Here is a 72,089-nt window from a genome sequence, read left to right as displayed (position 1 = left end):
GGTTTCTTTTTCAAAGGGTTATGAGGAGAGTTACCTGAAAGTGTGCCAGATGTCCTCTGGTGCTGCCAGAGGAAGGCTGGCCTGTGTGTGGAGGTAAGTATAATTTTTAAAAAAATCTAGAATTTTAGAAAATCTGGCGCACCTCAGGTCTAGAGGTTGCTGGATTTTTGATTTCCAACCTGTAATAGTTTAAGAATCTCTCTAAAAAACTGGGTATTTGTGTGCATAAAAAGTGTGATAATATGGGGTAATGTACACTCCTAAATATTTAACGGAATCATCCAGCCACCTATCAGAGAGATGTATTCACTTAGTACCATAGGTAAAGAGGGCAAGGGAAAAAGTGGATTGGAGAGGGAGAGGAGAATATCTTCAGCATAGAGTGCAATTGTAAATGGTGTAGATCAAATACAGATTCTGGAAATATTCGGTTGATTCTTAATAGTTAGTGCTAATGGCTCTATGCCTAAAGCAATAAGTAGAGGGAAGAGTATGCAAACCATGTTGTGCTCCTTTTCAATTCCAAGGATGTAATATCAAGACATCATAAAAATCATCTGGTCTTTAGCTGGTTCTAATATTATGTAAATTCAACATCAGGTATAAAACACACCCAAGTTATTTATTTAACAACATCCCATGTTTCAATAGCTTGTAGAATCATTAGCAACAATAACTTTTTCAATATGACTTTATCAGCCTTTCATTATGATTATGGAGGAATATTGGCCCACTCTACTTTATGTAATTTCTTCAGCTGAGGTTTGTGAACATTAGTTTATTAGGCGCTCTCTTAAGGTCCCGCCAAAACAAGTTGAGACCCCGACTTTTACTGAGTCATAGCAACCTTGACAGCCATTCTATTATAGATTTGCTGGTGTGTTTGGGATCCTGTTGCATGACAAAATTTCAGCCAAGCTATATCTGTTGCACATATGGCTTCACATATGACCCTGAAATACTTTGGTATATAAAGAAGTTCATGGTCAACCTAATAATGACAGCAAGGTGCCCAGGTTCTATGTCTGCAAAACAATCCCAAATCATCATAGAGATAAAAGGCTTTCCTTTGAAAGCCTTTTAAACAAGCTATACTTGTTCGGTCTTTTTGTAATGGTACTATCATAAACTTTAACCTACTAACTGTGACCACTAGAGTCTGAGATGTCTGACCTTGAGGTAAATTTGCTGGGATGTCTACTCCTGGGAATGGTAGGTGAAAGAAAGATGGACTTCAGTGTGTGTGTGTACTTACATTTTTACACACAGCTCCTGCATTTTGACTTTTATTTCTAAAATCCAGATAATTTTTATTATATATTGAAGCAAATGGGGTACACTTTTTTTTCTTGAGTGGACATTTGCGGCTAATTAGTCTCCATAAATGAGGATGACAATGCAAATTAGGGGGACAACAGGCTCCCCGGTTGGGGTGAAAACACAGATTAGGGTGAAACCAGGCTCCTCAGATGAGGGTGGCTGCAAGGATTAGGGTGATAACAGGCTCCACATATAAGGGTGACAACACAGTGTAGGATAACAACGGGCTCCTTGTATGGGGCTGACAACAAGGATTAGAGTGACAACAGGCTCCATAAATGGGGGAGACATCACTTTTTTTTGTTGTGCCTACTCCGGTATTCTAGCATATATCTAATTCTTGAAGAAGATAATTGTACGGTTCCTATATAGATTCTCCATATAGTTCCTATAAAAATATGGTTCTTTCTACAGATGTCGCCATGTGGTTATCATATGTCTTAGTCTGACAGTATTTGTGGATACTATACAAATATATATATATAATCATATATATATACACATATATACACATATATATTTACATACGTCTTGACATCAGCTTCCTTTTATCTGCTGCACAGTAGATGTAGAAGGGTGGGAGAACTAGATGAAATAGACTTGGTTGCATAAACTTGCACTTACAGGGAGCAGAATGAACAGAGTTGGATTTATTGGTGTATTTCAGATTTTTGTATTGTCCAGGAGTGGTGTCACTCCTCTGGGGTGGTGTACAAATCATACAAGTGACTGCACAAATCCTTTCTGTTATACCAGTTCAAATATGATGTTTTAGCTTTGTATTTTGCAAGTTGTGTAAAGTTTAGCTACTAGTGCATGACATAGCATGGTCAGAATCCATATTTTATTATTATTATTATTTTATATATTCGAATAGCATACAAAAGCCCTGGTTGAACCTTTTACATTTTAAATATTTTGAATTCTGGTATCAACAAGCCATTTAAATCATACTTATGCAGGAATAGCTGAGAAAACTCCACTATGGAAATAAGTGTTTATAGGAAATAATTTATTCCTGGAAATGCTTATCAACTGGTTCACGTGAATCCCACCAAAAAGGAATCATTTTGATTGGCTACTAGATCTGTTTCCATGAGAATGTAACTTGCATGGGTTTGAGCTTTTATTGTGTAAACATACATTTTATAAAATTATATCTAGTTTACCATCTGTTCAGGAAAATGTTCATTTTTTCCAATGTCTGCCTTTTCTTGTATTCTTAGTATTATTTATTGTCATTTTAGTGTAGTATGGTTACAAACTATTGAACATGTTACAAAAACATGTATAAATCCATTTAAAATTCCATTTAGTATGATGCTCGTAAATAATCAATATAGTTAATATACTTTTCCCTTCTTGTATGCCATCGTATTTATCTATTTTATTTGTCATTCTGGTTAGTTCATAAATAAGTCTCCCCCCCCCAACACACACACACACACACACACACAAGACAGCATCTGTTCTTGGCAAATAATTGTTTAGACACCCAGTAATGTATATTGAGGAAAAAAGGGAACAATCCATATGATTATATATATTGTAAGTATTATTTCTTTTAGCTAATTGCAGCTAACCAGAGCAATAGGGGAGCAATGGGTAGATATGTAACAGGCAGTATATTGGGTGCTGAAGTTTTATTTACAATGTACCAGCTGCATAATGTGCAAATAAAGGTATGGTATATAAAACTTTTACTACATTTTTTTAAATAATACGTGACCAACCTATTACATACAACTGTTTTTGTGTAGTCTATACAGCTTGCTTTTTAAGAAGAAGGGTCACCAGGGTATGGACATTCAAATTTTTGCATTTTACACACATATATAAAGGTTTAGGAGATTCCATAATTATAGTTTTTTGTTTTTTTTTTGTTTTGTTTTTCTATTTTTTGCTGTTGAAGAGATTTATCCTGGAGATCACTTTTTCCTGAAATGATCTATCAAACTTAGGTTTTACTGTAGTAATTTGCTGACTGGGGAAACAAGTGTATCTACTACAGAATGCAGTAGGTAAACTTAAAAAATTCCAGGTCTCTGTAGTTGCTGTGAAGCATCCTTGAATTTCACAGTCTGAACAATTCAGTTGTGTAAATCGGCACTTTTCTCCATTCCCACTTTCATTACACCTGCTCTACATTGGATATTAGAAGAGTAACAGGCTGCCAACTCAACAAGAAGCTGCAAAAAGAATGTGTCAATAGTACCTGGAGCAACAAAGGTCAGTAGGGGCTTAAAATAAAATATTGTCTGTTAAAGCAAAAGTTCACCCAAAAATAAAAAGATAAACAGATTAAAAAAAAGATTAAAAAATAACCAGTTTTGCTGCAATATTTACCTTCCAACCAGAATGGTTCCCTTTAATACTTTTTTGCAGCTAGATGTCCCCTATCTGATGTCCAGCATCATTCAACCAGCTCCCTCTTAGCCCTCTTAGCCAGTGACTGATCAGTGATAGAAGAGCAATAGGAACGTGATAAGCTCACCTCTCTGTCTCTTATACTCATGCTTCTTGTTGGCACATGAACTGATTGGCCCCTTGTTCTGCCCCTTCCTTACACTTCAGCCTTCTATTTAATCATGCAGGAGGCTAATTCCTGGTCAACATTGGTATTTACACTTAATCAATTTAAAAAGCATAGAATGTTTTAAACAGCTGCCTTGATTTGAGTGTTTTATTTATGCATAGAGTTAAGCTTTAAAATATGTAAACATTTGAATATCCATAGTCTGAATATAATTCTACTTTAACAGAATCACTGGCACTTACTGGAGATCACCATGGCAACAAAATAATTGATCATATAGTGCTGCACACTGTGGAAGTGAACTTAAAATACTAAAATAGGAATATTTAGTAAACATTTCAAAAGGGCAAAAGAGGTGTGCTGTAAGATATACTAACTAGTCCATCATTCCCAAAAATCTGCGCTGGCTACATGCACAGCTTGTGACATTGTTGGTTGCTTAGCAACTGGAAAGGCAGCGACTTGATTACAGAGTGTTGCAAGTTCTGTTATTCATCTTAAAGCAGTTATAAAGGGCCTTTTTCACAATAGTGCAATGCTAATGACATTCCTTTCTGTTGTATTACATCTTACATTTCAGTACCATGGACAGCTTACTAGCTCTATCTCACACTGACATAGGTACTGCTGTGCAGAGTGCCTGCTGGGCAGTCAGATAGCATTCCAACCTTACAGACAAAAGCCTAGAGATTTTACATTTTACATTGAGGATTTAGCTTTCAATCAAATTTCATTGAAAAGAAACAAATTTATCAGCATTTTTTAGGTATTGGCCTAAACGAGCACCTCTGCTTTGCATAAGTTGGACACAAACTATTAGTTTTGGTAAGGGAGGCATCTTTTCATTTTTCCAGTATGCTAAAAATGATATTGAAGGCTATAATTTGTGAGGAGGAATTAGGGTATATTCGCTTCTAATCAGGAATACCTAATAATAGACCATCTGTATTAAGGTGGGAAACAATAGAGAATTTGTATTTCTGGAACGATGTGAAACGATGAAATCATCAGCAGCAGAAGCTGAAGTAAGCACACTGGTGTCAACTGGGAATTATAATACATCTACAGTAAGACATGAACATAAATATATGCAATATATATCCTGTAGTCCAAGATAAAAACATACACTTTGCTCACTATCATAATCATGGAACTTGCTTTTCTTCATTTTTAAATAATCCTCTTTACCCCTGTGGTGCATATTGCGGTATCTTTTATTCCTTGTCTACACAAACCTTGTTGAGTAGTAAAACAGCATCAGTTCTACTTTCAGACTGGGATCAGACTGACCTATTGGACACATGCAAAGTTTCAGGTTACTATTTTTATTACTATTTATATTACTAGTTTTTCTCAACATTTCCTAGGAATGTAAGAAGCTATGAAGCACCCCTACAACTGTCACCAAAATGCCAGCGCCTTTTTTAAAGAGCAATATCAAAAGTTAGTGTACCTTTCCTGGACTAAGAATAAGCAGAATCACAAATGCTTGTAAAATGCGGACCCTGGAGACTAATCTTTGCCTGTCAATCTACACATATTGTTTTGTCTAATACAGCTGCCCTGCTCCCTCTCTTTCTGTGAGCTGCCAGAAAGGGAAACATGTTAGTCCCAATGGGTGATCACTGGGGGAGATAAAAGCAGAAACATTTTGATTTTACTTGTGTAGTTATTTATAGATGCCCTTGTGGTTTTTGCCCATTTATTATCATACCAGAATAAAACACACATGCACACATACCATTTATAGCAGATCTGTATTCATTTTAAAATAATAAAAATATTTTAACATGCGGCATTTGTATTTACATACGTCTTGACATCAGCTTCCTTTTATCTGCTGCACAGTAGATGTAGAAGGGTGGGAGAACTAGATGAAATAGACTTGGTTGCATAAACTTGCACTTACAGGGAGCAGAATGAACAGAGTTGGATTTATTGGTGTATTTCAGATTTTTGTATTGTCCAGGAGTGGTGTCACTCCTCTGGGGTGGTGTACAAATCATACAAGTGACTGCACAAATCCTTTCTGTTATACCAGTTCAAATATGATGTTTTAGCTTTGTATTTTGCAAGTTGTGTAAAGTTTAGCTACTAGTGCATGACATAGCATGGTCAGAATCCATATTTTATTATGTGTTCAGGAAGATGAATTCTGAGATTACTATGGGTCATGAGAAAAGACCATTGTTGGTTTCCTGGCATATATAGTTCAAAATGTTTGGGTTTTAGACAGAGAAGAAGCATTATATGAATCTGTGTCGGAAAAGCAACAGCCTTTCGTATCTGTGCACATGTTAAAGGCCAGAGAAAGTATTGAAGTCAAAGCATCAGCCTGACTGCCAGGCAAATACAATTTGTAACAGAAGAGGTCAGCAAATACTGATTTGTAATGGTCCATACACCATTGTCACTTCCTGCATACAAGTTATTACCAATAACAGACCGTTTCTTTAAAAACATTTGTCTGTTATGTTTATTATAGTGTATACCATTCTAGTAAGTCTCAGACAATCGTGTTTCAATGCTGTTTATATACTGGTATAATATTACATATGCTGGCTTACTAAACTTATTTAAAAATAAAAGAAGATTAAAAAAACACAATTTAGCATGTAACATAGTGCTAGTATATAAACAGAAATCTTGATCTTTAAGTATAAAAATAAGATGACATGCAATGATAATTAAAACAAGACATTTTCATTATAGTTTTAAGGTAATCTGTAAAGTAAAGCTGAATAAGAAAAAATTACTTAAGGCTGTGTTTTGCCGTTTCAGCCCAGAGTCATGGCATTCTAGCTCTTTATAAAGAAACAGTATAGTCTTACTGTATGGTTTGTTTCCTAGGTTACAAAGATGGAGAGACTGTTGCTAGGTTACCCCCTCCCACATTCCATTGCTGGAAGGATTGAATCTGGAAAGCACCTCCTTTCCATGTTTAACTCATTTCAAACCATCGAAACACAACACCTATCTCCAAGTGGTCATAGTCTGCTTCTAGTGGTATGAGAAAGAACTTCAGCTAATGAAGGATGTTACTTCTTCTTGAATTAATCAATGAGATTTTTAAAGCTCTGCTCTGTTGCATGATGGCATATTCATTAAACAGTTTTCTTTTTTCCTAAAGACTCCCAAGTTCAGGTAGAAGTCAGTGTATTATACAGCACAAATATCTTTCACTTTCATGTCACCTAAGAAAACAATATAATATATCTTGTTAATGTAAAAAAGACGTAACTGCAAAGAAACAAATGCAAAATTCATGTTTACAGCATAAAATCAGATTTTCTATTTTTTTTGGCAGGATAAGATTTTTTCAATCACTAAACTTTATTTTACAAATGATCTTTGTGTTTGTTTAATTTCTTTCCTACATTAGAATAAATATGTAGATACAGAATGACAATATATTAATAATTGTAATCTATCTACAGTCATGAGAAATTTCTGAGGCTTTGTGTATCAGGTCATAATAAAAATATTTTGGTCATGATCAAGTACTAAAATTACATAAATACAAAAGTGTCCCGGATAATGGCTTCTGTGTAGAGCTCCGTTCCAGCATCTCTTGAGGAGTGGGATAACACGAATCAGAAGCTGCAAATCTCATGCCACTAGTTTGCCCAGACCTCAGAGAGAGACCTGGAATCATAGGGAAGAATAAAGACTCCCAGCATCTGTGCTGCCTCACGGATTACTTTCCACCTTCCCCCAGACATGGATCCAAGATGGCACCCATGGCCCTCCTGGGCATAGGGATATCATAGCACCGGATAATATGCAACCAACAGTCCTGCTGACACAAACAATGCCACATGGACCCTACAGGTGAGAGGTCATACTGATATCCTAGAGGCAGAGGCAGAAATACGGGATGATATTGACAGCTTTCCTACCCTTGACTAACCAGTGTCGGACACCACATTAAAGAGCGTGTCTCTCCACAGAAATACCATCAAATTTAGAGGGATTGATGAAAAAGTTTCTCAAACTGAGTTGATACTGTAGGAGCCTGGTCCAGCACCACTACTCACCAGACACCAGTCCCCCAATCTAATACCGCACTCTTTACCTATAGCAAGCCCCTGCTCAGCCTTGGGAGTCCACAGATAACGCAGTACCAAGATTTCAGCAGAGACTAGTCCAGACTACAGAGCTAGTTCATTCACAAGTAATCAGTCCTCCAGACAAGGTATTCATGGGCAAGACACAAGCAGAGTCGGGGGTCATGGGCAAAAGGTCAGTCTAGGCAACATACACTCACAGGCAATGTCAGCAGCAGTAAATCTTACAAAATCACACACACAAGCAGCAGGTCAGCCTAGTATATTGGTACAACAGGCACTGGGGACTGAAAGCCAAAAGCTATAAAGCTTTATTAGGAACTAATTTGCCCTTAAAATCCCCTTCAGTGGTGCACAGCCTCAAAGTTTGCACAGGGGAGTCCCATATAGTACATCTCATTCTGCACGACTAAATGGAACCCGGGCTGCTACTATTTCTTTGTTCTCCTTGCTGCTACAAGTGACACCACTGGACAGAATAAACAGTGTTTGATGCTAGGATGGGACACAGCATAGGATCATCAGCAGATAAGCATCTCCTAACAGATACCTTACCTGTAGCAGCTCTTTATATCGCTTTTACCTAGCACACCTAAGAGGGAACTGATTATTGATAAAGCTCACAGGCTACCCAAACCTTTTCACTTTTCTAAGAAAGTACCCAGAGATGTCATTTCCAGGGTACACTTTTTCTATGTTAAAGACTCCCTCATGTCTTTTACCAAACAACAGAATCCTCTACCTGATCCTTACTCTGCTATCACTCTGTTTGCAGACCTTTGGGCTACTACAGTCACAGAAAGGTACAAGTTTATGCCACTCACAATTTGCATACAAATGAGGCTTCCCTGTAAAGCCGATCATAATCAAAGAAGGCAAATCACACACAGTTCTGTCTCCGGAACTTGGACTATTTCTTTATGATAAGTGGGACATAAAGGCCAAATACCTCCAACTCCCCAACTGTACACATATAAAGCAGACTCACTCCATATTGGCAGGAGCAGTCCCATTAACTACATTCTCTCCAACTTACTGGTTCTCTTTATTACACAGTTTAGATATCTTGCAGCCCCCATGATATATCAGTTATTCTTTATTAACTGAGATATCATAGACAGTCCTCACTGGCTTTATGTACCAGGTTTGTTTACCCAGGCCTCTCAAGTGTTTCTTCATGATTTTACATTGTGTTCTAATCTGTACTGCTTTTACCTTGATAAGGATTATGTCTTTCTGGTTATATGTTTACTGTTCACAAGGTTTTATGACTCAATTGCCACATCCTTTTTCGATGGTTCTTCTGCAAATATTCAGTAGGCTCTGTCATGGCCACATGATTTCTACTGGGTGTTATTTTCTTCATATCAAAAGTGATCTCATCAGTTTCACCGGAAATTAATGGTTAAATTTCTATTTATAAATGCTAAAGAGCTGAATAGCCCCTTCAAATGATCTGCAGCCTGGAAAGAAGCTTTAGACCTCCACAGTGACATTGTATGTATTCAGGAGACTCGTTTTCACATCGATAAATCTATGCTTTTAGCCATCCTATATTTCCTCATATGTTCCATGCCCAGTGTAACGCAAAAAAAAAAGTGTGACAACTGAGACCAGCAATAATGTCTCCTTCAAGCTACAACAGCAAATTATACGTCAGAATGGTTGCTACCTAGTTTTGATAGCAGATGTAAACAACCGCACGTATGTTATATGTTTACTCTCCCAATACTAGGCAAATATCCTTTCTCAGATCAGTGTCAACTGTGTTCCCAAAGCTAATATAGATGTTTCCTCCAGTCAGCAAAATCCAGATTCACTCTAAATTCCTTAATATGTAAAGCTAATCTACATGATGCTTGACGAAGCCTATATGCCACAGAAAAGGACTTCTCATACTATTCATCAGCGCAAGGCTCATATTTACAGATTGACCTCCTTATAGTAGATAAGTTCCTACTTCAATTAGTGAGTGAATGCTCTATACACTCAATAACCATTCACCTATCTCTATTACTTTAAGGGATGACTATGGCCCTAAAAGAACCTTTCTTTGGAGGAAGACACACTTCTGTGGTCAATACCAGCCTTGGAGAATTCTTTGGTCATAATTTGGTCCCTTCAACCCATATTCCTACATTATGGTGTGCTCATAAAGCACATATGCAAGGTACATTACATTGATTAAGTTAAATGCAAAGAGAGGGAGAAAACTAAAGCTGCAGCAAATAGATGAGTTGACAATATAATATCAGTATAAAGCACTAATAAAAATGACCATACTCCTACCATTGCTTGTGAACTTTAACAATACAGGTGTGAACTCTGCAGTCTCTTGATACAGAATCAAGGAAATAGAGTTAGTAAACTTGTAGCCAACCAAATTAAGCAAAAACAGACCCAGAGTCATACAGAAAATTATTACTTCAAGCTATTACTGCTAAAGGTGGTTCTACAACCTAATGAGTTATGGGGTGTACTTAGTTTTTCACATACAGTGTCATTTTTGTTAAATAAATAGTGACTCTGCAAAATCTGTGTGTTTTAGATTAAAGTATATTAAGAACCTGCAAGGGACCAGACTATTTGTCTTATGTCCTGATATGTAAAGCCTTAGAATTGAAAGAGGGTTTGTTTGTGTAAACTGCATTACCTATAACAAGTTTTTGACTTTTCAAACACTGTTAAAATTATTTGTGGTAACCAGAATAAAGTTATTTTAATAATATGAATTAGCAGATTTAATCACTTAATACAATTAATCAATAAACCTAGTTAATTAGTAATAAACTGATAATTTCTGATGGTTGTGTAAGGAATTTTAATCTAAACCTATATTGACAGTTGGTTTCAGAAAAGAAGCAGCAAATCAGATGCATCTGTGTTTGACTAGGAACAAACCAAGTGGCTAACCATTGCCTCAGATGAGTTCAGTACGTTTGTATTGATTTCCAGTAACAGTGAAGACTTGGTTTAACAGGAAGTATTAACCTAGTGAAAAAAGGGACACAATGAGAAAATCTGGATGTCACACTGTCCTTGGCTACCACCATTCAGGCTGTTTACCAAGTTAGACTCAAAGGTCTTTCAAAATGATTATGACTCTGGAAGATGCAGGTTACCTTACAGTACACTATTTTGAAATCACCAACTCTGTTTCATCGGCTGTTCTCTAGACAAATTGGGCCTGATTTATTAAGGTTATCCCAGAGTGGAGAAGATAGACTATCATGGGAAAACCTGGGAGATACAGCAACCTAGAATGGATGTCCTAAAAATGTTTTGCCGTTAGTTGGCACATATTTTCAATCCTGCACTAGATCCATTCTATGTTTGCTGGATCACCTAGATTCCCTCATATTAAATCCATCTTAAATCAAATTCTGGCCCATTGTGTTAGGCCAGATTTACCAAACAGAACCAGAACTGATCATCAAAAACATCTGTCACTCAGTTAAGCAGTCCTCCTTTGATGTATATCATATTTATCATGTAGCGGTTTTGCGTCAGATGAACACATTACATTGTAAAATAAGAATAACAATCTAATTCGAACACATTTATTAATATACCTGCCCATCAGTTTGGACACTTTTTTCATTTAGGATGTGTTTGAATCCCCATGCAGAGCTCTTATTTAATATATGTTTAAAATATGGCTCATTCTGCCACCTAGTGGCCACAAATCACAAAGTACATTTGCCTGTAGTAAAAGCTATACCTTCCCTATCCCCATCCCTATTCCCATCCAAATGAAAAAATTGTCTGAATCCCAGAGCGAATATTTTATAATTACACCCCACATTGTGACTGTAAATCAAACATGGCTAAGGTTATCCATCACAGAATCATGATGCTTTTACTTTTTACATTCATGTTCTTTTGTAAAAAGGAAATTATGTGTAAAGTTAGACCAGAAAAAATAGAGTTTTGGGGCTTAAAGCGCAACTAAACCAGTGATTTCTCACCTATCCCCATTTTATCGAAGGAGCCACCATCTTCTAAAGATAATCTTCGTCCAAGGAAAGCATGGATTGCCAGGTTTCCATGGCAACCAATGTTGTCCATGTTAAAAGCTGGACACCCACAGGTGTCAAACATTTGGCACATATATCAGAATGATAAAAAATAATCGGGTGTTGTTAAGAAAAATGTAGCACCTGAGTTCACAGTGTATTCCAGTATTTTCTGAGTAACAACCCTGAGGAACCTGCATCAAGAATAGCACCTATTTAATTTGAAATTTTACAGTGTAATAGATAGGCAGTCTCTGAAATATATGTCAAGGGTGTTAAGGAAAAATTTAGAAAGATTCGTAATAATGGGTACCACACATCAGTCCATTTATTTTTAGCTCTTTAGTTGTACAGAAACCAATCTTTTACTGTAAGGCATAGACTGGGGGAAAGGTGCAGAACTGTATATTTTAGAAATAAAAATCTTGGAAAGGATTGTGTAGGCAAATGTTTTTATATAGGCTCTGGACTGAAGGACAGTGTGTGTGGGGGTATTAAAAGACTTAGGGTCTCAGAATGTTAATCTAACGCTAGCATGAAGACAGTCACCTAGAGAGGTAGCCTGTTGATGGGGCTTGCATATAGTAGGGAGCAGGGTCTAAGCACTAATCAGGTCTTTACCAGAGCCTTGATGCTGCTAACAGGTTGCAGTCCCCATTATATGCCCACTGGTCATAAAAAATAAATATTTAAGGGACTTTGAAGGCAGAATTTCAACCTCAAAAATGTAATCCAAACCTATATAAAACAATATATTTTACTCTAATACAAAGACATACTTATCAATATTAAAAAAAAAGATAGTGAACCAATCTCAATATAATTCTCAACGCATTTCGTAGACAATATCCACTTCATCAGGAGTAAATTGAGATCTATGAACATGTATAAAAATTACAATTTCCACTTTAAAAGAAAATATATCTGATTTTACATAATCATTATTTAATATGAAATAGCACTGTATATTTACATAGAACAATTCTCGGCAGGTTTCCTGAGATAGCCTGAAAATTCAGTACAATATAAACTATATCACTATATTCTTCCAAAAATCAAAAATAATTATTAAATATCATCATAAAAACTATACACCACTTTAAAACACCAGTCATCATATATAATAATATTGCTAACAATATGTTTATCAATATGCAATCAAACATTTTGAATTCAAATATTAAAAACTTCAAAACAACCAAAAAAAGCACATCACCATTTTTTATTTATTTGCTGCTCCATGTGTGTAAACCTACCAGTAACCAATAATTTAGCTAACCACCACATGATCCTTTTGGGTCAGGTTGGATGATACTGTGGGGAATAAAAATCTAGCTGGCGTGTGGGGACAGTTACTAGTTGATCTAGTCTGATGAATGGTGCAGCATATTTTAGGGTGCAAGGTTGAGTAATCTTCTTAATAATCTCTTTACACCAGGGCAAATCTCAGATCTTTACTGGAGCCTCTTAAAATGAAAATGTTAGTCTATATCCAGGTGTAGGGTTGCAGCCCCCAATATATATTCTACAGGGCTAGTAGAAGGCTAGAAGGCACAGGCGATGAGGTAAGGGGTACCTATGACCAAAAGTGAGGAACAAAGGACAAGTGGAATCAGCAGCAAGAGATCCATCAAATCAGGCAGGATACCAGGTGGCAGGTAGTGGTGTAAAAAAGATGATCAAAGTTCAGCAGCAAAGATTCGTCAAACAGAGTGAGATATCAGGGAGCAGGTGAAAGCATAGTTATTGTGAGCAGGGTTCAGCACAAATGTACGAAAAGCAGGGTCAAAAAGCTCAGATTGTGGGAACTGGCAGGCAGGGAGCTACAATTCATCAGGAAGAGGCAAAGGCTGGATGATTGTTTAAATAGGATACAGCAAACTGTATGTGCTTGTAATCTGCTTTAGTGGATCTCTCTGCGGCGCAAAGATATGTCAGGTAAAATTAGCAATTTTCTCATATTTAAACAGCATTTGGTCTCCTCTGCACTAATCAGGGAATACATGTTTTATGGATTTAACATTTGGCTTTATGCTAGGCTCACAAGAACAAGAATGAGTGTCCTTATGCTAATCATTTGAGTTCGAAAGGTGAGCCATGCTTAGTGTTTATAATCCACAAGATTACCTGTTGTCAAAAAAGGACCACATTTTAACCTATTGATTGTCTTTTGTTTGCTGGATGGAAAAATGCAGTAGGAACATCAGCAATATTTATGCATAAAGTAATTTTCTAACTGATGAACCTTTTAAAATGTGTAGCTCTAAAAATAGCTTTTATCCAGCATAATGCGAGGTTTGCATCTCTGTGCCACCTGGATACCGACAGCAGTGCAGTCTTGAGAGGTCCTTAACCCCTTTACCTGCAAACATAGTTAGGTAGATTGTATTAACCCCATTATAAATCTCCCTAGCACTCGACATAGTACAGATTTTATTTTTTTTAAATATCTTTATCAACCTGTTCATTCATAAGTTCACTTCTGTAAGAAAAAATCTAAAGCCATAAAACACCATAAAATTGATAAATTATTATTATTAGACCCACATGATATATGGTCTAGTTCTGATTTATTAAAACGTCTGATGCTGGTATTTACTAAAGAAAGGTGATTCATGTTTTCTCCATATTGGCATTCACTTATCTCATTTAAGTTTGACCTAATTTAATTGGTACGGAAATGTTCAGCCCCTCTACTCTGGAGATTAAGAAAAAATTGGACCCAGTCCTTAGAAGCCCACTTTATAGGCAGGGCAACCTTCTTGGCAACACATAGTCTGGTGTGGCTGAGAGTAACATACATTAATACATTTTACAAAAGTATCCTAATGGGCCTATATAGAGATCAGAGGTGCAGGTAGGACCCTGCAGATTAACCTGTCACAGGCCACCTGTAGAAAAGGGGAGAAGAACATAGATTTATCAACATGTTTTATCAAAGTTTGTCAAGCATTGATTCACACCACTTCCAGAAGGATCAGATACAAAAAATCCTGCTCATTGCTTTAGTTTAGCCACAGTCTTCATTGTGGTTTGCCATTCCACTCTTTGTTACAAATGGTCTAAATACTTATGTAAATGTGATATTTTAGTTTACCATGTGGTTCCTCTGTCAACTTGTATTTACTGCAAAATACTTTCTGAAGCCACTGTATATCTTTTTTTACAGGCTGACTAAAGTTCCACTTTAAGTATACTTACGGTATCTTTAGGCCCTCTAGTCTTTGTCTGTTTAGCAATGTCAGGGCTGTTAGTGTAGAAATTTATGCAAGTCTAGTGTAGGCTGGAGTGTCATAGTTGCTCACTAGAAAAACATATTCAGGCTTTACTGCATGAACAGAATGATAATATTGACCTTGTGTGCTGACTGCTTTAAAAAGAATATAATTAGAACTGAACTGATACAGTTGAAAGCACATTTCACATGCAAATATTAAAAATGCATGGGGCTTTTTAGTGTGTTATGTAGAAAAGAAAAAAAAATGTTTGTTTGCATTTTAATTTGACATTTTACATGAGCCTCTATAAATGGTCACATATTTTTTTATGAATATATATATATATATATATATATATATATATAAAAACACAGAAAGGTCAACTGTGTTGTGAAGTAGAGTGCTGGATGGATGCTATGTGGGACCTATGTAGATAATATAAGTCAGTGTTGCTGCAAAGAGAAAATCTGTTTAAGCTAGCCAGGAGGTTGAACATTTTGTTTATGGACCTTTGTTATTGCTGAAACCAACTACTGCAAAGGAAGACCATTTTCTTTTAAATGTTTTTTGCTTAATAAATATGGGCAAGAGCCCTAAAGAGAAGTTGATGTGTGGAGTTGCAGTCCTACCTATTGACTCTGATCCCTCACAATTTGTATCAGTTAGCTCCAAAAGCAGAGAGGTATTTGGGACAACAGTTTTTATTTCACGGTGCTCTGTCCACTTTTATTTTCTTCAAACACCAACAATAGAAAAAGCAAAAGAAAATAGCAAATAAACATTTTTTTAAAATCCCCAGTTTACTTACACAGGGGAACAGTGTCTGCGCTGTTCAGCAAAGCAACAGAAAGTTCAGCCTCATAACTGGGTTTAAAACGCTTTTAAAGTTGTTCTTTTTCTTGTCAGCTTGTTATCTCACAAGACTGTAAGTAGTCTCCCAGCATACACTCGGCTACTAACTTCCCCTAAGCTAAATGTTCAGCTGCCTTAAATCACCAGCTCTGTTTGGTCCTTGAATTTGAGAATCCACCCCACCCTGCTCTTGTGGATTCCCAGAGAAACCAGTCCCAGAGTATGTTGTTAAAAAGCCCTGGCCAAATATTAGGAGACAATCATCTGCCCGGTGATCCCGTGCAGTAAGCCAGCACAGTTCAGCGCACCCTGTTTATTCCCTCTGATAGTGTCACTTACAGCAGCAAGAGAGCAAATAGCTGTCAATCCTCTGTTCCGCAGTCCACAACATCCCCAATTTCCCTTTAGCTGGGATCGGTCTCCCAGCATCCCCTGCTCTGAGAATGTATTCAGCTGAACAGGATTTTTAGAGTATGTGTTGCAGACAGTAAGTTAATTAGCTCCTGGCTTGATCTTGCTCCCCCAAACAATATACAGACAAAACAGGATTTTTAAGGTACAAAGTATGAAATATAGAGCTAATAGTCATAAATTATACATTAGGCATTATAGTATAGTTAGTCTAATCTGCTGGTGGTTTGATTTCCTGTTTGAATACCTGTTGCCGACCTGTTGCCTGTTTTCTGTGCCTGAGTTTGTTGCTGCCTGGATGGGTCTTTGCTCGTGACCCGGACTCTGCTTATCTTAACCCCTGGAATCCTTGCTTGCTGAACTAACAACTGTGGTTGACCCTTGGTTCTTTTTCTGGACTTGCCATTGCTGGATCCTCCTTTACTGGTTGTCTGGGGAACACCTTGCAAATGACCTTGAATGTGCAATCTAAATTGGAATTCAGATTTGAAAAAAAAATGTAAAGTGCCTATTTTTGGTGAAAATTTACAAAGAAATGTTTCTTTGGAAACCGTGGACACCATGGGGGCAGTCAGAATCAATTTTTCTGATGTATTAATATCTAAAATGTGTGGTTTTGGTGGTAGCAGCGCAGTCACTCCTTGGCATCAGGAACAGATGGCCAAAACAGGTAACCAATCCAGGATTGATAAGTTTTAATGGATATCAGTGCACACTGGTGGCAACGTAGTCCAATTTACAGCAACAATGCCACCCACCAAACTAAAAGTTCTGTACAACATGACACACTTTTTACAACATGACACGTCCGATTTCATGTCCCAGTAATGTATCAGGTCAATAGTTAAAAAATATGGCATGAAAAATTGGAAGTGATAAACAAAACACAATAGCTGCAAATTTAGGATACAGTAAGATAAAATCTGACAAAGACTTTATTTTATAATAATAATAATAATAGATATAACAGGTATTATAGCTAGGAAAGAACCCTATTGTCTACACAAAAGCATTCTAAATAAGTTTAAAAATAGACTACTCAATATAGACTTTACATGCATAATATGGCATGCCAGATACGATCATAGTATTTTCCTTTTCTAATGAGGAATGGAGAGATGCCTGCTGACAAGATGAGGCACTGACATACACCTTGCAGGAAAAGGCTGTCCTGGTGTGGATGCACAAAGTTTGTCCATAATAGTTCTACCTCCTTTTCTGAAGGCTTGACAAATTTTTTAACATATTTTTTCAACAACAAGGGTCTAAAAGTCTGGCCTAAAAGTGTGGCCAGTAGAAATCTATTTGAAATCAACAATATACTTTTCATGGCATTACAAATTGCAGTGTTTCCCAATGTCGATGTTAAATCTAGTCTGCTCCCCCACTGTGGCCCTTCATCATCCTGCTCATCTTCAGTGTGACCCATTGATGTCCACTAGACATGACTTCTGCTACTTGCTAGTGTGAAACTTCTGCTCTTTTCCCACCTCCTTTTTAGTTAGCCCATCTTCTTTTACACCTTCTCCTCTTTGACACTCCCCATTAAAGGCACACTTCCCACTAATACCTCTATGATTGCAATTCAAAGAATGAGAGTCTTATATGTGTTCACAGAATACAGGGATGGCTATTTTTCAAAAACAGTGGCAGCTTGACTTGGGATATTTCAATGGCATAGCACACTCCATAAGTTATTTGAAGGTGCTGGCTTCCACCAACTTGAAGATAGTGACTGTACCAATAGTTTGGTCAGCAGAGCATTCAGTTGGCATGAATTCTGTTTCCTGGCCAAGCATTCTCCAATGAAGAGTACATGTGTGTGTGGGGGATCATTCAATACCAACAACCCATGGGAAGCTGGGATGTTTCTTTTGATTGACAGCTGAAGTGAATGAACGGGCAGGTAAAGATGCTTTTTGCAGAAGGGACGTCGTCTGTCCTTTTCTTTAATATAGCCCAGCCTGATGACCATGTTTTGAAGTGGAACTTTAGATCTGCTTTAATGCTAAATTAATACTTCTATTTTGAGTTTTCTAAAACGTGGTAAGGATTGGAAAAGTTTTTTAGTACAAATAAGGTGGATCACCTCAAAATGCAGTAAACAGCTGGTGATTTAAACCCTTGCTCACTCTGACCACAAAAAAAAAAAACATCTTTAAATAGACTCTATAATGTTTTGACTTTGGATATTCTTATATGTGGACTTTTACTGAACCATACTTTTGTAGGTATACTTTAAATATGTTTTTATTTGCTTAACTATGATTTTTTTGTATCTATACATACATGCCTATTATGCTTGTGTGAAGAGACATTATAAAACTCATGTTTGGAGCAACTGAATGAATTTGCTTTCCCATAGTATCACTTCCTAAGTCTTTTCTGTACGTGCAAATATAAAACTTGTGAAAATTTTAGGAACAACATTACAGACTAGGCTTTGAGAGTGCATATTTTTCATTTAGTAGTGAATTTGCAAAACAATACTCAAGCTGTTAACTTTGGTTGTAGTTATAAAACAAGAAGGTATTACAACCGAAAGTTGATCTTTTTTTCTACAACATTTTAATGTATTTGTATGTGTACAAATACATGCGTATAGCACATTTTTGGATTTTTTTTCTTTGTAAAATGTGATCTGCAAAGTGACCTGTACAAATTTCACCTGAAATCCCCGCCATAGACTTCCTCCCTGTAACACATTTTACTTTTAAATGGGCTTAGTTGTGGAGGGAACAGGAAAAGAGAAAAACAATCAGTCTAGAAATGGGTCAACATATAAGGGGTTCCTAAGTCTGCTGTCCAAAGCATAAAAAACATATAATGTATCTTTCTAACAAAATTTTAAAAATATTAGGATTAAGTGTATTTATAAACAATGTGCATAGGCAATTTGTTCAGCAGAAGTTCCTGTATATCTGTTCTGTTCAGTACACAATGGGCAGCCTCTGTTGGCTGGTGATGTAACAAAAGTAAATTTTTCCATTTATACTTAAAGACCTAAACTACAATGCCAAGGGCTCATTGGCTAGCACTTTTTCCAGCCCAAGGTCACAAAGTAAAATCTCGGCCAGGCCACTATTTGCAAGGAGTTTTTATGTTCTCATTATGTTTGTGTGGGTTTCCGTGGGGCATTCCAATTTCCTCCCACATCCCAAAAACAAACAATTATGGTAATTTGCTTCCCCCTAAAAATTGACCTTAGACTGTATTATTGACATATGACTATGGTAGACAGTTAGTGATATGACAATAGACTTTACAAATGGATGGGTAAGATGTAGGCACTATATAAATATAAGTTAATAATAATAATACCAGACTTAATATTAGATACCTATTCTCACTTATTGCACTGGATAGTCAATCCCCCCTACAGTCCTCCATCACATGACAGTTTTTACTTTTGTTTACATCTCAAAACTATCACATGATTGTTTGAGGTGTAAACAAAAGTAAAACCCAGAAAGATCAGTATAACTTGGGCTTATATCATCCATAAGCCCAAATTAAAAATGTAAATTTGTGTCCTCTTTAATAATTTTCAAGCTCATTAAAATATATTTGCCCATTTCCAGTTACTGTTCAATAATTTGTTCATCTCCATTTGAAATATTACGCTAGGACCTTTTGTTGAAGAAATCACTATGAAATTGATTATAAAACCACTAAATATAGTATGAAAAATAAAAAGAGGGGGTGGACATTACTTACATAAAATAGAAAGGTATCCAAAATAAGGCTGAAAAACAAGATGGCATAAACAAGTGAGACCTGTGTATGCTTTGTCAATTTCACACTAAAAAAGAAAATAAATACTATGATCATTAGGGGGTGGCTTATTCTTTTATCATTGTGTACTTTAGGGAAAATGGACATGCACCTGTTTTCAGTCAGGCACTAGCTCAGACGCACTGGAGCTGTGACATTTTCTGCAAATTACACATGGGGTACAGTGGTATTACAAAGGGATGGGCACAATTATCAATAATACTAAGGTTGTAGCATGGAATCAATGCTCATTTGGTACTAATGGACTCAAAGCATATGAAGAAAATATCACCCACACCATAACTCGACTGCTACCAGTCTGAACAATTGGCACCAAGTAGGACAGATCCAGGTTTATATATTGTTGACACCAAATTTTGACCATGCTGTCTGAATATTGCAGCAGAAATCTAGATCCATCAGACCAGGCAACATGTTTCCAATCTCACCTTGTCTAATTTTGGTGAGCACCTGTGAATAAAAGCCTCAGCTATATTCTTAGCTGATAGATGTGGCAGACGGTGTGGTCTCCTTCTCCTGTAACCCATCTGCTTTGTGTTCAGAGATGCTCTTCTTCATACCTATGTTGTATTAAATGGCTATTTGAGTAACTGTCTATCAGTTTAAATCTGGCCATTTTCATCTGACTGTTGGCATCAACAAGTTATACCCTCCCTCCAAGAAATATGACTCACTAAATATTTCCTCTATTTTGCACAATTATCCTTAAATCATAAAGATGGCTGTGCTTGAAAATTGCAGTAGATCAGCAATTTCTAAAATACTCATATTTCATGTCAATAGCTCCATTAGACATATATTTACTGAGAAAATGTTTCCTTTAAACTTATTCCCCCTACCCGCAGTGTATATTTTTGTAAACACAATGGGGATACAAAGATAACACTGTCAAAGAAGAAGTAAGCTCTCTATCTTTTGGAGCCAATAAAGCTGATTTCTTAGTTTCTATTCTATTCTAGATCTGCAGTTGCCATGTTGCACACGTGATCAGCTATGGCACCAGCAACTGTGACAGTTATCACCAAAAACATCATGTAAAGTGAAAGTGAAGTCACAGTCCTCACACTAATAAACAGCAAGCACACAATCATTCACACATAATAGATGTGGGGAATAATGGAGAATAAAATAGGATAACTGGCGTAGAAGAGCAAAAAAATACCACTGCCTAATGCAAAAATGTGTAGGTAACAATAAATGTGAACTGGGATATAAACAATGTGGAAGATATTTAGAAGTCCATATATGTATGTCTATGTGTTTATACATATACATACCACAATCTAACTTGCCATTCTCCTGACATTAGGACACAGTGTCATGTGGAGGTCAGCAAGTGAAACCACTGAATGCTACAGGGGACAAAGAGATTGACACCCCCAGAGGTGTCAATTTCTGAAAAAGATTTTGGACTGCATTTCCTTTGGAACCAAATGACCTTTAACAATGTGGGCTAAAGGAAAGGTAAGTATTTATTTACTTATTTTACAGGTAGTATCCTTCATGTGATTTATTTTTCACTAAAGGGTCACTTTAATATAGATGATGAAGGAGGCAATTAAAAAGATCCAAGGTCAGTTTTTTTCTTTCCTGTAGTGTTTTTCTCTAGTTTTACAGAGTATTTTAAGGTAATGCATATTTTAGGCCACACCTATGACAAGCCATCATAGCTTTTTTTTTTCTTTGGAATATCATTATTATAGTCATATCACTATCTGTCCCAAAAGGGGCTCACAGAATGGCTGGAGAAAACCACACAAACAGAGGAAGAACATACACACTTCTTTTAGATAGTGTCCTAGCTGAGATTTGAACTTGGGACCTAGTGCTGCAAAGGCAAAAGTGCTTTCTACTCATCCAACCGTGCTGCCAACCAATTATGATTTTTCAGGAAGTTACGGAACATCTTGCTTTTATTTTATGTTGCAGCTTTAAGGACTATGTGTAAAGTAAAATATAGTTGCATCATTAGGTACAGTTAATTTTAAGTGTTAGGTTGCTCAGAAGCCACAAAAAGTATTTAGAAGTAGGTAAAACACCCTTGTCAGCAAGTTGTGACTACAGGATATATAGCATTTGATGACATCTGTCAGATTACAAAACATCTCTTTTTAGACTTAGATCATGAAGGTAACATACTAAAATATGTGTCTTTATTTGTAAATAAAGTGATCATTATTTTCAGTTCACATTAAATTTGAAAATAACATGGCTGAAAATAGTTTGCCTTATGGCCCTGTGTTTCAGCGTTCTAAACTAAGGCTTATGCCTTGTATTAGTACAATCATTACTCTGCATTAAGGTAAAATGTTTTAGGGCGCTAAATATCGAACATGCACCTTAATTAAAGCAGCATGTCCACTATGCTGTGCTGCAATGCAGGTACATTTACACTACTGTTAGAAAGCATTGGGAGATAATATAATGCTAGTGGTACACATAAAAGTACAGCCCATGCCAGTGTAAAGGCAGGCAGGCTTTTAGTTGGATTGAGATAAGTGATTTATGATTCTGAAAGTTAACCATTCAACCTCACATAAATCAGGGCTGGGATGTATTGTGTGACATGTAAATGCCCAGCATATACTGACAATAATAGTAATATTAAACCAAAGATTACAGCAGTCTTTGCTAGTGGATTGCATTAAAGAAAGAGTAGCGATGTTTCTTTTTTAAAATCTATTTGCAATTCAAAAGCATACACTACATTACAATATAATAATTTAGATATAAAAATGAAAGAAAAAATAGCATATAAAAATATAAAGTAATGTAAAATAACACAATCTTTGGTATTCGAGAAAAATGTAGCATATGTTATAAATAAGTAATTAAAGGACTACAACAGTATTGGAATAGTCACAATGAGGTGTACAAAGGAAAAATAAATATTGTGAATGGAATAATAATGCATAGGTATTATTCAACAAAGGATTAAGGAATATTAATGTAATTTACCAATGACCTACAAATTTAAAAACTGAAAATATTACAGTTTCATTCTTTAATCCATAACCATGTAATTAAAACAATCTAAATATGCCAATGCCTAGGGTTGCTTTGTGGATGTTCTAGCCATTTATTCTTGTGGATAGAAGGAAGACCTATTGTGTTACTGGACGGGGGTGATGATGCTGGACTTAAGTACCAGTTCTGATAGGCTAGATCATGATAACCTGAAAATGATTCCAACTTCGGTTAGCAAGTAGCATGTTGTGTGCCTCTAACATAAAAAATATATAAGCAAATATTATTACTGTCTGGCAAACTACAAACAAACTGACAAATATATATTCACAACAATGTCTGGAATCTGTTCACTTATTTAAAACCGCTACATTCAGAAGCGTGTTTTGTGATAGAGGAAATCTTTGTCAGCCTTTGGCCAAACATTGATAATGCATTCACATGTTTGGGGGTGACCTAATAAAAGTTTGCCAGATCAATCAACTTCTGTTTGATACAAACATCCATTTAGGTTCTTGGATAAAAAAACACATTTATAGACTTACTGTTAAAAGGGAACAGAAATTTGCTGATCTGTATTACTTTTATTAAATCATTAATTAATAACATCCTAAAGGAAATGGGCTTATGTATAAAAAGTGAGCTTTCTTGTCGCCTATGAGTGGGAAAAGAGACAAGTGTTCTAATTTGTTGGACAGGGAAATTTTTTTTCATACATTTGCCTTAGTGTTGCTAAACTTATTGATTCAAATTGTAACTTGTGTCATTGTTTTTATTTTTTATGTTTTGGATAGAATGGGGAAAGGTTAGAACTTTTTTTCAGGATTTTAATGCTATATTCAGTGGGAAAATGTTCCCTCATTTAATTTTGCAGTGACCACTGTTGTGGGGATAGAACGTGTGCATATTCTCTCCAGTTGAGATACAAAAAAAGGTTCCCTTATCTAGGGTAATGGGTAATTCTCCCCAGTGAGGACACAAACAGTAGTAACTATGTTTCTTAGTAGACTGGAGAAAGGTTAAAACCTCTCAGGCTATTTATTTTTACTGCCTATCTCTGTTGGGGGTATTTCCTTCACTTGTTGGATGGGGGCCACACTGGATTGACAGTGGGAGGTGAAAAAAGGGCCTGGGCCTACTCATGGTATACAACACACACGTTGCAGTCCTTGTACCTAGAAAATATGCTCTAAATGCTTGCATACAAGCAAGAGCAAGGCACATAAAAAACCTGCATACATAAACCACTGCACAGTCATTTTCAAAAACCAAATTGTTTCTTTTACATCCAAAAACAACGCCTATGGATATTCGAGCAGTTTAGGGGAGAACAAATTCATACATTACAACCAAAACACTAAATTGTATACAATATATGCAATATAAAACCACAGTCTCAAAATTCTTTTTTTGCTTTAAAAAGTTTAACCCAATATTGGGTGTTTCATGTGTTTTACATACAAAGTAAATCCACAAAATATATCACTCATCCCTGCACACAGCTTTGCACCATTAATTTCTGCACTCCTCTTGAAAAGATCTTTCCTCACAAGTCTCCTTCCACATTTGGATTTCTGTGTTCTGTCTATGTCACTAAGACAATCTAAATGTGTGATAGCAATCAGCCTATTGGTTTAAAGCAAAATCCCCACCTCTTCCATTCCCTGCCTCCCACAGTCTCTATTGCATGAGTGATAGGTACCCCCATGCTCACCTTTTTAAAACCAATTTCATGCACTTTGCTACCTATGTTTGGAAAATGGTTTGTTTAACCTCCTGGGCGAATCATTTCTGTCTGGATTTCTATGTCTAAAAGTAGTACATTGTCTTTCTTGAAAATTTATTTTTACAGTATATTTTAATAGTATGAGTAATGACACTGTATATGTAATAGTATATGAAATGGCACTGAAAAAAATGCAAAAATGAATCAAAGTTAAAATAAAGTCAAAAAGACACATTTTTAGAGAAAAATTGCATGCTTTGAAAACATTTTTCCTACAGGTCATCTTGCGCCCTTCCCAGTAAATGTCAAGAGCCTTTGAAGAAGATAACTTCACAAAATCACCAGCCTATTCCCAGTAAATAGGATTAAGAAACTTTCCCCTGCACTGTTCCAAAATGCTGTTCTTTATGTGATTTCCTTCTGCAAAGAGAAAGGATGAGGGAGGACAGACAAAATCTGTTGAGCTGTGCTTCACTAAGCGTAAACAACCTTCAGACTTAGGGCTCATTAATTAATGTTTGTAGGGAAGATATCACTGGATATTCCTAAATTTAACACTGTTAAGCAAGGACACTCCACTCAGTAAGCAGTGGGTATGGGTGCTGCAGTGAGGAATGCCAGTGGAGGAATGTGGACACTTGAGAGTGAACAAACTGTGTCCTGGGGTGTGCAGTTAAATTCTTTACTGGAAGCAGACTTCTCTGATACCAAAAAAAAATATGAATATTACAATCTGCCTACTTTATATTAGATTTGAACAAATATTTTTTTGTGAATTTTGTGAATGATATTGGTATTCCATACCAACTAGTCTTGTAAATAGTTACTGTATTATATTCACACTTTTTATTTATTTTCATTCTGTACATCTTTTACTCCACAAGTGATACTAGTATCAGCAAGACATACTTTGAGTATAGGCTTCCCTACTGTGTCTTCATGTAGAATTTCCCTTAGTGTTTAAATTATGTTTATTTATATAATTAGGCACACTGAAGATCTTTTGTGTCTGGCTTGTACAGATGGTCTCCAGAGGCTATTGTCTTTGAGCTGATATATTTGTCTACAGCTGCTGAACAGAAATGCTCCTGCAATACCTTCAGTTCTCCCTTTAGCAATGTCAAGAGGTCTGTTAATGTACATCTGTAATCTGCAGCTTGGGGCTTGGAGAATTGGCAGTGCCAATGCAAGCACTAGAAAGAGTAAAAGAGAAGGGTCATGCATTAAAAGGACAGAACCCAAAAAGGACTTTTCTATACACACGTTTGTAAATCATTCATTTAGTTTCATTTAATTTTTCTTTCTATCTTTATTTGTCACTTAATTGTGTTATATACCTTTACACCTTTTCTCAATAAAAAACAAGAGGCCTAATGTTAGGACTTCTTTTAAATTAAATTCTAATTGAAGTAAATAAAGGTTGGATCCTCTGTTAAGTTGTCAAGTTTCTATCACTTTCTTTGTAACCATCTACTCAACAGGGCACATACTGCAAAGAATAAAAACCTTTTAATGCAGGGAGACAAGTAAGGCCAGGTTTGAATGGTATCTGGCAGTGTTCCGCTCCATTTCACCTGGGGAAGTGGTTGAAGGGTCTGGGTAAGGCTGAAACTAAAATGTGCACTACTGATTTGCAGAACTTTATTTGGGATCCAGAGCTGGAGTTTCTTGGAAGGAATTGGCAGGCCAAACGCTCTCTACCTCCTAGATCAGGTGGCTCAGACAGAAAGGCTGTTTGATGCCTGTAAGAGAAAAAACTGTAAGAAGCCTGTGTGAAACACATGGACCTGAAATATTCTCCACCAGGGAATGTTTGAGGGAATGCCTGATTCTCTTCTCTGCTTTTTAAATAAAGCTCATGGAGTCAGATAGCATATTTTGACAAAGATTCAACTTATTTCATTATTAGAAAACAAACAGAGCCAATATATTTGGGGATTGGGGACAATATAGTTTTTCAGAGGTTTGCAAACATTTTTAAGCAATTTAAGTTAATATTTAATTTTCTTATATCTTGCCTCTGTATATAAAAAGTATAGTATTACCCCCTGTTTCATGCTTGCTTAAGGTCACATCCATCCCTCCAAAGCCTCTACTGGATCTATCTTGTCTTGCCAAAGTTGTCCCTTTTTCCCTAAAATGTCAGCCCTTTAACACATGTATAGTCTGTAATATTTCCTGCAATTCTTTAGCATAGTCCCAGATATAGGACCTATATTAAAGCTAAACCATGTTAGTGTACTTCAGTTGATAGTTATTTTGGACAAGCAATTGTTTGCTGAAAACAGATGTTGCCAGGACATTTCTTATGAAAAACTTAAAAATTAAAAGTAGAACTAAACCCTGTTTATACTCACCTAACCATGGTCCATCAAGGGCACTGCCATCTTTTTCCTTTTTCTCTTCCTTGTTTTGATCTTCAGTTATTTTGATTGGCTAGGCTGGGCCTAACTCATTTGTCAGGAGCGCAGTTCATTCATTTCCAGCAACCACAGGGGAAGTATGGATGTGCCAGGTATCTCAGCAACCAACGCTGATCTTGACAGATGAAGAGAGCAATCAGGCATGAATCCTTCCAAAATTTTCAATAAAGAAGACCCAGGCCCCCACCTAGGCTACTGAAAATAAACAGGTGTTTTGAGTTGGTGTGTCCAGCAAGTTTGTAAATTCCAATACACTTGCATACTCAATGCTAATGTGAATCTTTTAGATTCATTGTTAGGGTTTACATTCTTTTTAAATTAAACTTTTAGTATGTACCAATGGAGCACATTATAAATCAATTAATATATGCAAAATATAAATTGACATGCACATACATTTTAATAATATTTTGTCTCCAACCAAAAATCTTTCAAGGGGACTTCCAATTGCCCTCAACTGCTTATTTTATTTTGTCATATGAAAAATAGTGCAGAAGATTTTTAACACAGAAAAGAGATTTCCCAAAGAAAATATCACATGCAACAGTCCACAAATCCTCTGAAATCCAATCCATAAAAGTTTGTTGGCAGTATAGAAGCAAAATAGAATATGTATTGCCCATACTTTCAAAAACACAAAGAAATCCTTTGAACATATTTTGCTGATTGTGGGAAAATGTATACAGTGAAATTGTAAGGAAATAGTTTAATCTCAATTACTTCTTGTGGCTGCAAATGATTTTTCTGGTGCATTGTGTTGAAGAGTAGAATTCAATGGAATTTTGTCATTTGTTTTGTTGGTAAGTAAAGATGTGGAAAGCACAAAATGCAGCATACTGGAAAAGAAAAAAAAGAAAAAGATACAGCTTTTAGATCCAAACATCAGGGGATGAGCAATTTTCTTTTTGGGAGTAAAATTCAATGATTTTTTTTAGTATTCTATTTGTAAAGTCAATTATTTTAAATGAACATTTAATATGCCTATCGTGTATTGAAATACTTTATTGAACGTCTAGTCAGTACTTTTCTGTTCTGACTAACCTTTGCAAAAGAAATGGTTGTTGTCAGCAGACATTGCTAAATAATTGTAGACACCTTAAAAAGAATGCATAATAGTTTTGTACATATTTTTTCCTATACCGAATACACCGCTGCCAGGGGTGTAAGTATTCTATTACCTCCTGCACAGCAGTAAGACAAGTGTGTTAGGATGAAGGCAGAAGAAGGATTCTTATTTTTAATGTTCTCCTGGATGACAATCTTACTTAACTAGCCTCAATATACGTGCCAATTAGGATTCAGGCCCCATTTTTGAAAGTAGAGTTGACCTAATTAGTTGAGTTTCAGGAGGGTACACTTATATTGGTAGTTAGACATGTTCTGCTTCTGTCTTTTTAGTCATCAGTTGCTAGATGGTTTAATGACTCCCACATTTTCTTTACTTTCTTTTCTCCATCTTATCAAACTTATCAGAAAAGTTCATTTTGGATCGCATCATTCTGTGGGTCACAGTATATTCAGGTCACAGGATATTTGGTTGGTAATGTTTTCTGTTTGTGCCATTACCTTGGACCACACACCTAGAAACTGGCAATAAAGCCCTAACAAGATATTCATGCAGAATGTTTCTATAGCCACCAACCTATCCACTGACTTATTTCACTTTTTGTACTCTAATTCAACTTCAATTTTACTGTTCTTATTATTATAAATTATTATTATAACTTATAAGTTATTATTATAATTTATAAAAAGACATACCAGCCTCTGTTGTCAATTAGAGCATGTCCTTTTGGATTCACTGGAGTATAGACATCATGGTACCCTGTTTTAAAGATTTCATAGTCAATTATTCTAAAGATACAGTGTCCTATTATGTACAAGATATCTGCATTTACCTGATGGGTCTGAGTGGATATTGGGGGTATTACACAAAATTTTTCTCCCCTGTAGTATTTATCCATTGGAAATATGTCTCACAATTTGTTGTCAATTATATTTTCCTTTCTTTTCTCTTTAAAGAAAAAGAAGTAGAAAAAAGGTTTTGTATTTTCTAACCAATAGGTGAAATTGCTGCTTGCTGCTATTTTTTCATAGCTGTAGTTCAATCTCTTTACATCCTTTTTTGAAAGAAAGGCTGTTTATTGGCTCTATTGATGCTGTAACTTGTCATAGTGACTTATTTCATCTGAGGGCTAAATGAAAACTTTCCATCAATCAAAGGAAGCTAAAAATTAAGCAACATTTGCTGAGGCTTTAGCTAATCTATAATGCTCTACACTAGAGTACAACTTTGTTTTTTAATTTGCAAACCCCATCACTGTATTACTGTCTTTTCAAGTTTTCCATTTACTTTTGAGGTTTCATTTTACCAAGTGATGTTTAAATGTTTCATGAACAGGTCAAAGACCTTTGCATGTATAAACCACACCAGCATTATTTCAACTTTTATTTCCTATATTTCTTACTGAATTGTTAACAACCCTCTCCTAACTATTTAGACCAGATTTGTGTAAACAGAAATAAAACAAAGCTTAGGCGCTCCCCACAGCAATTATATTCCATTTTTTCTTTCTTTCAATTCAGACTGAAAAATGATAATAGCTTCTAACTGAAGGACTGAAAACTTCCATTGTTTCTCTAATTTTCTTAAATGAACCTTGTTGTTCTCAGTTAACCCTATCAAATGCTTTATTTTGTTCACCACTAAGCCACACCATTATGCAATGGAGTTTAAAAAAAAGTTCAATTAAATATAACTTTTTTTTTTTCTTTTAACACAATAAATCCAGCTTTGGCAGCGTGTAAAATTCCCCCTCTCATCTGCACATTCTGTATCTGGAAACAAGTTCAAAGTCAGAGACAGGGGCTTGAATAAGGCTCGTGTTTTATGTGGCATTTTAAAGTAGTCTTTGAAATTCCAACAGACTGGTTTCATTAAATGCATTCTCATTATATCTATTCCCCTCATGCAGAGTTCCTCAGGGGGAATGGGAACACGAGCTATTTTATAACTAACAAGCAACAAGCCTAATCTATTTGTCTGAGAAAGGAAGTTTTGGTTTATATATTCTTTTTGCTTTGGGTTAAGAGTTACTTTGAATCAAAATTATTCTGCAGTTTTCAGCCTCTTTTAATACTTTGGTGAACAGTATTCATAGTAAAAGCTTACTTAATAAGAAGTTGATTTTACTGAAATAATGAAACTGTCGTCATATAGACCAAGTGTTTTCAAAAGGGTGGGGCTGGTACCACTGGTGGTTTACTTTGAGTGGGATGGTTTAATACTGAACTTTGAAAGAGAATGGTTAAGTAAGGTACATAGGTTTGTATGTAATAAATACATTTAGATTAACCTCAGAGAATTTCAGAATAAAGTGTTATTATCGGATAAGGTGTAGTGAGGAGCACCTCATCTATCCCCTCCCATGGGCCTAAACAGGAACATCAATCCTATATGATTGTTAGTCTAGGGAAGCTCTGCCAGGGAAAATGACTAAGCGCATCAAAAATGAAAAACAAACCAAAATTTACAAAACATACAAAACATTTTTTAGCAATTTGGGGTAGACTAAGACATTTTGTATACCCCAATCATATGTGTAATAATATTGTACTTGAGGTCCCTCTTCCACAAACAGAACTTTTGGCTCATATTAAGACTGTGACCCTAATAGTAAAACTAGGAATGGGTCCACTACATTGGCACAGTAACAAAGATCTTTAAGAGGATTGCATGTTTATATCAATTCTCCCCCCTTTTACATTCATGTTTAACAACCCCCTCATTATATCTATTTTACATGTTTTGCACATAACCTAGGAAAACAAAAATGTGTTATTTTCTGATATGTTGTTAAAGATGTAGACTCTAGGACTCTCTTCCTAGGATTTTCTTCCTGGCTTCACTATGCAGTAAATTACTGAACAAGCATGCAGCTAGGTAAGTCAGAACTTCTGTCCTGCATGTTAATTCCAGGACTCTTAAGAGAGAGGTCATCACACAATCAATCAATATACATTCATACAATCTCATACAATCTAACGTTGCAATATCTACTAACAATAATGTAGTGTAAGAGCCTTACTGTATAGATATAATAGATATTGCCCTCCTACATGGATATACATTGATTTGATAGATTATATAGGTCCTCATTAGTAGTGATTGCAAAGTTTTAAACTTTTGTTCAAATTCCAACATTTCTCTATCTGTCATTGAGAGGAATACCGTCAGACAATGACAGTTGTCAGCTAGTCATCAGCTGACATTATGCAGCAGCTGGACTGGCTAAGCCCTACTATACTTGTCATTGACAAGTATATTATGTCCTTTTTAAAAAATACCAATGCTGACTCACAATTCCCATATTTCTCAGTAAATATGACGGAATTTGATCTGAGTTGGAATTTTATTCTCCCAGTTAAGTTATCTAAATATATCCCTGGTATATCAAACAAAAAGGTGTAAAGTCTCACAGCTCATTTTGTTTCTAAAGTAACCTTAAATGGAAAAGTATTTCCCCTGCCAACAGTGGAACCCTTGCTGCTTTTGTGAAATCAGTGGTCTTTCTGCAAAGGATCAACACTCTACAAAGTTAGACCTACTCATAATCAGGCCTATATTAATGTGCTCTTAATAAAGATTTTTTGGGTTATATGGGTAGGTGCTCTTCTAGAATGTCTAAACGTAATCATGTGCCCTTTTCTCAGTAGATTTCATGGTACAGTCAGAGGGGGAGGGACATGAAGCACACAACGCTGGAATACACGTCGAAGGACACTGTACATATCGCTGGATCCTGTAAAGGTAACTATTTGTAAAAGGGTATTGTAAAACAACGAAGGTTGTTTTTTTTTTCAAAATCTGTGGGGCGTAGTTATTTCTTGTGATTTTGCTTTAACCATTTCTACTCATTCCCTATGGTAAAGGGAGCTTCCAGATTCCAAATAAGCACATAGACACGGGGGTCAGGTTGTGGGGAAAAGCCCCTGTTCCTTAACATTGGCCACTTGCCACCATTGTTTGCAGGTGGAAGTCTGTTTTTTGTTAAAAGGAAAGAGAGTGTATACATGTATGTATATAATCTACATATCCCATGCCTAATTAATGGGAATGACCACATATCACCATTGTTGTTATATAGATTTTATTCGTGTGAAATACACAATACAAATTTGAGGTTTAAGGCTCAAATGTGAAGTTGGAAGACTGATTACACTGATTAGCTGTAGCACGCTTCTTAAGCTACGTACACACGTCAGATTTTTATCGCCCGATAATCGGCATCGGCCAATTATCGGGCGAAAATCTGCCGCGTGTACAGAAAATCTGCCGAAAATCTGCTCGTGAAAGATCCTTTCCAACGACAAAAATTGGCAGTGTGTACGCAGCTTAAGTCTTTGTCTGACACAGCATATGCCATATGTTTGCCAAATTAGGAGCATGGGCTCTGGACTCTACCTGGTGGTGCTGCTGCTGATTCTGCTGTCTTCACTGCTGCCTTTGTACTTCTTTTACTACAATATATTTGCATTCTAAAATCAATATGGTTACTAAATTGCTAGTGCTAGACTGCTCAGCAATCCAAGTGTTGTTGGCATAGCCACTGTTAAATCCACCACCCTATGCTTCCCCTCAACTTTTCCTTACACAAAAAAAGTAACAGTTGAAGATTTTTAGGAAACCTTGTCAAACTCTTCTGCATCAGTTATGAGACCTAAGTAACTTTTATAGTAAAACTCCTTTATGCTTCTAGTCTGATATCCTTCTTACAACTACTTTACACCAGAGGGCAGTACATTTAATGATTTGCATCTTTCTCATGTTGCACTTTATCCAGCTAAAATGGCTGCTCCCCACTGTTGTAAACATATCCCTATTTTATGAATCGAACACAATGTTTCCAAGACATTTTGTGGTCTTTTAATGCCTTAATGGTGTGTCCAGCTGTTATAGTGTAATGGTGGAAGAAATGCTAATTTACGTAATGCCTGGTCCTATACGAGCCTATGGTTTGGTTTTCTTTTGTTTTCTGGAAATTGTTTGGTTTTAAATAACCCTTGTAGAGCTGGATATTTTTTTTTTTTTGCTGATATACTTGATATTTATTTTCATAAATTTGAAACTTTTCTAAGAAAAAATGAGTTAGTGTTTGTGCGAATAATTTCTTAAAATAAAAAAAATCCAGCTGCTGTAATGACTTTCCTCAGACTGAAACTGGCAGAATGTATTCTCCATTGACTCATTGATGTTTATTTGTCTGGTTGGGTCCATAAATCTAGATGGTTGAAAAGCTCTAGAACCAAAATGAGTAAATATATAAAGAAATTTTACATTCTAAGTACTTTTTTTGCAACTTTAGTTCTGCTTTATGAAAAGCATAATAATAATAGTGTTATTTTTAGATATACGTAGATTGACATAGATTGTCAGGAGTGTACATTTGCCTTCTGAAAGACTATGCCAGCTACAGATAATAATTTCTTGTGTTTTATAGCATAATTCCATTCCCACACAGTTACTGATTTGGGTATCTGTTCTGCTAATTGTACTACACTTGACATCTTCCAAATGCCTTGAGGTATCTTGGTAATCTGTATCTAATTGCCTTTATCCTAGCATTTAACAATGATTGTGAAGCTAGTAAACTATGTCATGTAACTATGTACACATTGTTCAAGGCTTCCTGAAATTGTTCATCTTAGTATAATAAATGTAAAAAAATATTACACAATGTATTCCTTTTTATGGATTAATTGTGTTAAAATGTAGACATATAGAAGAGGAGGTAAAGTAAAAGTATAGAAGTGATAATATAGACCTATGTTTCTTAACAGTGAAACCTAAAATATTCTGCAAAGATGTCTATTCTGGGCATGTGATCTTCAGCTTATATCTCCGTATTCACCCAACTAATGTAAATAATTTTGGCCCTGAGGGCAATAACTGACACTACATACAGGCAGCTCTCACTGCTTGTATTAACAATCATTTGCCTGTCTGTCTATCTAAAAAGTAATTAGAGGTACACACAAGATTTGGCCATTGCTTCCTATGAATAATTAATCTAATTATTCAGGGAAATATGCCAGAATCCAATTCTAGTATGTTGTAATATGATATTCACTCATTACCCTATGGGAGCCCAAGTACTAGGAAATAACCTAGTGGCTAGTGGTATGTAATGAAGGGCATGCTGAGTTGTTTTGGGTCTCTTGAAACACTAACCTGATGATAATGCTTATGAACTTGTGTCAGTATAGCGGTTGTCTGCAATCCTGCCTGCACTCTTGCTATATAAGATTACCAATTCATATATGCATTGTACTTAGATTTTAGTACTTGGGAGAAAAGGAGGTCACATTGTTGAGTTTTTGTAATCATTTGGTATAAAAAAAACAAAGCTGTACTACTTCCGGCGCCTTATGGAACAGTAACGGTATTCGCAGGCTCCCGCTCACCTGGAGGGAAACCTCGGCTTTGCTCCCGCTTATCGCACGGCCAGCTTGCCACAAAAGCATCTTGACACATTGCATCTTCTTGATGGATAAATTCTTGGATCTAGCCACAGGAAACGGCTCCTTGTCACCTAGGCAACAACAGTATGAAGCCTGCGCACAAAAAACAAGATGGACAACCAGTCTTCTCTGCCACAGCTGGAGACATCTTCCTCTTCCCCCAGGTGAGTAACTGACATCCCCAGACCTACCTCTTGCCATGCTCCAATAGCAAATGCAGTAGCGATCCTTCTGAAAACCCAAACTACAAGATGGCATTCGCCATAGGGAAAGGCATTGTATCCCTTCTGCATGAACTGCATGACCACACCCACAGACTGGATGCTGCAGAAGACAGGATCACCTCTGTAGAAGACTACATGATCTAGGCCAAAACACACATTGCATCCCCAGAAAAGCAGGTTGGCACGCTAACTGACAAACTGATGGATCCAGCCGCAAAAACCTGTGGATTATAGGTCTGCCAAAATCATTTAAACCAGGATAACTCTCTGACATATGCTCCGTTACACTCCCAGAGGTACTGGGCATCAACAATACCTGCCGAATCCAGAGAAAATTTTGGAGATAGGAAAGTCACATTACAGACCTGCCTAGTGGGACCATAGTCAGTTGATGAGAGCACAAAGAAGGTAATTTCACCAGAATCCATGGCAGGGCATCTAATGGAATCCACTCTAATCCACTCTCCTCCAACCACTTTGGAGATTTAGGGTATGTTAATATCACAGTCTTGCTTATGGGACCAAACCAAATAAAGAAATACTGAACTTAGACTGAGGAGCAAAAAACTGGGTCTAACTACGTATATGGGAAGAGTCTATAACAAGTAAAGTAGTTTGGTGAGATATTCATTTTGATCCACAACTGTAATTGTTCCCATCTGGTGTAAAATACAACAATGCCACATCCCTATATACAGACTAAGAAACCACATAATGGTAATTTTCTGGCATAATAGAAAACAATCAAATCAACATGTATTATAGAACAATAATTGTTAAAAGCAATGTACTGTTTACAAATAAAATCACTAAAACATCTTATAATTATGTGTACATATCAAATTCTGTAATCTCTTGCCATATTGTTCTACGTGTTAGTCACACGCATTCTACACAGTGGCGAGGGAGACAAAAACTAGGCAACAGCAGGAACAGCAGTCACATCCCAAAAAGTCAATCCTTAATAAGATATAAATAAGTATACTTTGGATATACATATTACAAATGATCTTTACATTCAACTAAACCATAATTAGTTTTTCTTTCTAGCCTAATGCCCAAATCAACAAAATCACAACTATACCTTACCAAATGAATGTGACATAAAATTACCTACCACCACCAAAACAAATAATTGTGCCTCAAGTTTAAAATTTAAAAACACCAAAGTAACAGTTTGAGATATTCACTTTGATATTATGGTCAACCAATTTGGGGTTTATGTAGGAGAGGTGGGTAATTTAGAGTATAACTAGGAAATGTCTTTAAAGATAATCGTTCCAAAATTTTAATGCAGTGTTTATGCTATTTTAAAAAGAAGGAAGCCATGGGATCTCATTGCCCTTCTTCACTGTCCATTTTGAGGCTTACCTCTATCTCGCAAACATAACATCCTCATTAAGAATACGAGTTAATAAAGCTCTCCAAAACTGGAGGGGATACACTCTCATCAGTAAAGCTGGGTGATCCAGAAATGGATCTGGTTGATGGTCCTAGACATTTGCTAGCAAACTATTTGTGGTTTGCTGGATCACAGCTTCACTGATAAGTGTATCCTCTACAGCCTTGGAGAACTTTAAAAAAAAGAGATCAGGCACAAGTTGTTATTACCTACTACGATTTCTAGATATTTGCCCCTTTGTGGCAACCCAATATCTTCACCTGTTACTGATTACACAGCTTTCAAGTGTGGTGTAAGAGAGGTTTGTGATGTATTTGTGAACTGTACCAGCTTCCCTCCTAAAACCTCCTTTTTACTGACTAGAATACGCACTGAATTTGTGCTGCCACCACAAGCATCTCAACACTGTCAGGCCACCACATGGCATGATGAATAAATTATGAAGAGAAACGCTTTGTACATGCTCTTATCATCTCCCGTCTGGACTACTGTAACATCCTTCTCTCTGGTATTCCACTAACCCGACTCTCTCCCCTACAATCTATCATGAATGCTGCAACCAGACTCATCCATCCTTCCCACCCCCCCTCTTCCGCTGCATCTCTTTGTAGTTCTCCCCATTGGCTTCCATTTCACCTTAGAATCAAATTTAAGCTCCTGTGCTTTGCCTTCATATCCCTACACAGTTATTGTCCCACTTACATCTCTGACATGGTTAAAAAATACTCCCCCTGCCGCTCTCTCCGCTCCTCCAATGACCTACTAATGACTTCCTCACTCATAACCTCATCACACGCACGGATACAAGACTTCTCTAGAGCTGCTCCAACTCTCTGGAATGGTCTTCCTCATCCTATCCGGCTTGCTCCTACTTTCTGCTCATTCAAAAGAGCGCTCAAAACCCATTTTTTCAAACTTGCCTACCCGTCTTCTTCTGTCAATTGAAACCACCACTACTTCCCACCACTACATATCTCCCATCCTATTGTGTGTGAAATTCCCCCACCTACTAGATTGTAAGCTCTTCGGGGCAGGGTCCTCGCCTCCTGTATCACTGTCTGTATTAGTCTGTCATTTGCAATCCCTATTTAATGTACAGCGCTGCGTAATATGTTGGCGCTATATAAATCCTGTTTATTAATAATAATAATAATAATAAACACAGTTTAATATTATGCAAAGGGCATATAAAAATCTTTAGACCACAAGCAGTCATGGTACAAAACAGCCGAGCCTACTGTCCGAAATGTGGAGATAGACCTTGTTCTTTAGTTGATTGTTTATGGTCCTGCCAATACATTGAGGCAGCTTTTGCTTTTATTTGCTGACATTGTGGTATTCGTGATACCTGCAGACCCCCTTTTATGCCCATTTGGATATTAGGGGGAAGTACATTCTAAACTGGGTACAGCAAGTCAGAAAACCTGGATAAGCATTTGTCTCCTAGCTGCCAGAAGGGCTATTATGCATGACTGGCTTCACATTCAGCCACCCACCCTACACATGATTATAGCCTCCATGAGGACTGTTTTCTATAGAGAGATGCTTGAAGCAGACCATTCTGATGATAGGCATGTAAAACATGTTTTTGATAGGTGGTATGGTATCTCATAACACTGCAAATATGTCTTTTCGCTCTGACTGCCACAGGGATTAAAATGTGGGAATGAATCCATGAGAGCTTATTATCCCCCAGTTCAATGTGGCAGAGGGTGGCACAGCATTACAGAATACAGGAAACTACTTCCAGTCCCATGGGCAAGGCTTATAAAGGATGTTGTCTCAAGCTTCTCTAGGGGGCATGAAACCCTTTCAAAGATAAAACCTACCCTCAAAATGAATAAGCTTCTGCAATTGAGGGAATAGACTGTTTTCACACAGCAGGTTCCTTTCTCTCCCTCAGAAAGACATATATGATATGTGCCTGAAAATAATGATTGTAAAATTTGAATAGGAGCACAAAAAATTTGAAGACAAATACAAATCGTGGTGCCAAATGTGAAAGAATTTGGTATTACTTGTGAGATTGCCTGTAGCAACGCAGTGTCAGTATAGTCCAAACACAAGGCAGCAGACTTAGTTAAAAATGAATGCAGTCTCCGGCTCATATTTTTATTGCAGTCAGCAAGCAACAAAACAGTGGCTTAGTTGAGCGTCTAACTGGCTCACTCAAGTCCCTGAGTACAGCAAGACTTATATATAGTCATTTCCATACAAAACAACAAACTCACATTTAGTGCAGGGTTTGTTATTTGGAGCTCTGTTCCCTCACAATTCTGGGATCACACTGAACTGACAGCATAATTTTTTTCTGAACAGGTCTCAGAACCCTAGCAATCTAGCTTTTCATAAACCAAACTAAAAAGTCAGACAATACACACATTTACAATACACCCCATAGAGCACTTTCCCCACAAGGTTTTGGGACACACTGTCACATATTTTAAAGTAAAACCATGAGCACCTGGGTATTTACCTGATTTCTCTAATGGCTTTGGAAGGCTCCTGCACCATAATCAGGGAATCTATGGGGTATTTCCCCAAGGTATCAAGTTAAAAAATTTTGGAAGTTGAGGTATTCTCAACCTCTGAGGAGTTTTGATGGAGTTTGAGGTTATTTAACAGATTACATAAAGGATCTCTAACTATGCTATCCATGTTTTCTTGATGTAGGCTTCCTATTTATTAAGAAGCCCTCTAATATTTGTCTTATGGGGCTGCCAAACTTAAAACTGGTCACAACCTGCAATCACATTAGGGAAAAAAAAGATGACTAATTAAAAAACAAGTGAACAGTTTAAATTTAGGTTGCCATTGTCAAGAGTGAGTTGTAGGAAGAAAAGATATAAACAGTAGAAGTAATGTTTCTTTTATCTACATCTGGAGAAGTTTTTTTTTTTTTTTTTAGTAACGTGTAGAATCAGTTGCATTCTGTCAAAATCTATTCCTTTTTCAAATGCATAATAGTCTCTTTAAGTGTGCTCTGCATATAATGTTGTTGGGTCTAGCAGGTCATAAGACTAAGGGCCAAGTGCATACTCCTGCCAATCTCTGCAGATGAATATAAAAAACTCCCTAAAAGTTGGTTGAATATAGCTGTCAGAGTCAGAACTCAAGATCTTAGGAGTGCATATAGTAGAGAATGTTGATCCCAAATTGTCAAAACTGCAAAATGTAGGCTTATGTATGCCCAACTGTTTTTTTGTGGAATCTAAAATGTATATAAATGAAACTAAGACTAAATTGTTTTATACAAAATAATGCAATTAAAGAAAACTTTCCTTGCAGTATACTGTCTCCCTCAAGCCATGGTTATAACACCTGGCAAGTTGTATGAAGTCTGGCAAGTGAACATAAGAAATAATGTTTCCTACATCGATGGAGGAGATCAAAGAGATCACCACAGCATCTGGAGAGTTTTTATTTTTTTATTTTAAAGATGTCTTTTAATGCTTACATTTCAGTTTCTACTGCAACAATCCTAGAGGGTATGTGGGAGACACCCTGTTCTTCAGTGTATTTTTATTGTTTCCCTAAACATGATTTCCCTATAGGGTTTATTGTTTGTGCTTTTTAGTGGGTAAAGGCTGTATAACTCCTTTCAGATTAGCATTAAAGTGGGGACTAGAGTATAACCCTAATAGGATTATTGGGCTAGTTTAGCTTTTATGTCAGAGGGGTGGATCTTTAACTAGAAGGAGATTCTGATCAGGTCTGGAAAATAGGCTTGCTTAACCTTAAACCAAACATTTTGGAAGCCATGGTTTATTTTAGCCCCATGATTGTCTCCTATCCTACAATTTATCCTACTTCCAGATCAAGTGGCTTTATTTCACATCATGTGCATGGTAACACTACTCACACACTTAATATAATCAATCATGCATGGTCCACCAATAGTACATTAATGCTATTTTCTTTGGATGCAAAGAAAGTCTTTGATCAGGCAAATTGGGATTTTCTCCATGTTTATGATACTCCACGGTTGCTTTTTGGATACAATCACTCTACCCACACCCCACTTCACAACAAGGCTGTTTGTTGTTCTATCATTTTACTTTTGAAACCCTTTTGTCAAGCTCCATAAATTGGATGTTCCTTGCAACGCTCTCTAACCCCACACTTCCCATTTTAATGGGTTGGTCAGGCAATCCAGTACCTAGGCAATTGCATATCAGCTAACCTTTTGGTCACACTGAACCATGTTCCCCTCTTCAACCAGATACATAAGGACTACTAGAAGCAGTAGTCTTTTACCTAGTTTGGCAGGTGTAACATCCTAAAATGAACATTATGCCTAGACTACTGTTTCTTCAAACTCTGCCGATCCACCTCCCATCCCAACTATTGCATAATTTCAGCTCTGAATTACTAAAATTAATTTGGCCTTTCACTCCTAAAAGCATAAAAATTAGATCATTTGCCTTCCTAAGTCACAAGCTGACCTAGCCTATTCTGACCCCAATCTTTACTATGAAGCAAACTATGAATGTAAAGTTAGTTAACAGGTTTAGGCACAAATAAATGGGTTGCCCGGGGGGTTGCCCTGTCTCTCAACCTTTTAGTGGGCTCCAGAATCTGCAACCTCCCCTCTTTGTAATTGTCCTCTCATGACTTTGACCAATGCTTGTTCATTATTTACCCATCTTCTATGTTGCCCATCCTGGGTCACTCCTCCATTGCACCAGACACTCTTCCATGCGCAGACCACTCTGACCTCTTGTTTCACACATAGTTCAGGCTTGGTATCTTCAGATCTGTTCGGCATAAAGCCTCCATAAATATGTTTTTTTGGATGTGATAGAACAGTAATATGTAAACACAAATCCATTGCAGTCTAGGGAGTAAATTATAAACTGGAAAAGTAGTCAGATTGCATACAATTAATTTACCCCAACATTCCATAATTCAGAAGGCAAACATGTTTTCATTTACTTGTGCAAAGTGCAGGGACTATGTGCAAATTCCCCATGGCTACTGGTCCAAGTTATATATTTGTTTTATTGGCCTGCAATAGACCGACATTAGTCTGGTTAAGGGATACTGTAATGTGCATATTGTCATAGCATACTGCACTTCTTTTTGAATTACTGTAGTGTATTTATATATTTTAATACAAAAAAATCAAATTGTGCTGAATATATATGTTATATAGCATACAATTATTATATTGGCTAGTCTCTAAGTTTGCATGGCAGTAGGGGATTTTTGTACAAACAATACAGTAAATATGTATGACACAAGATTATAAGAATTTGGTCCATGCAGGAGAGTTTTATCAGACATTGCCAAATTTGCAGGTATATATTCAGCGCTTTGTATCATTTTGTACCTTAGAAATCTTGGTTTGATCACTGGACTGTGACATCTGTGGGTAACATTCCAGCACCTTGTTCACTTTTCTCTTTTTCCGACATTCTGCTCTCACTCTCTGTGGGTAGGTGTTTCCATGGCAACATCATTCTCTATGCTTTTGAAATAACTTCTAAATTGTTAACTACGTAATGTATGAGCACGGCTCAGTTTTTTTTTAGTAACACTAGAGTTATAATATACAAACACTTGTATATACACCTACTATATAATTTGTGCATGACTCCTAAGTTACTTAACATATTTAAATGATTTAGGATATTAAATTTGCCATATCAAAAATTATAATACTTCAACATATTTCAAAAGCCCTATTTTTTATTTTTTTGTTTATAACTTTAGTTTTTTTTTTTACATAAATTTCTATTTATGTACGTATAAATATTGTCCTGTGAATATATTTTTACATTTTCAAAATATAAAAGAAGAATGATATGGATTAAATTAGGCATTTCCTATGAACTTTTAGCAAAAACTATGACAATCCTTATGCCTTGCTTGGTATTATCAATTGTGTGTTTTTTGATTGGCTGGTTGGGTCACAGGAGCCACCAGTGAAATGTTGTGTTTAGCTGCATCCAAGGCTAGTCCCTCCCAGTGGTGAGGGGAGGTTAATGCATCACCTGGGTGTGTGTGAGCACAGAATTGATCTACTTGCTGCCTCCACAAATCTTTTGTGGACATTCTGTTTGGTGTGGCTGCTGCTTTAAAACTTGAATCACTACAAAGTGACCACAGCGATAGAGGGAGAGACATTTTTCAAAGAGTAGGAGAATGAATAACTTGCCTACAGTGAGACTGTAAAAAGCGATATGTGTGCCTTTTTCAGTTATGCATATACATACATACATGCACACTCATACTACGGAGCAATGCAACTTTATTAACATAGTAATTTAGTTTTGTATGGTGTCATAATATGATTTGTTCTGCTCTTACCTGTGAGAGGAAGGAAAACATGGGTCAAAAGCTACTTCTAAGGCTTTTGGATTGCAGGGTAATTCTAATAACATGCCTAACACACCCTTTTAAAAACAAGTTTTTTAAAAATCATAAGGGTTAAAAAGGTTTGTATTATTCTATTATATTACTATGAACAATGCTTAGCTGTTGTATATAATACCACATATACACAGTGGCTTCAGAAAGTATTCAGACCTTCTTCAATCTATAATTTTGTTGCCTGCTGTTACAATTGTTTAAATTCTTTTTTCTATTTCCTATTATCTACACTCTGCACCTCCATAATGACAAAAGTGAGAACAGAAGACAACGGGATTGTTGCAAAGAACCAATCTAAGACAGGCTACAAAACAAAAATTCTGTTGCACTAAGTGCTTATAGGAGCACAGTGGGCTCCATAATTCTGAAATGGAACACATTTGGCAAAACCAGGATTCTTTCAAAAGCTAGTCGCCTGGCCAAACTGAGCAATCAGAGGAGATGGGCCTTAGTGAGAGAGGTTACCAAGAACTCAATATTCATTCTGACTGAGCTCCAGAAATCCTGTGTGGAGACGGTGCTAAGTTCCAGAAGGACAACCATAACTGCAGCCCTCCACTGATCTGCACCCTAAGGTGGAGTGGCTAGACTTAAATGGGCAAAACACAAAAAAGCCTGCTTAGAGTTTGCAAGAAAGGACTCTCAGACTATGAGGAACAATATTCTCTGGTCATATGAAATAAAGGTTGAACTGTTTGGCCTCAATTGTAAACATTTTGTCTAGAGTAAACTAGGTACTGATCATTACCCAACAGTGGAGCATAGTGGTGCCACCATCATGCTGTGGGTGTTTCTCAGTAGCAGTAGATTGGTCACAGTTGGGGAAAGCAGAGTGGACCAAAAAACATATAGAGTAGATTGACTCAAAAAAATCATGTTCCCCAGTGTTCAGGATCTCAGACTGGGCTGAAGGTTTAGCTTCCAACAAAACAATAACCCAAAGCACACAGCGAAGACAACACAGGACTGGCTTAGTGACAATGATTGTCCTGGAGTAGCCCAGCCAGAGTCCTGACTTGAACTGTATTGAACATCTCTGGAAAGACCTGAAAATGGCTGTCCACCGATGGTCCCCATTCAACTTGACTGAGCTTGCGAGGATTTGCAAAAAAGAATGTCAGAAACTGTCTAGGGGGAATACATTTGCGGGAGTCAAAATTGAAAAGGATTTGAGGGTTCTGGTAGTTCATAGACTTAATAACAGCAAGCAATGCCAAGCTGCAATATCTAAAGCTATCAAGGTACTTTGCTGTATTAAAAGAGGAATAAACTACAGAGATCAGGACATAATCCTGCTCCTGTACAAAGCATTGGTCAGACCTCATCTGGAATTTGCAATCCAGTTTTGGGCAGTACATCAAAAAAGAATATTGTGGAATTGGGAAAGTAAACTAATAAAAGGAATGGAGGCGCTCAGCTATGAGGAGAGATTAGCTGAACTGAATCTATTCTCCCTTGAGAAGAGAGGTTTAAGGGGGGGATATGATCACCCTGTAAAAATATATAAATGGTCCATATAGAGAACTCTCTTCTTAATTATTCAATTTACGATCATTACAAAGGACAAGGAGTCACTCTTTGCATCTGGAGGATAAGAAATGTAATCTTTGGATAAGGACAACAGTGAGCAGGTCCTCCATGTTTATTGTGATGTAATTACGTCAGAAAATCTGATGCGAACAGCGAATGCAAAAGCAATAAGATGGATATAGTGTCCCCACCTATTATCAGGTGAGCGATAACTAACAAGTAATCTCCCTGCCACTTAGTTAATAGTGGTGAGCTAAGTAAAGAAAGAAGAATTAAAGGGGCATGGTGACTTCCAATACGATCAATGCCTAGCACAATCTATGAGCAGACAGAAACTGTGGCAGCATTTTATACTAGAAATTATTTGCATCCTAGTGTCAGCCATTTAAAGTAGACATATCATGACATTTTACACCACCCTTTTATATCATGAAAATATTTATATTTTATTTTAATTTTTTTTGAGGTTTTAGATTCAGTTTAGCTAGCTAAATCATAGCCAGGATCCTTCATGCTTCTTATCAGTTTAGTTGCCCTTCTTTGCATTCTCTCCAGTTCCTTGCCATCCTTTTTTTTAAACTGTTGCCCAAAACTGGACTTCATATTCCAGATGAGGCCAGACCAATGCTTTTACAGGGGCAGTATTATGTTTCAATCTCTGCAGTCTCTTTTAGTACAAGAAAATATCTTGTTTACTTTATAAACTGTGGCTTGGCATTGCATGCTAATATTAAGTCACACACTATCTACTCCATTGTCTACAGTGTGTTCTAGGAACCCAAATCCTTCCCTTACAGCAGGTGTTAATATCAAGCTGCTTTTCATCTGTTACCCATGGCACAACTAATATTCTTGAGAATTTAGCCTTAGAGATCATTCCCTTAAACTAGGAGCCTAGTTCTCCATATTTATTCTTAAGATCTTCTATCTTCCATGTATCCGTGCTTGGTTCCAACATGGATCAAGTAAATTGTCTACTCTGTCCATTACATGACGATCCCTGGAACCAGGGATATTGCAAACCATTAGGTTGACCAAATCCGAGGTACAAATTATAATCACTCCTCTTTTTAATAGAATCCCCTATTTCTACCAATTGTCTAGGCCTTTCTGCATTACCATCTCCATCCCTACTAGATAGGCTTCTCTCTCACCTGCTAGGGGGACAGAGACATCTAGGGCTGCCACCTCTGGGTTTGCCACACACATCTTCACGCAACTTAGGAAAATTGGTTTGGGTGCTCAAACACCGAACTGGCCTACCTTTTCTATGAGCCACTGTCACTCCCTCTAATTACAGTAACCATGCTCCCTGCTTGATCATCCAAATTTACTCCTACATCTATTTTATGCTCTTGTGTTTTCAGCATTTGAATGCACTTCTCCAGATCCCTAATGTGAGTTTCCAGAAAGGCAACTTGGTCGCATCTGTTCATCACAGAGCTGTTGCTGCATTTGTGCATGTGAGAAAAACCTTCAACCTTGATAGCACTCATTATCCCAGTTATACTATGTATAGTCCTTGCAGAGAGTTTAAAAAGCTACCTTCAACTCAAGAGTCCTTCCTTCAACTCAAGTTTTAAACTCATGTTTTATAATCTTTCACTTAGCTTTAGGTCAATTTGATCACAATGCAAATAGGAGAAAGCTCAAATGTGAGTTTGCCCAGAACATAAATCACACCTATGAACAGGTAACCACTCCTTTTAATTAGCATACTGAAAAAATAAAAAAAAAACAGTACTATTTATAAAGCGTTCAAAAGCTGATATACTCTAAACATCAAAAACAATTGCAGACAACAACAGAAGAGCCCCATGTAACAGACCAGTATATGTGATGTAGCTGAAAAATTTCTTTATTTTTGGCAGCATCGCTTGGATACGGATAAGAATAACAGCTTATCATTTTTATGTTCCATGCTACCATGCTTCCACATAGAGTATTTATAGAACACTTTTAGAGTATGGTTTGCTGAGCCAAATAAAAGGTTTTCTAAAAATTTGAGACACATTAAAAAAAAATTATAGTAATAAGCCATGCTGTAAAATAAAAACACATACGGTACATACTTAATAAATATGTGTTTAATTAAAAAAATCATGTCCTTTAAATAAAACATTTATTTTTTACAATACATTTATTACGACTCCACCTAAATTTTTGTATTGTGTTTTGCTAGAAGCACTCCCTCTACTAGCTGTGATGGGTACATTCTTGTAGTCATCTTCCGCCTAGTCACCTAGTAGGGATTTACCCTATATAAGGAAGTAACAGACAATGGACTTGTGACCTACGGTTACCCAAGCTAAAGTGTATTGTGCCAGGTCCTGATCTCATCTTTATCCTGCTCATCCTTGATTTTTGCCTGCCTTTACCTTTGCCTAGTCTGTCAAAGTTCTACTCTATAATCATATCTTGCTTCACTGGTTTCTTATACCAACATCATCTTCCCAACCCTAATTGTTACCTTTCCTTTTCCCACTACATTTGTTCACCTTCATTTTTTGCCATATTTCACTCCTGCTACTGTCAGTGTTAGTCCCAGCATGACCACAATTAGGGCATTGCTTTCCAAAGATCACCATCCTCTGCAGAATTAGCTAGTGTAGCAAGAGGCTGGCACTAAAACGTTATACCTGGTTCATGCTCCAGCCAAATGGTACTACAGAGGACCCACCATTCTGCATGTGAATTAGAATAACCCTATGTCCACATCAAATGTCCCCACTCCTCTACGATTAACCTACAGCTTTTTCTCCATTTTTTATTGGATCTCGCTTGCAGCTTTCTTCTATTACGCTTTCCTAGTTTGCGTGCATAGACATTTCTATTCTGTCCCTACAATTTCCCATAAATTACACCACAGTGTTGGTTGAACTGATGAATAAAATAATGAAATCAATCATCCAAAAAATATTTTCCATACTAATTTCAGATCAGATACTAAATCAGATCCTGTAGGCTTTTAACTAGTAACCTAAGACCTGAGCCCCAGCTAGGCTGAGCCATGGGACCTTGGGTCGTCTGTCCCTACAGGTTCTTCAGGAAAAAAAACCTCTCTAATACCTCCTCGCATGTGCCCCTTTTCCCCACACTCCTGATTCTCATAATACTTTTTTCTCTTTAAGCCTTTCAGAGCACCATTCCCAGTGATTGAGTGCAGGAATAACCTGTTGATTTGATGATGATTTGTTGCCTTCTCTAGTATGACCCAGCAACATGAAAAGAGGACAAATCACTAAGCTAGGAGATTCATCCATTTTAGGAGGTCAAGAAGGCACACTAGGCCGGACTCTCTCTCTCGTCCTGCACTGATGGCTCCGCCCCCTACCAGGAGCGCCCCTGAAGGTATATCCCTACCCTCCGCAATGCATACGGAGAAGAGGGAATGTCCCTTTACTCTGGCGACAGAAGTGTTAACATCGGCCGTGGTAAATAGAGAAGGGAGGCATAACAAGGAGACTCAAGAGTTGCATGCGTCTCTGGAGCCGGGGGGTTGCCAACCCCTGCCAGCCGAGATTAGGCCGGATCGACGAGGGGGGTGTTAGGCCAGAACATAATACTGGCTAGGCTGTATCTGGCCTAAAGGCCGGAGTTTGCCTACCCCTGTTCTAGACCAATTTTTCTCAAACAGGTTTCCTTCAGAGGCTGATCTTTTTTGCTATTTGTAAAGGTAGTATTCTTCCCAATGGCCAGTAAAGAGGCATTCTTCCTATTGACCACCACACTAATGTACAGTGGGTTGTGAATATAGTAATTTTACCAGACACCCCCCTCAGTCCTCAACTTTTTAAGGGGTCCCTCCAAGTTAAAAAGAGAAACACTGCTACGCACAGGAGCTTTGTAGTTTCTGAAGAGTTCTAGAACTGGGGCATTCCCCTAAAAAGGATACTACAGAAGCAAGCAAGAAGCAATTTTTCTTTGACAGACTACTTGTCTATAAAAAATGTTAAGTGACCACCAGGGGTGGTCACCCCCGGAATTTGGTATTCCTGCTGGCATCTGCAGTGAGATGTGAAGCACAATGCAGAAGTTCTGCATTGTGCTTTGCATCTCTCTGGAGATGCAGAGCAGCAGCTCCAGCATCTGTGTGAGGCAGTCGGGACATCCCCACTCGTCATCTTCCAGGTGATGCAAGTGGTGATGTATTGGGGGTTGTGTCTGTGAGGGAAATGTAATCTACAATGTAATCTGCTTTTAAATGTTTTTTATAGTACAAAAACACCACACTACACGAAATAAAAATAAAAGTACATTTTTAATTTTTTATTTTATTTTAAGATTACATTGTTGTCTATTATTTCATTATTTTTTAGAATTATTATTTATAATTATGTATTATATTATAATTTATGATTATAATATAATAAATAAATATATATATCTATATAATTATCATAACTGGGAGTTAATCCTAAGAATTACAGGCCCACAATATAAACAAAAATTTCTATGTAAAAAAAATAGGATCACTTTTTGCATCAAAAAACTGACAGAATTAGAACGCTAGGGGGGTTCAGAATGTTTTTATAAATTGTATGTAAAATTTTACATCTTAAATGTATATAATAATAAAGTATAATATATTGTATGTCAGGGCAAGATAAAAAAAATAAAACATTTTTAGTGAATCTTTGCAATACATGCACATCTCTCCATAACTTACCTTAAATACTCCTAGCTTCTAATTTTTTCTATTGGCTAAACATATGTTTTTTTTTCTAGAGTAAAAAAGTGAGTCCTGGTCAGTTGTCTTTTGATATACTACACAATCTTTTCTTAAAGTATATTAGGAAATAGCTTTTTTCTGAGCAATCGCAAAGCTATTGAACATGTTACAGGTAGTCCCTGGGTTACATACAAGATAAGTCTGTAGGTTTGTTGAGGTAAGTTGAATTTGTATGTAAGTCGGAACAGGTACATTATTTTAATTAATGCAATTAGGACAAATGTTTCTCTCAACATATTATTAGGCAGAATGATGTCAGGTACTGTATAAAATCCTCACTGTAATTTAATCACAAACAAAAAAACTTTATGGAGCCTTGACATTCTTTAACTTCTGGAGAACGCTGTGCTTTGGTATACAAAAAGAAACTGCAGAGTTGGTCTTGGTCATTAAAGTGTTACAAGAGGTTTCAAAAGAGCAAAAGACTTCTGCAAGACATGCAACCCCCCCCCCCTACCCAGCCCCCTCCCCCTCAAGCCTCTGTCCTACACACGAATGAGCAGAGAAGCACCACTTGTATATAGTAGTTGTCCGTATGCCAGATGCCCTTAAATCTGACACTACCTGTATTGTCACCAAAATTTACAGAGAGGAAGGGGTATCTGGGGAACGTGGGAGCATGTTCCGTATCAAAAAAAGCATCTAGTATTTCTGTAAACTTAAAGGCGGTGACACAATTTTAAAGCTTTGTATGAAAGTTTAGTTTATTACTTTACCAATGGAGTTTTGTCCTAAGCCAATTGGCAATATTCCTTTAAATGTGATACTTTCTGTCATTCATTCTTTCACAAATTATAGTTGAATCTATTAAAAAACTAAGTTGTCCCATGGAATTTAATTACCTTGTCATATTTTAAAACAATATTTCTAAGTACAATTTACATATTTTAATCAATTGGAAAAACGGCATGCCTTCTTTAATTCCTATGTTCAAGGGGTTTACAAATAACTCAAACGGTTGGTGGGTAACTTATAGGTAGGTGGGCAAAAATATTATAATCCAGGGGGCCCAGTCTGAACATGGTTGCATGAGTATCCATCTCTACTGAGATCCTGCTGCTTCTTTTGGGAAATTCAATCACTAGGCTACCCAACACATTCCAAAGTAAGGGAAGGAAAGCTTATCTTGGACTGTAAGTGGGACACTGAAGACTTGACAGTAGGCAGAGGGGCCTCTAGGTGTGCATCGCGTCAAATATTGAGTCCAATATTAAAATATCAAAGAGACTCTTATGAAAGAAGACTGGGAGAAGGGCCCAGTGGAGGGAGCCAGTGGCTCTTGACCTAGGTACTCTAGTAGACTCTCTTTTTTGGGCCTCTTTGAGCAAGTCCACTTGCGTTACAATTTTTTTCCAGTTCTAGTATATATTGTGACAGCAGGATGACCCAGTTCTTTTTATTGTAAATATGACACTATTTGGTTGCCTAAGAAAGAGGTGGACAGGCCTAGCTCAATTGTTGTTCAGTCATTTCCCCATAGTAGATAATCAGTCTTGGCTTCACAAGGAATCATATGCATCATTTTTCTTTAACAGGTGCAGAATCCGTCTCTTTTTTCCTCCCTTTTCCTGACTTTTTCCTTCTCTTCATTCCTCTTTTCTATTTCATTAGCCTCTTTCCCCTCTTTATCCACTCCCTTCACAAGATTGTGTAAAATAGATAATTGAAGGAAGGAGATGACAATTTAAAGTGGCTTCCAGATAAACTGAATGCAGTCTGCACCAATCTGTGTATCCAGAGATCCATCTAATTCAGATGTATCAGACAGTGGGTTATGGGCAGAGTGAGCCCCATGCTCTTTGTCTTCTTCCTGTGGCATGGCTTTGTCCCACTGGGGTCTAAGTTGTGAGGTACATTGTATGTTCATGTACATATGGAAACTGTCCCATATGTAAACCCATATGATTTAAAATGTTTTGATGGAACTCCTTCTCCTCTACTTAATATGATACATTATTGGCCCTAGTAGAAATAGGTGCCTTTACTCTTTAGTCCTGGACTTTACATGGGATCTAGAGGGTTGGAGGGACTGCAGTTGTTTCAAGACCTCTATAAGTGCTTATTCCTCTGACATGTTTAGCAAGTTATCTGCATTTAACTACAATGTTTTAATGCTTGATGACACCTGTATACACCTGTACAATATTTGTTTCACCTGATGCTGTATATTTTAATTTGTCTGGTATTTTCTCTTTTTTTTGGTTTCTGTAAAACAAAGAACTTGCTTTTTTAATAGTTTTTCAGGTGTTAAATATTCAGATATTAAATGTTTTCTTTCCTTTCAGGTACTTGATGAATGTAACATTTGAGGGTCGGAATCTCTCATTTAGTGAAGATGGATACCAGATGCATCCTAAACTGGTCGTTATTTTACTCAACCAGGAAAGGAAGTGGGAAAAGGTAGGTCCTGTGTTTGAGTTCAGAAAACTACAATAATTCTTCTGTTTTATGCCTAGGAAATATTTATTTACATCCATCATGTGATTGAGTTTATTACATTTAGGGTGCGTGAAAAGGTTTGTTATAGTTAATGCAGTTTAGTGTAAAGGGTCATCTAATTACAACAATTGCATTATACTTAATTATCCCTCCAACAAATACTTTGTTTTAAATACTATGTTTAATTGTTTTTAATGAAACCTTCTGTAAAGCTCTACTATATTAGCATGTTTACAGCCCATCTTGGCATGAAGAAATCACCTGTACTACCTGCTCACAAGTATCTAATACCTCCTGTGAATGAAGAACTCCTATTCCAAATTTACCTATCTAATTTTACCTACTACTCATCTGCTATTCAAGCACAAAACCACTTTTTTAAAACCTGATACATACAGCAAACCTAAACCGTATTCCCTACCAGACTTTCATATCAGACTGAACAAATTAATGCTACTTCACATTTCTTTTAATAAAGGGGTAATAAGAATACTTGCCTCCCACTAGAAGGAAGGCACTTATTAACAGAGTTTATTGGCAAAAAACGTTAAAACCGATGATGTAAAATACTGGTGGCTGAGCCACTGAAAAACAAATAGGACAACTGACCAATTATTTTAAATATCTGCTCCCCCAAGCTCTCCTCTCATTAGCCACACTAATCTATGCTTGTACTTCAGCAAAATGTGTGGGATTAATACAAGTCATTATTTTATTATTAGGGCTAAAAAATCAACATTTTATGGAATAATTTCCTCCTAGCAGAAAAAGTGACAAGGTGTTCATTTATTGTGTTCTTTAACCTCTCATACCTTTATCAGATATACTGAAATAGTATCCAAAAATGTTTAAAACTTCAACTGAAGAATTTCAAATTACTCAACACGGATTCTAGTACATACAAATTAGATATGCATTAACGGTGAAAGCAAAATTCTTTAAAGCCAGGCTCCATACCATGGCCTTACTACATTTTTCATATCAGGTTACAAAAAGGAATTCATCTCACTCCTATCTTCCTCATTACTCTGTCCAAATATATTGGTAAATATCGGCTCTGTAAAAATAAGAAGAAACTTTAGGATCCCTTACAAATAACAAATGGCTATTTATTTTACAAGCCCTACCTAGGATATTCTTTTCTGTCTCTCAAAATTCAACACAAATATTTATAATACATATAGTGTATTATACACATTGTGATTATGTGATTTCCCTTAAAGTGTTGGAGCCCCAGTTAACCTCATTTTTAGTTCTAGAGAAGCACAATATAATCATCAGTTTGCCACCTTGTCCTAAGTACAGTGTTCCAGGCCTTTTGATAGATAAAGGAGATAAATTGTATATATTCATGCATTCTGTACTTGGTCTTTGTTCATAGCTTGTAAACTAATTGCACGAAATGGTTCTCCCCTGCTTCTTAAATCCTAAATATAAATAACTCCATCAATGACACTAGATCCAAACCCGCTCACATCACATTAATAAATCAAATCAATAATCCTCTAAATATTTTTAATGAATTATTTTTTCTTGAGTACAGGAACCCCAAATGTGTGTAGGTTTTAAAACATATGTCAGTGTCATATGATCACAAAACAAGTGTCACTTACTTTACATTCCTGAACATTAGCTATTTTTTAGTACAGTACCTGTAATTCACCAAGGACCAAGGATAAAATGTTAGAGGAAGCCATCTTCAATGGATTTAATAAAAAAGGAGAACTCTGTTAGCTAATTCTATAATTCTAGGCTTAAAATCAGATGTGGTTGCAAACAAAATAAAAAAGAAGATTCTCTGCAACTTCAAAGTTGGTAATTCATGTCTCATATACAGTTGTATATGAGTTGTAGACAGCTTTCTAAGTGATCAGTCATATTTTTATATCATGGGCTATTTCACAAATTGTTCCAGGATATGTAAACCTACATATGTGTAATGGGTAGAAAAGCAAGACTTTTTTTAAAGCATTTTTAAATAAAACATTTTTAAAGCATTTATTTTTTAATTCGTTTATTATCTGTGTTGTAACAAAAATGTCACCTGTGTTACTAGGCAGAGTGCAGAATTGATGCTATGTGGGACCTTAGGTATCTCAGATACCCCATACCTCTCAGATGTTGTGTCTGCAGTGACCCTGTAGGTCTCTCTGCTGGTGATTCGGGATTTCTGTTCTGGGGCTGCTTTTACTGAGAATCTACAAGAGGAGGGTACGGTGGTTTCCTATTAGGCGCACCGTGTACTAAGCAGAAGTTGTATGTGGCTGTAAGTTAGACTGGCTGTGGGACTGTGAGCTGAAAGAAACATTTTGTTTATGCCTGCCAAAGGCTGAATATTTTGTTTGTGGATGTTGTCCTGTTATTAAACCCAAACCCTGAGAAAGAAAATTGTTTTTCTGTTTTGACAGAAAACTTGGTCGGTCCACATGGACAACTACAGGATAAGTGGTCAGCAGGTGTGCATTCTGTGTACTTTGAATTAGGAAGTTTCCATTTAGGAAAATTGCATAACTTCATGCTACCTTCGAGGCATGTAATCCCTGCCTAAATCTAAAAGCAGTAATGTACAAAAGCAAAAACTATTTAGTAAGCCATTTACAAAGAACATAGTAAATGTGTACTTTAATTATAGGTTTCAAAAGACGGGGTTTTCAGGTTGTTTTCATAGAGAAGTGTTTACGGTTACACTTTTTATTTTTAGATTGACTTGTAGCAGCTTTGTACCAGAGCCATAAGTTAAATGCAAACAATTGTCAGATATAACATTTCCATTTGACCTATGCATTAAAAGTATATAAAATATTTTTTCAACAGTGGTTTTGCTTAAAATACAGATCTTGTTCAGTGAGGTTGCTGTACTGTTTCATGTTCCACCACAATCATGCTTTGTTCAGTAAAAGTCTTTTTCAATGTTTTGATTTCCCAGTTCACATTTCTTCAACAAGCATGACCCAAATATTCCTGCATCTGTTTATTGCATCTCTTTAAACTGTCCATCATAAGCAAGCTTTCCTGTCATCAGCCAAGGCACAGACAGTACAAACAAGTGTGTGAGAGAGTGATTAAAGAGGACAGCATGAAGGAGGATAAAGAAGGAATAAAACAGAGAACATTGATGTTAAAATTACTCCACAGATTTATTCATCAGTATTTTAGGACCTAAACCTAAGTGGTCCCATGATGTTCTGTTTTCAGGGCCCATGGTATAACGCTGCAGCAGAAGTGTGCTTAAGCTCTGATGTCTGGATAGTTTTTAGTGAAAGCAAATTATGATGGTGCTGATATTGACATACAAAAGTAAAACTGTTGCAGAATATGTTACTAAATATGCTGGTTCAGGTCCTTTCTAGGTCACACAAACCGAAACGCCACAGTACCTGCCTGTCACATATATGTTTATGCACTGCTTTGGCTATATTGTCCCTTCTCATACATGATCTTAGCATTGTAATATACTGTATAATTTGTTTTTTTAGCCCAGGTAAAGGGCATATAATAAAACCCTTAAACATATTGGGTCATATAAAGGTTCCTAAATAAACAATCTTTGAATAAGAATCATTTGTCCACGATTTTACTTTTGTAAGGCTTTGGCCCTCCAGATTGGATCTGAATACTCTCGTTTTCTGTATTTTGTAAACCATATTTAGTTTCCAGTATATGTTCATGGTGTTTTATGCATGTGAACAGCCAATATGTAGATAGATAGATCTATCTGTATATATATAATATTATGGTTTCTAGTTTGTGTCCTGAATTTCTTTCCAGTAAGCTCCATCCTAGAGGGTTTTCCCCTAACCTCCTCTCAGAACAAGAAATATTGGGAATCTCACAAGGGGGCACAGACAAAAAACACATTAGTATATGAACAAGATATAGGAAGAAATATTCAGGAAAGCACATATGTTTTGTGGACTGTGCAAAGATTTCCTGTCACCTACTGCCACATGTCCAGGACAAGAAGATAATAGGAAATATCCCCACAGGACAAGAGAACATAAACAGAGATTTTAACCTTTCCCTACTCTTTACAAATCTTTTGTTTTTGCTAGTCATAAACTTTGTTGTATATGCAATATTAACACTGGTCAACAAACATTTTCATGCCAAACAGAATATTTTAGGTTATGTTATTTTAGGTTATGTTTAATGCACAGATTCCAAATATCGTATTAGTTTTGCTAGATTGGTTCTAGTTTTTTAAATAATGACGTCATCATTAACCTCATAGAAAAGGAATGAAAGATGAAAATTAGGCAAAATTAAACTAGATATGCCTACGTATACAAAATTACATTTTTGAAATACTTAATGTCATTATATTCTATATTCAGTATATTTACAGAACTAATCACAAAGAAGTCATTGAAAAACTCCCTTAGTATGATTTCCTTTTATGCTGATGATCCTGACAATCATGTTCTAGGCTCTAGCGGTAGTCTGCCATCATGTGTCTTTTCCATCTGCCCTGATACCTTTCTTCCATCACCTTTATATCTTGATGGAACCTCTCTTCTTGTTCCTCACTGAAATTGCCAAGGTTTTCTGGAAATTTTTGCAAATGGCTATGGAGATAGTGTACCTTTATGGTCATAGTAGCACCCAAATTTTCAAGTTTAAGAGCAAGTTTAGGTTTAAGGTACCCAAGAAGTTCTTGACAACCATGACATAGCTGTGCCAAGCAGAGCTTCAGTATCAGTAATGTAGCTTGTGAAATTTGAATCATTTATCAGTTTCCTGAATCTGGGGTCCATCAAAGATTCTTGCAGTACTCAATCCAGGGAAGAATCTACAGTTAAATTTGATGCAATCACCATCCTTGTTTAGAGCTCTAACAAATTGCTTCATTAATCCCAACTTAATGTGTAGTGGAGGGAGATTGATTTTTTTCCTTGTCAACCATTGGCTTGATAAAGATGTTCGCTGCACCTTTTTTCATGTTTTTCCATGGAGGCCATGTCACTTTTTTTCCAGTGATCCTGCTTTGCTCGATCCCACAAGCAGATGAAACATGGGTACTTTGTGTGTCCACGTTGCTGTCCAAGTAGGAAGTTTACCATTTTTAAATCAACACCCATGGACCATTGGTGTTCATGATAGCAAAGCTTTTGTACAACCATTTTGATATTTTCATGTTCTTCTTTAAGTTTTGTTGAGTGACCAATTGGAATTGATGCATAGCAGTTACCATTATGCAGTAAAACAAATTTCAAACTTCGAGTGAAACTGTCTATGAAAAGCCTTCAGTCTTCTGCTCGGTATTCTGGTACTCCCATATGGGCTAGTAGTTCCGAAATGTTACAACAGTACACAAAGTCTCCATCTTCACTGAAATATGGTAGGAGTGTCACCTCTCTTATAAACCATTATTTACCTTCTGGTCTCAGACAGTTCTTTTCTTTCAGCCTGGATGCTAAAAGTTCCAATGCTTGTTTTGACAGACTTAGGTCACGTATTAAATCATTGAGCTCTTCTTGGGAAAACTGCTGGTTTGATGAAACACTTCCTTCATATTCACTTCCACTGTTAACTCCTGGATTATACTCCAAACCCTGTATATCCTCCATGCCAGGTACAGGAATATCAGGGAGTGTACTGAGTACTCCCACTTGTTTTTCTTGTAACGATTAAAACCTTTTAAATTCACAGTACAAAATTTACAATCATTACTATGATTTTTGGGCTCTCGCCATACCATAGGTACTAATTTCAAATTTTTCTGTTTTTCATTTTTCCACTGACGTGGACACTCTACACAAGTTTTGCATACCATATGAGGAGCCCAATACTTATCTTGGTCCCCCAGTTAAATACCAAAATATGCAAGATATGCTTGTTTCACACATTCTGTAATGTTTCTTCTCTGTTTTTGCTGAGAATATTCACCACAAATGTAATGGCAAATTAAAGTTTCATGAAAATACTGCTACAAATAATGCTACATTTAATATATAAAATGCAAAACACTGGTGTAAATACAGATTGAAAATAATAAGCTCTGTTAGCATGCTCTGTTGTTGGTAAAATTGTCCAATCTATTCCTGTATTACAAGAACTAGAGCCAATTCCATGAAACTGATTTCATTTCTGGATTCAGCAGACCTGAAATACACTAAATATATTAAAAAATCCTTGGCAAGTGAAAACATGTTTTTTTGTTGAGTTGTGTAATCTTTTCCTAGGAGATTTAGGTTAGGAACCACCCCTTCTACATTTTAGCATTGCAGTTTGTCAGTGAGGTTTCTTCTAGCATTAAAAACTACCTATATCTCTCAATATGTTGTTCAGTTTGGTATGCAAATGTAGTAAAAGGTAACCTCCAATTTTTTTTTTTTTTTATAACATGATGACATTGAAACACAAATATTGAACTGCTATGCTTTAATTACTATCTTTTCATATTTAATTATTATCAGCGTTCCCTGCAATAGTAACTTTTTTGCTTAGTTTTATGCAATGCTAAAAAAACTGAACAAGAGGTCACGGCAGCCTGGAGCTCTGATTGCAGAAGCTCTCCTGCTGCGCTGTTCAAATGCCTTAAGAAGCTGAATGTACCTGTAGTGCTTCTTTAAAACTGACTTTGCAGTTTCTGTGTGCCTTTTCAGTTTAAGCTTTCATCTATAGCTCCAGGTTCAACTGACATTTTTCTTGATTGTTCCAGTGCCATTTCTTCAATATTTTAAAGTTTCATGAACTATATTTTAAAAAGCCATGCATAGAATATTCCGAATAAAAGAGTTGCAACCAAAGTTGTAAACCAAAAAGTAATATTAAAATAAATATTCAGGCATATTCCCATTCGTGAATTTAAAGTTGAATGGTAAAATGTTTTTTTTTATTTTTTACAAAATAAAATCCTATTTTTTTTCATTTTACAGTCACACAAAAACTGTGTGATTGTAAAACCGCTACAGACTGTGATACCCAGTATTGTCCTTCCTAAATCTTTACAGCTATCAGTTTAGAGTTAGCCTCAGATTATTGCCTTAAATTTATTCTTGTCATTCTGGTATGTGCAGCAATTCATAACATGTAAATTGCACAGGTGATTTTTTTAATTCCCTAATATGTACAAACGTAGGGTAAAAGCTCTATTTCCCATAATGGAGCAAGTTTTTTTCTTTACTAAGTATGTTATTTACATATTGTTTTGTCATGTGACAACTGTAAGCATAGAAGTGCACAGAGCAGAGCACTTCAGAGTTCGCTGAATAGAGAAAGGTTCAGCTGTGCAATCTCTATGCTCACAGCTGGCCATCCTATAGCTACATTTTTCTCGCCCCAAAATCGGCTCAGGGCAGATATTGGGCGAGAATCTGGCATGTGTACAGCCAGCGTCATTCATCCTGGCGGATCCACGGACGATGAACAACGAGCGATCTTAATGCAAGGGAAGGGGGAGTGTGTGCAGTAGGGTGCCGCTCCATCGCTCTCCCCCTCCCCTCTACATAGAGCAGAACAGTGCTGAAACAGGTGGGTTAAGTGGTACCTAAAGATCCGGACAGTAAAACAAATTAGTCCCTTATGTAATAATATACAGCAATTGGGTAAAGAAATAGGGAATAACTAGTTACAAAGATGGATAACACATTGCCCCCACAGCTGCTTCTAGGAACTAAAGTGTTCTCCTCTCTTTCTGTTTTTTTTACAAATAACATATTTCCTTTATTTGTCTGATTTTTGGCTTAAAGCCTATTATAATCCTTCCTAATTCAAGCAACTGTGACAGAACATTTTTTGAAAACTTTCTATTTAAATTTGTATGACAAAAAAGGCATTTGTTTAATTTGTCTTTTCAAAGTTGATAGCTTAATTAACCATACATACTATTAGGTTTGTAATGTTTTTCCTAAGCTGCATAACTTTGGTAAAGGACTGTTAAATGTAAACTAAAGAAGCAAAAAAATGTGAAGTATAAATTGTACAATTCTTGCTTATTGCTGCCAATAATGGCAGTATATGAATCTATTTGCTATTTTTTAAATGTCTATATGGTGACAAAATCAAAAATCCATAAAGACAAGTGCAACATTCAACAGTCCTAAACCTAAACAAAAAGTCCTAAACAAATGCAACAGTCCTAAACCTGCTGTTTGATTAGATTGATGTCCAGGTCTTGAAGGTGCCAAGGCCTTGGAACACCCTGTCTGTTTTTTGTTAGTACTACAGTTGTGTTCAGAATAATGGCAGTGTGTTTAAATAATAGACATAATAACATTATAATAGCTTTTATTTTTCATACACTAAATTCCATTGGAAACACTGCAGATTGTATTACAAATCAAAACATAAAAAGAGAAGAAATGATCACTTTTGTATTATTTCTTTACAGAAAGTGAAGTAAAGGGAATATTATAGTTTAAAATATTATGTGGAGTTCAATTAGTTAAATTAGTAAGGTAATTTATTCTGTGAAAAAACAGGTGTCAATTACTGTCTTTATTTAAGGAAGGAAGGCAGCAAATGTCATACATGCTGGGTATAGTGCATTTCTCCATGAAAATGGGTAAGTGGGTTGTTCTAGACATTAGTTCAGTAGAACAGTGTATTTTAAAAAAAAAGTTCATTGGAGAGGAGAAAATAGGTTGAGTTAAATTATCAAATGCTTTCAAATGGCAACCAATTTTGAAAGACTTGGAAGAAAACAGAAAACTACCATTCAATGGATTGAATAGCCCAAATGGCAAGGACCTCAGCAATATTCAGCTTCAGGAAGATTGAAGACAGTCTTAAGTTACCTGTGAAAACTGTTACAATTTTTGAAGGGGCCTTTGTGAAGCCAAGCCGGAAGAAAGCCCCCACAAAGTTCCAATGTTGAAAAAAAGACGTGCTGAATAGTTTACAGTTTACCAAAGAACACATTGTCTGGTCTAAAGAGAAATGATGCAACATTTTATGGACTGATGAAAGCAAGACTGTTGTTTTTGGGTCTAGAGGCCGCAGTTTGTCAGAAAGCCACCAAACACTGATTTCAGGTGGTGGAAGCATCATGATATGAGATTGTTTCTCATAATATGGGCATATTTATTGCATACCAGGAATCACGGATCAGGAATAGGAATTCCTAGGAATTAGGAGGGTAATAGCAGGTCAATGCTGCCTATTAAATATACTTGATTGATTGATCATAGCAAGTGTGAACACCTTAAAAGCAAAAGTTTTGTCAGTTTGGTGGTCTGGCACAATCATGTTCATCAACAATGATCTTAAAGAAGCAGTTGTTTCTGCCTAATAATTTGGGACAAAAGGTTAAAAGGTCTTTTTCAAACAATTTGAAGTCCATTATTCTATAGGGGAAGACTTTTCACTAGTGGAAAACATTCAAGACAGTTGCCAATCTTCCCACTGGTTGGAAATCCTAACAAATTCACCCATATGTCATACCATCCAAATTGGAAAACTAAACAAGAGCTTCATATCAGTCTCTACAGACATTAGTCTGGTAAATTGTTTATGACAAAATCATTAGAAAACGACTAAACAAATATGGCTTGTTTAAAAGGGTTTCCAAGAGAAAGCGTCTTCTCTCACTGGAATCATGAGAATCATGGAATTGTGACGAGAACATGGAATCATGGCTTAGGTTTGTATCTGAAGACACTAAAAGATGTATGGGACAATATCCTTTAGAGAGACAAGACCAAAGTAGAATTGTACAGCCATAATCCACAGTTCTATGTATGGCAAAAACCAAACACAGCAGATATCAACAGATATCAGCACAAATACCCCATGCCAACTTTCAAGCACAGTGCTGGAAGGGTAGTGATTTGGGCCTGTTTTAGGACCTGGGCCTCTTGCAGTCAATGAATCGATCATGAATTTTGCTATATACCTAAATTAGAGTCCTATTTGAGACCGTCTGTGTGACAGCTACAGTTTGGCCGAAATTGGGTCATGCAACAGGACAAAATCTCAATTACACCAGCAACTCTACAACAGGATGGCTGAAAATGAAATGAATCAAGATGTACTTAGCTTTTCACACATGGCTTTTTGCTTAGATTTGTCAATTTAGAACCTGGTAATACCAGATGAAATATAAACATTGAAAATGAAAGAATCATTGCAGTGCTTTCTTTCATTTTCATTAGTGCATCATTAGTGTTAATTTTGTGTGTATCTTTAAATAATCGTAACAATTATATTTAATAACATTCATTTGATAATGAGTACCTGCTTTTTGCAAACTATATGACAAAATAAATTTGTCACATATCTGTGACTTGTTAGCTTTTTTTGTTTTTGTTTTTCATCCTTTTTATTTTTTATGTAGATCTAAATACTGCTGGTCCTTGCTTTAGCCCCCACTCTTCTTAATCGTTCTCACCCACACCTCTTCTCTTTGTACTTCCTGTTCTCTGTTTCGCACTTGGCAAGCTTTCAGCCTGAATATACACTCTTAGTAACTCACAGCCCTATTTTTCATCAGATTAGCTTTTCCAATTGGCAATCATCTTGACAGACACTTTAAATAGCCTTTAATTGATTGGCTTTTAATACTGAGATCAGATTATTTGGAGCTGTGAAATTGGGACTCCATCCCATAAGCCTTTACATGCTGAACAAAGCTGTACTTCTAACAGTGACATGCTATGTACAGCAGCCTCAATTGTGACTGTCACATAAACATTTTATGTACTTTGTTCTGTTTTCAAAGGTTTACTTTAAATGAACCTGTGCTTTACCTATGTGTGTGTTTTTGTGTATAAAATCGAATCTGTTTCTTCCTGATCTCAGTCCTGTCCCTGCCTGTGCGGTCATCTTATTTGTCACGACCTATCCAATCATAACTAACTTCTTAACTGGGTGGCACTATGGCTCAGTGGTTGGCATTCTGGCCTTTGCAGTGCTGGGTCCCTGGTTCAAATTTTAGCCAGGACACTATCTGCATGGAGTTTGCAGGTTCTCACTGTGTTTGCGTGGATTTCCTCCCACATTCCAAAAACATGCAATTTGGTTGATTGGCTTTCCCCAAAATTGACCTTAGACTGTAATAATGATATATGACCATTGTAGAGACATTAGATTGTGAGCTTCTTTGAGGAACAACTAATGACATGACTATGGACCTTGTACAGCACTACGTAATATGTTGGTGCTATATAAATACTTTGTAATAATAATAATTGTCTCTACCCTTTGTGATATTATGCATGTTTAGAAGAAAGGGCAGGCACATTTAATTATGTTGTGCTTTAAAGAAATCTTTTCGTTGCCAGCCTTGGGTTTATTGTATCTTGTTGAAATAATTTAGTACAGTACAGGTTCAAAATTCCAGACCTGAGGAGTGCCAGATTTTCGAAAATTCTGGATTTTTAAAGGGCATATATGCTGTATATATTAAATAGAAATCACACTAAATGAAATGACACTAAAGGAAAAGCAAATGAATTTTAATGTTCACCAACTAAATAAATCAGTTTTACAGAATTTTAGTTTAACTAAACAGAATTGTAATCATTACTGTACCCTCGAAAAGAAGCTAAATAGCAGATGGGCTGTCAGGATGATCATCTTCATGACTGACAGTAACAGCATCCTCAGCAGCAGGAACAGCTTCATTTTATGGAGGAAAAGCAAGACCTAACAGCTGATTGTGGAATACAGCACCATCTAAACATTACCAGCGCCTCCAGAAATCTAAAATTTGAAAATGCTCTCCAAAACCCATGCCGGAAAACTGAAGATTCCGGATTATTGAAGGCCGGATTTTTGAATGTCAACCTGTATATTCTATCTCAGCTGTCCCCTTTCTATATGTTACTAATGTCTATCCAATTTTGTTTCCTCTGGTCCTGCACTCCAAGACTGTTCAAAATAATGTACCATGTGCAACATAAATTCACACAGGAGTGCAATGTATGTACGTAGTACAGAAATGCCTGCTTGACTACAGCATGTTATAGAAGCACCAAAAATATTTTCCTATTTGAAAAATCTACAGGTTATGGTAAAATTTAGATTCAGGCTAAGGAACCTGCACAGGTGAAATAGGTAAAGCACATTTTTTAGGACCCATTAGGACCTTGATAGTTTATTGTAATATAATTCTTAACAAACACATACTGATGAAGATGGTAATAAGCCAGCTGAACAAAATAGACCATTATTGAAATCACATTTTTTCTTTTGACCCAATGCACCAGTAGTAAGTAATGTGTTACTATATGTTTCTATGCATTGAAACACATCGGACATGCATTGTGTTACCCAATGCATTGGCCATCGGAATTAAATGGTACAAAAACCCACCTTCACATATGATGCATAACTGTGTTGAGATAATGAACAATTAAGTAAGAATGAAGAGGTCTATAAGTAAAGTAAGGAAGGGTTAGGGCTTCTAACAATATTTTTGTCATGACTTCTGTCTCTGGGTGCAGCTGCACTATCTATTATCTATCTTATATGATAAATCTCTCCAATAGGATAAAAAAAAATGCCTGACAGAAATGTTTAACTTTTAACTTTTCCCCACCTTATCAAAACCTAAAAACAGAGTTAGGATTTAAATGTACTCTAAGAGAATTGTATTTACATTTTTGGATTTTACCATCAATAGAAATTGTGTTGACCCCAAAATTACATGTTATGCCTGATAAATATTTATGCTGGTAAATATTCTTTTATGTTAACAGGGAATACCTCAATCAAAGACTACTTTGTCTAGTTATATGGATAAATGTATAGATAAAATGAGAGCTGTACCCTCATATTCTGGTGATTAAGAAAAAACATTTTATGCTGTTTTTCCAAAGTAGGATGGAGATACTGTAATGTATGTGGTGGGTGGAAAAAAGCTGCCATGTCTCACAAGTCTACAACTCATCAATGATATGCTGAAAAATCAGCCATGGAGAACAGAATTTACCACCAATTCCACAGAGAGGAGCCAGTGAATTACATTATCAGTCAGGCTGAAACAGAAGCTGTGAAGACACATCACAACACTTAGCCTGTTCTGTACATTGCACCGTTTATTTTCTGCTAAAGTTCTGTTCTAGCTATCTAAAGTATCATCAAGTCAGTAATCATAGCCTGACAGGTTCACTTTATTGGAATGCGATAGCGCATATTATAGTATCAACAAGTCAACAAGTAATTATTACCTGGCAAGTTCCCTTTAATGAAATGTGATGGTGCAGTCTCCAGGTTTGATTTACTAGTTTTATTATATATTATTCAGTCATTGGACCTTGTATTAGAGTTTGTGAACTAGTGGTTAAATGTTTTCCTTTCTGAACCCTGACCTGACATTCAAATATTGCCTAGAGACATATGGAAAGAATGGGCACTTGCTGTTTGTATTCCAATACCTTGTTGATCATATATAGCATTGGGTATTTTTAGTCTAAGTTAAGAAATCATATGTATATTTAATATCTCCATGCACGTGATAGCTCACATTTGTGGTATTTTATTGAACATTTCACTTAATTCTACTTTAATTTTATTAACAATGTGTATTGATGTAGGTGCATCTTCTCACCTACTGATTGCATTGTCTTGTATGAATATGGGGTTCTAGCACCAAAAAATGGGGGAGCAACAAACACGTTGGCTGGATGATAGACTCAGTTGTTTCAAGTATTGGTATGTTCATTTATAAAACACTGTACTTGGAGAAACAGTTAGCTGGCATTGCTGACATGAAAACGCTAGTTTCTTTGGTTTCATTCTTATCTTACTCTTTCAATTCTATATGTGTCAGTAACCTAGATATACACTCAGATCAGTTTTTACCTTACTATGACTTCACACTAGGGTTATTCCTGTTGGCTATTGCCATTAAAACTGAAAATGATAGAAAATTAAAAATTGTATGGAAGTCCCCAGAACAGGAATAGTGTAATAATCTTCCTTTTGGGACACTTGGGGATACTTTTACAACTTCCAAGTGACAGCTGTCTAGGATGGGAACTCTTCCCACTTTTAGATGTTTGCTCATGCTTTCTGTTTTATCTCCATTATTGGAAGTGGATGAAATTATCAGTAAAGGGACACAGAAACAAATATTAAACTGATAAGGGAATTTAATCCACCTTCATCCCTTCCATTTCCGTCATCTTGCAGGTTTCACTTTGGCAGAATGATATAGGCATGTTCTATATTAGTCTAATTCTGTCAGTGTGTCTGTGACTGAGCAGCCTTTGACAATTGAAGCTGTTCTAGCTGGTTGTCCTGGTTTTAGAGATCTAATATGGTACAAAGAAACACCAAGACCAGTTATATGTTATGAAAAATTATATTAATGTTTGCATGGAAGATGCCCAATGGTTTTGTGATTGTAAAAAATAAATTGTAAAATGAGAGCAGTAATTTTTGTAATTCTTTGTTAGTCATTACTTTCACAGATTACTAAACAGGGCATATTAAATAATATTGAAATTATTTAACCATATAAGATGATAAAAGATAAAAGTGGAAGAAACACAATGGCTATCATTGATAACCTTTCCTACCAACAATTCTGGTTGGCTGTCATACTGATCCAGTTGCTTTATTACTTTGCAAGCAACTGACCAGAACCAGGTATGCAGATTTGGGAGTTCTGAAGACAAACTTCAGCATGCTTGTTTTGCTTCTGTACCTCAGAATCAAAAAAACTGAAAACAACCAAGCTACTATTCAATTTTTCAGAAGGACGGCAACAGGCGGTTCCTACAAAGATTGCTAGGGGTTCCTTGGGCAATGAGCAATTTGTTTTACTGAGTTCAGTTTAAATTACAGCAATGACTTTTTGGCTAGGGGTGACATTTCTCCCACTAGCCAGGAATGTCCACCATGCTAATGTACTGAGGCCTATGGATATAGTAATTATAGCAAAGGTTCCCTAAGAAATAAAAGTTATTTCAAATGGGTTCCCCCCTGATAAAATGTTGAGAAAGGCTGCTCTACATAGTTTTTGGATGAAAAAATAGAGACTGTGAATCAAAATATAATGTCTAGCTTTAAAGTCCATGAACAATACAGTATAGGGGGGCACAGTTTTTATGGTAAGCTTTTTTTTTTGGTTTAAGTTCAATCCAACATTTGTTAACAGCAATCTTCAGTTTAACATTTGCTAGAATGGGCTCTAGGAAACATTATATATAGATGAGTATATATAGCCTGGAATAGGTAGCCAAGCTTGACAACCCCCACTGGGGTCGGCCGCTGTTTCAGGGACAAACACCTGTCCAGTGCCTTTTTTCAAAACGGTTGTTTATTTGGTGGCTGGCTTCTTAGCCCTAACAAGCATACATTGATTTAATCCAGAATTCAGTGAATTTGGCAAGCAGCAAGCAACCCCAATCCAACAAATATTTATGCATTGATGCTTTACAGGTAATATGATGTTTATCTCCTGAGATGCTGGTGAAGGTTTGGACCACACATATCTGCTGTTATCCAGACTACTCAATCTTTAATTCTTCTTTCCATGTCTTTGCCCCTGCAAATTCCATAGCAAAAAGAACAACAAAGAATAAATATGTATATGTATGTAAGGTATGTTTACCATGCATACACCCTAAGACGGTTTAATCATTGATCTGGTATACCTAATTTGTATTTCATGGCTTTGAATTATAGAAATAGAAAAATAGAGAAAGAAAACCAATATAAGAAATGTAAAAAAAATCAAGTTGAAGTTTCCCAGAACTTTTATAGTTTCATTGTAAAGGCTGTCTATTATTATTATTATTAATTTTGCTATGGGTATGTCTCACAACTTTGTGTGGTGTTATGCAAAAGTCTAATTTTCATGGACAGCCCCAGCAACAGTGTACACTGGCAGGGCATATTTGGCATATTTTTTTTCTTTTACAGTTAGCTTGAGTTACATAAATACATGTAAACACAGGGAGGTACACCTTAATTTGTAGCCCATCATACTGCAGTCCACAAAAATGTAATAATATATAGCATTTAAATTTGTTCTGGTGACCTTGGAAGTGAGTTGCCCAGATGTGTTAAAGTAAAAATTAAAAATGAACATTACAAATGGATGCACATGTATGCATTTTATGTATAGTTGTGAACTTCACTAAAATGTATTTTAAGTCATCCCTCAGCATGTCAATTCCTGTGATAACAAACTTGTCTGTAGGTTACATCCATTTCAAGGCTCAGAAAATAATGTTCCATTTTGTATTCATAGAGCCTGTTCATTTTTGATATAGGTACAGCCATGCATAAGATTTTTCTTTACTGTCATCGCTGACATTATATACCTGTGGTGTAACTAGATGTTCAGCATTTTGACAATCCAGCTGGTTCTTAGCTTTTATTCGCTAAATGCCCTTTCAAAGCCAGTAAATAATTCAAAGATTGCTGCTTAAAAGAACAAAAATAACACCAGGAACACAGAAACACCATTTAGCCCCCTGCCATACAGCCTTGCATTACCTGAAAGTAGATTTATTTATTTTATTAGCTGGCATGTTTATTTCTGTGTCTCCTTCTGTGTAAACTTTGTTTTAAAATTTTAAAATGTCAGCAGCAGGACTTTAAAGCTGAACTCTAATTTTTAATGCAAACTTTAATGCAAACTTTACTTTCCCTCTCTACATTACTGCATTGTCCACAGCTTCCTCTGTCCAGTGCTGCCAGTCTTCCTCGGGTTAAATGACAGCCAGCTTAAATATACTAGGCTGAAAAAGCACAGCCAGTCATTGACACATTCCTTAGGTGTGTCTTCACTCAGCTTGGGCACACAGCTTTCCAGGACTGAGAGGCGATTACATGACTAGGGTATCTCCGATGTACCCTGTCCTCCTGGATTTCCCCAACCAACCCTTTCCCCCAAAACACCAAGAACAAAAGACAAGTGTGTGTAACAAAACTGGCTGAGACAGCTGTTTATTACCAAAATATATTATGAAAACTTTATTAACATAGATTAATATATATAAGCAGAATTCATACAAATAATATTACCTTAACAGTAACTAACCCAAAAAGTACTAACTAGTTGCAGATCCGGGAAGGCTGCCCCCAACAAAACTCACATACCACCTCCAGTTGCCTGTGCTGCAACAACAACCCCCCAGTCCTGCCAAAAAACCTACCTAATTGCTTGTTGATTTTACCCTTGATAAGACACTCAAATGAGCGTGCCATATGCAATTTTTTTAAAGCCATCATGTCACTCCAGACAACTGTTAAGCCTGGGAAACTCATTCACAAATTCATATCATGAATCAAATCTCTCATGAACCTAAAACCCAAATCTTTGTCCCTCGCGTGTATGACCACCACATCTGGGGCCCTGTCCCACCCTGCAAACCTCTGAATCTTCAGTACCATCGGACTCCAGAGCATCCCTTGCAACCCAATCCAGTGCAGCAGACTGATTTCCCAGGCCAGGTCCAGCTGTCTATCGTTTGGCCGTACATCAGCTAGCTTGGAACCCAAAAATGCCCCACAATCCAAATGAGGCACGTACGTGAGCCTTAAAATAGAAAAACCACAAAGGCACATTATAAAAAATGCCTTATCTCTAACCCCCTTCCCCTTTTTTTACAACCTGAATCTCCGTGATTCCCATTGAGCAATCTGCGGAATTGTTTGCTCATCCAAACCTCATCTTACCACCTCTGTTGCCACCTGGATACGAAACGAATGGGAAGAGCAATCCTTCTCCTGATCTTCTCCCACACATACACACTTGTGAAAGACCGCAGCAAATTAAAACCGTGACAGGACCAAACCATCTTCAACCAAACCACCAAACCAACAGGAACTCCGTCCAAACTCCTGCATGTTTTTGAAATGTGGAAGAAAACTGGAGTACCCTGAGGAAACCCACACTAACACAGGGAGAACCTGCAAACTGCATGCAGATAGTGTCCTGGCCAAGATTTGAACCTGTTCCCTAAATCCTTCTGGAGGTCCCTTGTCAAATGCATAAAATCCAACTTATTCTCAGTCAATCTACTCTCCGTTGTAACTATGCTCAATGCAATGCCATTTGGAAGAAAAGAATCTTCTCAGCAGCCAACAGAACTCCAAAATGCTCCGATGAATGCTACAGGGTAGCTAACAAAACCCCAAAAACATCAATATCCGGTGGTCCCAGATGACACCACAAGTCATCAAGACAGTGAATAATAAAATTCATACCCCACACCTTGTAGACCACCCATTCCAAAAAGGAGCTAAACTGTTTAAACAAGACGCAGAAACTAGAACAGCTCATGGGCAGACACGGGTCCACAAAAAACAACCCTCCCACATACACCCTAACTGAAAGCTATTTAAATATCAGCTTTCATCAGGAGAATGCAATACACTCATCCTGCCAAATTTTGTCCACTTTCGCCTTAAGATGGGCACTAGGGTCCTTCAAAACAAACATAAACCACCTACGTGCTGTCCTGACTGCACCGCCACAACCTCCAGTTCAGGGTCTGAACCAGGCCCCTGTTGTCCAGCACCCCCAACGCACCTATTCATGTCTCCAATTGGACATCCACCCGTGGCTCTGCTGATCCTTCTTTCCTGGCAGGGACCCACATCGCGAATGGTGGCTGCGGCGACCCCCCAGCACCCTTTTCCAACCTCTGCATTAACAAACTAAGGCTAGCCAGTAATTTCACAATACCACCCAGCACCTGGAAGAACCGACCCTTCCCCCAAAACCCCCCTGTGCCCCCCCACACCCCTACAGACCCTCCTGATCTCCCAACAGGGCTTGCTCACTACTCATCCTGAACCAGACAAGCTCACTCCACTTCCAAATCACTTTCTGTTGCCCCCAACTTCCTGTCCAGTCCATTTGACCACCAAAGTACATGCCTACCACTATCAGACCACCATCATCCTCCTCCCTTCCCCTACACTTTAACCCTTAAGAAACTGGTTCACCAGTGGACCCAGTCATGTGGTCCCTACGACTTTTCTGCTTTCTTCCTTTGTGTGAGCTTAGTGGGCCTACATTTATGTTAGCTTAGCCCAGTCAAGAAATAGGCCTACCCCCCACCACCACCTCCTTGAAAATGTAATACCTCTATATCTCATTTTGTTTTTATTTTACCTTTTTAACTGCACCTCATTCCTAGAGAGATATTCTATCCCTGTATGCTACAGGGCTGCTATCGGACATACCCTCTGCTATGGCAGGAGCTTGCTAAAGATCAAGTGTTGCTAATTAAAAAGTGGTAGAATTTATAAAGCAGGGGGCATAGAACATAGCATTAGCTGAAGCTTCATTGGACATTAAAATGTTACTATTTACACAGATCCAGGTTTTTTTCTCTTTAAAAATCTAATTCTATAAGCTAATTCTATATTCAAAGCTGCATAAAATCATAAGTTTGTGTTTAAGTAACGCTGTTTAGTAAATATTACCAATAAAACATAAAGTACACAAATGCACAGATAAAAAACACATTTAAGAGCTGTTGTACTTGCCAAAAGATTAGTATTTCTATCTCTAAAGTCCTGAAGTATACACAGCTCTACCAGACAGTCTAGTGACTTTGTTCTAGTGTATATAAGTAACACATATACGTCTGTTTATTTCTCCCAGCCTGTGAGTGAGCCGTGTAGTAAAATCCTTACCCTAGATGAACTCTTTATGTTCACTCTGCTCTCCTCCTGTCAGCATGTTTCTTGTCAGTACATAAGCACTGCAATACATAAAAATGTATGCCAGTCTGAAGTGCAAAAGGATGATGCCAAGTCATATTTTGATGCTTCCATTTGTTGATTTTAACATACTATGATAACCAAATCATTAAGTGTTCATGAAAATGTTTACATGTTGGGTATAGTTCGTAAAGTTGTTTTTAATGTTCTAAAACCTGGATTTTTTTATTAAATAAGACCTGATGTATATGGCATGAATATCCTTGTAAGGCACTTTCTGGTATGGGTGAACAACTGTCTCCAAATTTTGCTTCTGATTTGTCACACTCCCATAAGCACCTCTAACTAAACTGGGCTGAAACACACTACTCAAGCATATCCTACAGTTATCACTATCACAAAGCACCGTAGCAATGATTATTAGCTTTTGCTGGAGTTTATGTGTGTAGAAGATTTTGCAAAAAGATGCTGGAGTAGATTGGCAGTACCGGACAGTACTCCTACACCAACCATCCACAATTTCCATACTACTAGCAGACAAACCCCCCAACAACTGTGTCTTCAGGTTTTATAGTCCAGTAAATGTAGAAAAAAAATCATATTCTTTCATAAATTGACCACTCAGCCCAGTCCCCTCTCAAACCTGTGTGCCTATTCCTTTACTCTGACACTTGTACCAGTGCCTGCACATACTGAACTATTCAACCTGTTCCATGCCAGGAGACTCTTCTTCACACCAGGACCTGTTTACTTTAACTGCACATGGCCTGTTAAATTGCCAAATCTTCAGAGAATTATGAAGGTACATAAAACTCATATTGCAGAATATTGAGCTAATGTTACAGCTACATGTTACCTACATTGAGCTACATGTTACCTCTTATTTTCCAAACTGCTAGCTTATACTCTAATTTTTAATATAGCTTCAATCCTAACTACTTCACTAGTCGTCTACTATAG

This window comes from Pyxicephalus adspersus, chromosome 8 (genome assembly GCF_032062135.1).
Source record: "Pyxicephalus adspersus chromosome 8, UCB_Pads_2.0, whole genome shotgun sequence".
Classification (NCBI taxonomy): Eukaryota; Metazoa; Chordata; class Amphibia; order Anura; family Pyxicephalidae; genus Pyxicephalus; species Pyxicephalus adspersus.
The sequence above is the reverse complement of the archived record's forward strand: the minus strand, read 5'-3'. Positions refer to the sequence as shown.